Here is a 71686-nt window from a genome sequence, read left to right as displayed (position 1 = left end):
CCTCCGAGTCTGCTCCGAGAATCCCCGATATAAGTTTTTTTATATACTCACCGCTCTGGAACTCCGCCCTCCGAGTCTGCTCCGAGAATCCCCGAGATAAGTTCTTTATATACTCACCGCTCTGGAACTCCGCCCTCCGAGTCTGCTCCGAGAATCCCCGAGATAAGTTTTTTTATATACTCACCGCTCTGGAACTCCGCCCTCCGAGTCTGCTCCGAGAATCCCCGAGATAGGTTTTTTTTATCTTCTCACCGCTCTGGAACTCCGCCCTCCGAGTCTGCTCCGAGAATCCCCGACATAGGTTTTTTTATATACTCACCGCTCTGGAACTCCGCCCTCCGAGTCTGCTCCGAGCATCCCCGAGATAGGTTTTTTTATCTTCTCACCGCTCTGGAACTCCGCCCTCCGAGTCTGCTCCGAGAATCCCCGAGATAAGTTTTTTTATATACTCACCGCTCTGGAACTCCGCCCTCCGAGTCTGCTCCGAGAATCCCCGAGATAGGTTTTTTTATCTTCTCACCGCTCTGGAACTCCGCCCTCCGAGTCTGCTCCGAGAATCCCCGAGATAAGTTTTTTTATATACTCACTGCTCTGGAACTCCGCCCTCCGAGTCTGCTCCGAGAATCCCCGAGATAAGTTTTTTTATATACTCACCGCACTGGAACTCCGCTCTCTGAGTCTGCTCCAAGAATCCCCGAGATAGGTTTTTTTATCTTCTCACCGCTCTGGAACTCCGCCCTCCGAGTCTGCTCCGAGAATCCCCGAGATAGATTTTTTTATATACTCACCGCTCTGGAACTCCGCCCTCCGAGTCTGCTCCGAGAATCCCCGAGATAAGTTTTTTTATATACTTACCGCTCTGGAACTCCGCCCTCCGAGTCTGCTCCGAGAATCCCCGAGATAGATTTTTTTATATACTCACCGCGCTGGAACACAGCCCTCCGAGTCTGCTCCGAGAATCCCCGAGATAAGTTTTTTTATCTTCTCACTGCTCTGGAACTCCGCCCTCCGAGTCTGCTCCGAGAATCCCCGAGATAGATTTTTTTATATACTCACCGCTCTGGAACTCCGCCCTCCGAGTCTGCTCCGAGAATCCCCGAGATAAGTTTTTTTATATACTCACCACTCCAGAACTCCGCCCTCCGAGTCTGCTCCGAGAATCCCCGAGATAGGTTTTTTTATATACTCACCGCTCTGGAACTCCGCCCTCCGAGTCTGCTCCGAGAATCCCCGCGATAGATTTTTTTATATACTCACCGCTCTGGAACTCCGCCCTCCGAGTCTGCTCCGAGAATCCCCGAGATAAGTTTTTTTATATACTCACCGCTCTGGAACTCCGCCCTCCGAGTCTGCTCGGAGAATCCCCGAGATAGGTTTTTTTATCTTCTCATCGCTCTGGAACTCCGCCCTCCGAGTCTGCTCCGAGAATCCCCGAGATAAGTTTTTTTATATACTCACCGCTCTGGAACTCCGCCCTCCGAGTCTGCTCCGAGAATCCCCGAGGTAAGTTTTTTTATATACTCACCGCTCTGGAACTCCGCTCTCCGAGTCTGCTCCGATAATCCCCGAGATAGGTTTTTTTATCTTCTCACCGCTCTGGAACTCCGCCCTCCGAGTCTGCTCCGAGAATCCCCGAGATAGATTTTTTTATATACTCACCGCTCTGGAACTCCGCCCTACGAGTCTGCTCCGAGAATCCCCGAGATAGGTTTTTTTTATCTTCTCTCCGCTCTGGAACTCCGCCCTCCCAGTCTGCTCCGAAAATCCCCGAGATAAGTTTTTTTATATACTCACCGCTCTGGAACTCCACCCTCCGAGTCTGCTCCGAGAATCCCCGAGATAGGTTTTTTGTATACTCACCGCTCTGGAACTCCGCCCTCCGAGTCTGCTCTGAGAATCCCCGAGATACGTTTTTTTATATACTCACCGCTCTGGAACTCCGCCCTCCGAGTCTGCTCCGAGTATCCCCGAGATAAGTTTTTTTATATACTCACCGCTCTGGAACTCCGCCCTCCGAGTCTGCTCCGAGAATCCCCGAGATAGGTTTTTTTATCTTCTCACCGCTCTGGAACTCCGCCCTCCGAGTCTGCTCTGAGAATCCCCGAGATAGGTTTTTTTATCTTCTCACCGCTCTGGAACTCCGCCCTCCGAGTCTGCTCCGAGAATCCCCGAGATAAGTTTTTTTATATACTCACCGCTCTGGAACTCCGCCCTCCGAGTCTGCTCCGAGAATCCCCGAGATAAGTTTTTTTATATACTCACCGCTCTGGAACTCCGCCCTCCGAGTCTGCTCCGAGAATCCCCGAGATAGGTTTTTTTATCTTCTCACCGCTCTGGAACTCCGCCCTCCGAGTCTGCTCCGAGAATCCCCGAGATAGATTTTTTTATATACTCACTGCTCTGGAACTCCGCCCTCCGAGTCTGCTCCGAGAATCCCCGAGATAAGTTTTTTTATATACTCACCGCGCTGGAACTCCGCCCTACGAGTCTGCTCCGAGAATCCCCGAGATAGGTTTTTTTCATCTTCTCACCGCTCTGGAACTCCGCCCTCCGAGTCTGCTCCGAGAATCCCCGAGATAGGTTTTTTTTATCTTCTCTCCGCTCTGGAACTCCGCCCTCCCAGTCTGCTCCGGAAATCCCCGAGATAAGTTTTTTTATATACTCACCGCTCTGGAACTCCACCCTCCGAGTCTGCTCCGAGAATCCCCGAGATAGGTTTTTTTATATACTCACCGCTCTGGAACTCCGCCCTCAGAGTCTGCTCTGAGAATCCCCGAGATAAGTTTTTTTATATACTCACCGCCCTGGAACTCCGCCCTCCGAGTCTGCTCCGAGAATCCCCGAGATAGATTTTTTTATATACTCACCGCTCTGGAACTCCGCCCTACGAGTCTGCTCCGAGAATCCCCGAGATAGGTTTTTTTTATCTTCTCTCCGCTCTGGAACTCCGCCCTCCCAGTCTGCTCCGAAAATCCCCGAGATAAGTTTTTTTATATACTCACCGCTCTGGAACTCCACCCTCCGAGTCTGCTCCGAGAATCCCCGAGATAGGTTTTTTGTATACTCACCGCTCTGGAACTCCGCCCTCCGAGTCTGCTCTGAGAATCCCCGAGATACGTTTTTTTATATACTCACCGCTCTGGAACTCCGCCCTCCGAGTCTGCTCCGAGTATCCCCGAGATAAGTTTTTTTATATACTCACCGCTCTGGAACTCCGCCCTCCGAGTCTGCTCCGAGAATCCCCGAGATAGGTTTTTTTATCTTCTCACCGCTCTGGAACTCCGCCCTCCGAGTCTGCTCTGAGAATCCCCGAGATAGGTTTTTTTATCTTCTCACCGCTCTGGAACTCCGCCCTCCGAGTCTGCTCCGAGAATCCCCGAGATAAGTTTTTTTATATACTCACCGCTCTGGAACTCCGCCCTCCGAGTCTGCTCCGAGAATCCCCGAGATAAGTTTTTTTATATACTCACCGCTCTGGAACTCCGCCCTCCGAGTCTGCTCCGAGAATCCCCGAGATAGGTTTTTTTATCTTCTCACCGCTCTGGAACTCCGCCCTCCGAGTCTGCTCCGAGAATCCCCGAGATAGATTTTTTTATATACTCACTGCTCTGGAACTCCGCCCTCCGAGTCTGCTCCGAGAATCCCCGAGATAAGTTTTTTTATATACTCACCGCGCTGGAACTCCGCCCTACGAGTCTGCTCCGAGAATCCCCGAGATAGGTTTTTTTCATCTTCTCACCGCTCTGGAACTCCGCCCTCCGAGTCTGCTCCGAGAATCCCCGAGATAGGTTTTTTTTATCTTCTCTCCGCTCTGGAACTCCGCCCTCCCAGTCTGCTCCGGAAATCCCCGAGATAAGTTTTTTTATATACTCACCGCTCTGGAACTCCACCCTCCGAGTCTGCTCCGAGAATCCCCGAGATAGGTTTTTTTATATACTCACCGCTCTGGAACTCCGCCCTCAGAGTCTGCTCTGAGAATCCCCGAGATAAGTTTTTTTATATACTCACCGCCCTGGAACTCCGCCCTCCGAGTCTGCTCCGAGAATCCCCGAGATAAGTTTTTTTATATACTCACCGCTCTGGAACTCCGCCCTCCGAGTCTGCTCCGAGAATCCCCGAGATAGGTTTTTTTATCTTCTCACCGCTCTGGAACTCCGCCCTCCGAGTCTGCTCCGAGAATCCCCGAGATAGGTTTTTTTATCTTCTCACCGCTCTGGAACTCCGCCCTCCGAGTCTGCTCCGAGAATCCCCGAGATAAGTTTTTTTATATACTCACCGCTCTGGAACTCCGCTCTCCGAGTCTGCTCCGAGAATCCCCGAGATAGGTTTTTTTATATACTCACCGCTCTGGAACTCCGAACTCCGAGTCTGCTCCGAAAATCCCCGAGATAGGTTTTTTTATATACTCACCGCTCTGGAACTCCGAACTCCGAGTCTGCTCCGAAAATCCCCGAGATAAGTTTTTTTATATACTCACCGCTCTGGAACTCCACCCTCCGAGTCTGCTCCGAGAATCCCCGAGATAGGTTTTTTTATATACTCACCGCTCTGGAACTCCGCCCTCCGAGTCTGCTCCGAGAATCCCCGAGATAGGTTTTTTTATATACTCACCGCTCTGGAACTCCGCCCTCCGAGTCTGCTCCGAGAATCCCCGAGATTGGTTTTTTTATATACTCACCGCTCTGGAACTCCGCCCTCCGATTCTGCTCCGAGAATCCCCGAGATAGATTTTTTTATATACTCACCGCTCTGGAACTCCGCCCTCCGAGTCTGCTCCGAGAATCCCTGAGATAGGTTTTTTTATATACTCACCGCTCTGGACCTTCGCCCTCCGAGTCTGCTCCGAGAATCCCCGAGATAAGTTTTTTTATATACTCACCGCTCTGGAACTCCGCCCTCCGAGTCTGCTCCGAGAATCCCCGAGATAAGTTTTTTTATATACACACCGCTCTGGAACTCCGCCCTCCGAGTCTGCTCTGAGAATCCCCGAGATAGGTTTTTTTATCTTCTCACCACTCCGGAACTCCGCCCTCCGAGTCTGCTCCGCGTATCCCCGAGATAAGCTTTTTTATATACTCACCGCTCTGGAACTCCGCCCTCCGAGTCTGCTCCGAGAATCCCCGAGATAAGTTTTTTTATATACACACCGCTCTGGAACTCCGCCCTCCGAGTCTGCTCTGAGAATCCCCGAGATAGGTTTTTTTATCTTCTCACCACTCCGGAACTCCGCCCTCCGAGTCTGCTCCGCGTATCCCCGAGATAAGCTTTTTTATATACTCACCGCTCTGGAACTCCGCCCTCCGAGTCTGCTCCGAGAATCCCCGAGATAAGTTTTTTTATATACTCACCGCTCTGGAACTCCGCCCTACGAGTCTGCTCCGAGAATCCCCGAGATAGGTTTTTTTTATCTTCTCACCGCTCTGGAACTCCGCCCTCCGAGTCTGCTCCGAGAATCCCCGAGATACGTTTTTTTATATACTCACCGCTCTGGAACTCCGCCCTCCGAGTCTGCTCCGAGTATCCCCGAGATAAGTTTTTTTATATACTCACCGCTCTGGAACTCCGCCCTCCGAGTCTGCTCCGAGAATCCCCGAGATAGGTTTTTTTATCTTCTCACCGCTCTGGAACTCCGCCCTCCGAGTCTGCTCTGAGAATCCCCGAGATAGGTTTTTTTATCTTCTCACCGCTCTGGAACTCCGCCCTCCGAGTCTGCTCCGAGAATCCCCGAGATAAGTTTTTTTATATACTCACCGCTCTGGAACTCCGCCCTCCGAGTCTGCTCCGAGAATCCCCGAGATAAGTTTTTTTATATACTCACCGCTCTGGAACTCCGCCCTCCGAGTCTGCTCCGAGAATCCCCGAGATAGGTTTTTTTATCTTCTCACCGCTCTGGAACTCCGCCCTCCGAGTCTGCTCCGAGAATCCCCGAGATAGATTTTTTTATATACTCACTGCTCTGGAACTCCGCCCTCCTAGTCTGCTCCGAGAATCCCCGAGATAAGTTTTTTTATATACTCACCGCGCTGGAACTCCGCCCTACGAGTCTGCTCCGAGAATCCCCGAGATAGGTTTTTTTCATCTTCTCACCGCTCTGGAACTCCGCCCTCCGAGTCTGCTCCGAGAATCCCCGAGATAGGTTTTTTTTATCTTCTCTCCGCTCTGGAACTCCGCCCTCCCAGTCTGCTCCGAAAATCCCCGAGATAAGTTTTTTTATATACTCACCGCTCTGGAACTCCACCCTCCGAGTCTGCTCCGAGAATCCCCGAGATAGGTTTTTTTATATACTCACCGCTCTGGAACTCCGCCCTCAGAGTCTGCTCTGAGAATCCCCGAGATAAGTTTTTTTATATACTCACCGCCCTGGAACTCCGCCCTCCGAGTCTGCTCCGAGAATCCCCGAGATAAGTTTTTTTTATATACTCACCGCTCTGGAACTCCGCCCTCCGAGTCTGCTCCGAGAATCCCCGAGATAGGTTTTTTTATCTTCTCACCGCTCTGGAACTCCGCCCTCCGAGTCTGCTCCGAGAATCCCCGAGATAGGTTTTTTTATCTTCTCACCGCTCTGGAACTCCGCCCTCCGAGTCTGCTCCGAGAATCCCCGAGATAAGTTTTTTTATATACTCACCGCTCTGGAACTCCGCCCTCCGAGTCTGCTCCGAGAATCCCCGAGATAAGTTTTTTTATATACTCACCGCACTGGAACTCCGCTCTCCGAGTCTTCTCCGAGAATCCCCGAGATAGGTTTTTTTATCTTCTCACCGCTCTGGAACTCCGCCCTCCGAGTCTGCTCCGAGAATCCCCGAGATAGGTTTTTTTATATACTCACCGCTCTGGAACTCCGAACTCCGAGTCTGCTCCGAAAATCCCCGAGATAAGTTTTTTTATATACTCACCGCTCTGGAACTCCACCCTCCGAGTCTGCTCCGAGAATCCCCGAGATAGGTTTTTTTATATACTCACCGCTCTGGAACTCCGCCCTCCGAGTCTGCTCCGAGAATCCCCGAGATAGGTTTTTTTATATACTCACCGCTCTGGAACTCCGCCCTCCGAGTCTGCTCCGAGAATCCCCGAGATTGGTTTTTTTATATACTCACCGCTCTGGAACTCCGCCCTCCGATTCTGCTCCGAGAATCCCCGAGATAGATTTTTTTATATACTCACCGCTCTGGAACTCCGCCCTCCGAGTCTGCTCCGAGAATCCCTGAGATAGGTTTTTTTATATACTCACCGCTCTGGACCTTCGCCCTCCGAGTCTGCTCCGAGAATCCCCGAGATAAGTTTTTTTATATACTCACCGCTCTGGAACTCCGCCCTCCGAGTCTGCTCCGAGAATCCCCGAGATAAGTTTTTTTATATACACACCGCTCTGGAACTCCGCCCTCCGAGTCTGCTCTGAGAATCCCCGAGATAGGTTTTTTTATCTTCTCACCACTCCGGAACTCCGCCCTCCGAGTCTGCTCCGCGTATCCCCGAGATAAGCTTTTTTATATACTCACCGCTCTGGAACTCCGCCCTCCGAGTCTGCTCCGAGAATCCCCGAGATAAGTTTTTTTATATACACACCGCTCTGGAACTCCGCCCTCCGAGTCTGCTCTGAGAATCCCCGAGATAGGTTTTTTTATCTTCTCACCACTCCGGAACTCCGCCCTCCGAGTCTGCTCCGCGTATCCCCGAGATAAGCTTTTTTATATACTCACCGCTCTGGAACTCCGCCCTCCGAGTCTGCTCCGAGAATCCCCGAGATAAGTTTTTTTATATACTCACCGCTCTGAAACTCCGCCCTACGAGTCTGCTCCGAGAATCCCCGAGATAGGTTTTTTTTATCTTCTCACCGCTCTGGAACTCCGCCCTCCGAGTCTGCTCCGAGAATCCCCGAGATAGATTTTTTTATATACTCACCGCTCTGGAACTCCGCCCTCCGAGTCTGCTCCGAAAATCCCCGAGATAAGTTTTTTTATATACTCACCGCTCTGGAACTCCACCCTCCGAGTCTGCTCCGAGAATCCCCGAGATAGGTTTTTTTATATACTCACCGCTCTGGAACTCCGCCCTCCGAGTCTGCTCTGAGAATCCCCGAGATAAGTTTTTTTATATACTCACCGCTGTGGAACTCCGCCCTCCGAGTCTGCTCCGAGAATCCCCGAGATAAGTTTTTTTATATACTCACCGCTCTGGAACTACGCCCTCCGAGTCTGCTCCGAGAATCCCCGAGATAGGTTTTTTTATCTTCTCACCGCTCTGGAACTCCGCCCTCCGAGTCTGCTCCGAGAATCCCCGAGATAGGTTTTTTTATCTTCTCACCGCTCTGGAACTCCGCCCTCCGAGTCTGCTCCGAGAATCCCCGAGATAAGTTTTTTTATATACTCACCGCTCTGGAACTCCGCCCTCCGAGTCTGCTCCGAGAATCCCCGAGATAGGTTTTTTTCATCTTCTCACCACTCTGGAACTCCGCCCTCCGAGTCTGCTCCGAGAATCCCCGAGATAGATTTTTTTATATACTCACCGCTCTGGAACTCCGCCCTCCGAGTCTGCTCCGAAAATCCCCGAGATAAGTTTTTTTATATACTCACCGCTCTGGAACTCCACCCTCCGAGTCTGCTCCGAGAATCCCCGAGATAGGTTTTTTTATATACTCACCGCTCTGGAACTCCGCCCTCCGAGTCTGCTCCGAGAATCCCCGAGATAGGTTTTTTTATATACTCACCGCTCTGGAACTCCGCCCTCCGATTCTGCTCCGAGAATCCCCGAGATAGATTTTTTTATATACTCACCGCTCTGGAACTCCGCCCTCCGAGTCTGCTCCGAGAATCCCCGAGATAGGTTTTTTTATATACTCACCGCTCTGGAACTCCGCCCTCCGAGTCTGCTCCGAGAATGCCCGAGATAGGTTTTTTTATATACTCACCGCTCTGGAACTCCGCCCTCCGAGTCTGCTCATCCCCGAGAAAAGTTTTTTTATCTTCTCACCGCTCTGGAACTCCGCCCTCCGAGTCTGCTCCGAGAATCCCCGGGATAAGTTTTTTAATCGTCTCACCGCTCTGGACCTTCGCCCTCGGAGTCTGCTCCGAGAATCCCCGAGATAAGTTTTTTTATATACTCACCGCTCTGGAACTCCGCCCTCCGAATCTGCTCCGAGAATCCCCGAGATAAGTTTTTTTATATACACACCGCTCTGGAACTCCGCCCTCCGAGTCTGCTCCGAGAATCCCCGAGATAGGTTTTTTTATCTTCTCACCGCTCCGGAACTCCGTTCTCCGAGTCTGCTCCGAGAATCCCCGAGATAAGTTTTTTTATATACTCACCGCTCTGGAACTCCGCCCTCCGAGTCTGCTCCGAGAATACCCGAGATAGGTTTTTTTATCTTCTCACCGCTCTGGAACTCCGCCCTCCGAGTCTGCTCCGAGAATCCCCGAGATAGGTTTTTTTACATACTCACCGCTCTGGAACTCCGCCCTCCGAGTCTGCTCCGAGAATCCCCGAGATAGGTTTTTTAATATACTCACCGCTCTGGACCTTCGCCCTCCGAGTCTGCTCCGAGAATCCCCGAGATAGGTTTTTTTATCTTCTCACCGCTCCGGAACTCCGCCCTCCGAGTCTGCTCCGAGAATCCCCGAGATAAGTTTTTTTATATACTCACCGCTCTGGAACTCCGCCCTCCGAGTCTGCTCCGAGAATCCCCGAGATAAGTTTTTTTATATACTCACCGCTCTGGAACTCCGCCCTCCGAGTCTGCTCCGAGAATCCCCGAGATAGGTTTTTTTATATACTCACCGCACTGGAACTCCGCCCTCCGAGTCTGCTCCGAGAAAACCCGAGATAAGTTTTTTTATATACTCACCGCTCTGGAACTCCGCCCTCCGATTCTGCTCCGAGAATCCCCGAGATAGATTTTTTTATATACTCACCGCTCTGGAACTCCGCCCTCCGAGTCTGCTCCGAGAATCCCCGAGATAGGTTTTTTTATATACTGACCGCTCTGGACCTTCGCCCTCCGAGTCTGCTCATCCCTGAGATAAGTTTTTTTATCTTCTCTCCGCTCTGGAACTCCGCCCTCCGAGTCTGCTCCGAGAATCCCCGAGATAAGTTTTTTTATATACTCACCGCTCTGGACCTTCGCCCTCCGAGTCTGCTCCGAGAATCCCCGAAATAAGTTTTTTTATATTCTCACCGCTCTGGAACTCCGCCCTCCGAGTCTGCTCCGAGAATCCCCGAGATAAGTTTTTTTTATATACTCACCGCTCTGGAGCTCCGCCCTCCGAGTCTGCTCCGAGAATCCCCGAGATAAGTTTTTTTATCTTCTCACCGCTCCGGAACTCCGCCCTCCGAGTCTGCTCCGCGAATTCCCGAGATAAGTTTTTTTATATACTCACCGCTCTGGAACTCCGCCCTACGAGTCTGCTCCGAGAATACCCGAGATAGGTTTTTTTATCTTCTCACCGCTCTGGAACTCCGCCCTCCGAGTCTGCTCCGAGAATCCCCGAGATAAGTTTTTTTATATACTCACCGCTCTGGAACTCCGCCCTCCGAGTCTGCTCCGAGAATCTCCGAGATAGGTTTTTTTATCTTCTCACCGCTCTGGAACTCCGCCCTCCGAGTCTGCTCCGAGAATCCCCGAGATAAGTTTTTTTATATACTCACCGCTCTGGAACTCCGCCCTCCAAGTCTGCTCCGAGAATCCCCGAGATAAGTTTTTTTATATACTCACCGCTCTGGAACTCCGCCCTCCAAGTCTGCTCCGAGAATCCCCGAGATAGGTTTTTTTATATACTCACCGCTCTGGAACTTCGCCCTCCGATTCTGCTCCGAGAATCCCCGAGATAGATTTTTTTATATACTCACCGCTCTGGAACTCCGCCCTCCGAGTCTGCTCCGAGAATCCCCGAGATAGGTTTTTTTATATACTGACCGCTATGGACCTTCGCCCTTCGAGTCTGCTCATCCCTGAGATAAGTTTTTTTATCTTCTCACCGCTCTGGAACTCCGCCCTCCGAGTCTGCTCCGAGAATCCCCGAGATAAGTTTTTTTATATACTCAGGGCTCTGGACCTTCGCCCTCCGAGTCTGCTCCGAGAATCCCCGAGATAAGTTTTTTTATATTCTCACCGCTCTGGAACTCCGCCCTCCGAGTCTGCTCCGAGAATCCCCGAGATAAGTTTTTTTTATATACTCACCGCTCTGGAACTCCGCCCTCCGAGTCTGCTCCGAGAATCCCCGAGATAGGTTTTTTTATCTTCTCACCGCTCCGGAACTCCGCCCTCCGAGTCTGCTCCGCGAATCCCCGAGATAAGTTTTTTTATATACTCACCGCTCTGGAACTCCGCCCTACGAGTCTGCTCCGAGAATCCCCGAGATAGGTTTTTTTATCTTCTCACCGCTCTGGAACTCCGCCCTCCGAGTCTGCTCCGAGAATCCCCGAGATAGGTTTTTTAATATACTCACCGCTCTGGACCTTCGCCCTCCGAGTCAGCTCCGAGAATCCCCGAGATAGGTTTTTTTTATCTTCTCACCGCTCCGGAACTCCGCCCTCCGAGTCTGCTCCGAGAATCCCCGAGATAAGTTTTTTTATATACTCACCGCTCTGGAACTCCGCCCTCCGAGTCTGCTCCGAGAATCCCCGAGATAAGTTTTTTTATATACTCACCGCTCTGGAACTCCGCCCTCCGAGTCTGCTCCGTGAATCCCCGAGATAGGTTTTTTTATATACTCACCGCTCTGGAACTCCGCCCTCCGAGTCTGCTCCGAGAATCCCCGAGATAGGGTTTTCTATATACTCACCGCTCTGGAACTCCGCCCTCCGATTCTGCTCCGAGAATCCCCGAGATAGATTTTTTTATATACTCACCGCTCTGGAACTCCGCCCTCCGAGTCTGCTCCGAGAATCCCCGAGATAGGTTTTTTTATACACTGACCGCTCTGGACCTTCGCCCTCCGAGTCTGCTCATCCCTGAGATAAGTTTTTTTATCTTCTCACCGCTCTGGAACTCCGCCCTCCGAGTCTGCTCCGAGAATCCCCGAGATAAGTTTTTTTATATACTCACCGCTCTGGACCTTCGCCCTCCGAGTCTGCTCCGAGAATCCCCGAAATAAGTTTTTTTATATTCTCACCGCTCTGGAACTCCGCCCTCCGAGTCTGCTCCGAGAATCCCCGAGATAACTTTTTTTTATATACTCACCGCTCTGGAGCTCCGCCCTCCGAGTCTGCTCCGAGAATCCCCGAGATAGGTTTTTTTATCTTCTCACCGCTCTGGAACTCCGCCCTCCGAGTCTGCTCCGAGAATCCCCGAGATAAGTTTTTTTATATACTCACCGCTCTGGAACTCCGCCCTCCGAGTCTGCTCCGAGAATCTCCGAGATAGGTTTTTTTATCTTCTCACCGCTCTGGAACTCCGCCCTCCGAGTCTGCTCCGAGAATCCCCGAGATAAGTTTTTTTAGATACTCACCGCACTGGAACTCCGCCCTCCGAGTCTGCTCCGAGAATCCCCGAGATAAGTTTTTTTATATACTCACCGCTCTGGAACTCCGCCCTCCAAGTCTGCTCCGAGAATCCCCGAGATAGGTTTTTTTATATACTCACCGCTCTGGACCTTCGCCCTCCGAGTCAGCTCCGAGAATCCCCGAGATAGGTTTTTTTTATCTTCTCACCGCTCCGGAACTCCGCCCTCCGAGTCTGCTCCGAGAATCCCCGAGATAAGTTTTTTTATATACTCACCGCTCTGGAACTCCGCCCTCCGAGTCTGCTCCGAGAATCCCCGAGATAAGTTTTTTTATATACTCACCGCTCTGGAACTCCGCCCTCCGAGTCTGCTCCGTGAATCCCCGAGATAGGTTTTTTTATATACTCACCGCTCTGGAACTCCGCCCTCCGAGTCTGCTCCGAGAATCCCCGAGATAGGGTTTTCTATATACTCACCGCTCTGGAACTCCGCCCTCCGATTCTGCTCCGAGAATCCCCGAGATAGATTTTTTTATATACTCACCGCTCTGGAACTCCGCCCTCCGAGTCTGCTCCGAGAATCCCCGAGATAGGTTTTTTTATACACTGACCGCTCTGGACCTTCGCCCTCCGAGTCTGCTCATCCCTGAGATAAGTTTTTTTATCTTCTCACCGCTCTGGAACTCCGCCCTCCGAGTCTGCTCCGAGAATCCCCGAGATAAGTTTTTTTATATACTCACCGCTCTGGACCTTCGCCCTCCGAGTCTGCTCCGAGAATCCCCGAAATAAGTTTTTTTATATTCTCACCGCTCTGGAACTCCGCCCTCCGAGTCTGCTCCGAGAATCCCCGAGATAACTTTTTTTTATATACTCACCGCTCTGGAGCTCCGCCCTCCGAGTCTGCTCCGAGAATCCCCGAGATAGGTTTTTTTATCTTCTCACCGCTCTGGAACTCCGCCCTCCGAGTCTGCTCCGAGAATCCCCGAGATAAGTTTTTTTATATACTCACCGCTCTGGAACTCCGCCCTCCGAGTCTGCTCCGAGAATCTCCGAGATAGGTTTTTTTATCTTCTCACCGCTCTGGAACTCCGCCCTCCGAGTCTGCTCCGAGAATCCCCGAGATAAGTTTTTTTAGATACTCACCGCACTGGAACTCCGCCCTCCGAGTCTGCTCCGAGAATCCCCGAGATAAGTTTTTTTATATACTCACCGCTCTGGAACTCCGCCCTCCAAGTCTGCTCCGAGAATCCCCGAGATAGGTTTTTTTATATACTCACCGCTCTGGAACTCCGCCCTCCGATTCTGCTCCGAGAATCCCCGAGATAGATTTTTTTATATACTCACCGCTCTGGAACTCCGCCCTCCGAGTCTGCTCCGAGAATCCCCGAGATAGGTTTTTTTATATACTGACCGCTCTGGACCTTCGCCCTCCGAGTCTGCTCATCCCTGAGATAAGTTTTTTTATCTTCTCACCGCTCTGGAACTCCGCCCTCCGAGTCTGCTCCGAGAATCCCCGAGATAAGTTTTTTTATATACTCACCGCTCTGGACCTTCGCCCTCCGAGTCTGCTCCGAGAATCCCCGAGATAAGTTTTTTTATATTCTCACCGCTCTGGAACTCCGCCCTCCGAGTCTGCTCCGAGAATCCCCGAGATAAGTTTTTTTATATACTCACCGCTCTGGAACTCCGCCCTCCGAGTCTGCTCCGAGAATCCCCGAGATAGGTTTTTTTATCTTCTCACCGCTCCGGAACTCCGCCCTCCGAGTCTGCTCCTCGAATCCCCGAGATAAGTTTTTTATATACTCACCGCTCTGGAACTCCGCCCTACGAGTCTGCTCCGAGAATCCCCGAGATTGGTTTTTTTATCTTCTCACCACTCTGGAACTCCGCCCTCCGAGTCTGCTCCGAGAATCCCCGAGATAGGTTTTTTTATCTTCTCACAGCTCTGGAACTCCGCCCCCCGAGTCTGCTACGAGAATCCCTGAGATAAGTTTTTTTATATACTCACCGCTCTGGAACTCCGCCCTCCGAGTCTGCTCCGAGAATCCCCGAGATAAGTTTTTTTATATACTCACTGCTCTGGAACTCCGCTCTCCGAGTCTGCTCCGAGAATCCCCGAGATAGGTTTTTTTATCTTCTCACCGCTCTGGAACTCCGCCCTCCGAGTCTGCTCCGAGAATCCCCGAGATAGATTTTTTTATATACTCACCGCTCTGGAACTCCGCCCTCCGAGTCTGCTCCGAGAATCCCCGAGATAAGTTTTTTTATATACTCACCGCTCTGGAACTCCGCCCTACGAGTCTGCTCCGAGAATCCCCGAGATAGGTTTTTTTTATCTTCTCACCGCTCTGGAACTCCGCCCTCCGAGTCTGCTCCGAGAATCCCCGAGATAGATTTTTTTATATACTCACCGCTCTGGAACTCCGCCCTCCGAGACTGCTCCGAAAATCCCCGAGATAAGTTTTTTTATATACTCACCGCTCTGGAACTCCACCCTCCGAGTCTGCTCCGAGAATCCCCGAGATAGGTTTTTTATCTACTCACCGCTCTGGAACTCCGTCCTCCGAGTCTGCTCCGAGAATCCCCGAGATAGATTTTTTTATCTACTCACCGCTCTGGAACTCCGCCCTCCGAGTCTGCTCCGAGAATCCCAGAGATAAGTTTTTTTATATACTCACCGCTCTGGACCTTCGCCCTCCGAGTCTGCTCCGAGAATCTCCGAGATAAGTTTTTTTATATTCTCACCGCTCTGGAACTCCGCCCTCCGAGTCTGCTCCGAGAATCCCCGAGATAAGTTTTTTTATATACTCACCGCTCTGGAACTCCGCCCTCCGAGTCTGCTCCGAAAATCCCCGAGATAGGTTTTTTTATCTTCTCACCGCTCCGGAACTCCGCCCTCCGAGTCTGCTCCGCGAGTCCCCGAGATAAGATTTTTTTATATACTCACCGCTCTGGAACTCCGCCCTACGAGTCTGCTCCGAGAATCCCCGAGATAGGTTTTTTTATCTTCTCACCGCTCTGGAACTCCGCCCTCCGAGTCTGCTCCGAGAATCCCCGAGATAGGTTTTTTTATCTTCTCACCGCTCTGGAACTCCGCCCTCCGAGTCTGCTCCGAGAATCCCCGAGATAAGTTTTTTTATATACTCACCGCTCTGGAACTCCGCCCTCCGAGTCTGCTCCGAGAATCCCCGAGATAGGTTTTTTTATCTTCTCACCGCTCTGGAACTCCGCCCTCCGAGTCTGCTCTGAGAATCCCCGAGATAAGTTTTTTTATATACTCACCGCTCTGGAACTCCGCCCTCCGAATCTGCTCCGAGAATCCCCGAGATAAGTTTTTTTATATACTCACTGCTCTGGAACTCCGCTCTCCGAGTCTGCTCCGAGAATCCCCGAGATAGGTTTTTTTATCTTCTCACCGCTCTGGAACTCCGCCCTCCGAGTCTGCTCCGAGAATCCCCGAGATAGATTTGTTTATATACTCACCGCTCTGGAACTCCGCCCTCCGAGTCTGCTCCGAGAATCCCTGAGATAAGTTTTTTTATATACTCACCGCTCTGGAACTACGCCCTACGAGTCTGCTCCGAGATTCCCCGAGATAGGTTTTTTTTATCTTCTCACCGCTCTGGAACTCCGCCCTCCGAGTCTGCTCCGAGAATCCCGGAGATAGATTTTTTTATATACTCACCGCTCTGGAACTCCGCCCTCCGAGTCTGCTCCGAAAATCCCCGAGATAAGTTTTTTTATATACTCACCGCTCTGGAACTCCGCCCTCCGAGTCTGCTCCGAAAACCCCCGAGATAAGTTTTTTTATATACTCACCGCTCTGGAACTCCACCCTCCGAGTCTATTCCGAGAATCCCCGAGATAGGTTTTTTATCTACTCACCGCTCTGGAACTCCGTCCTCCGAGTCTGCTCCGAGAATCCCCGAGATAGATTTTTTTATATACTCAACGCTCTGGAACTCCGCCCTCCGAGTCTGCTCCGAGAATCCACGAGATAAGTTTTTTTATATACTCACCGCTCTGGAACTCCGCCCTCCGAATCTGCTCCGAGAATCCCCGAGATAAGATTTTTTATATACTCACCGCTCTGGAACTCCGCCCTCCGAGTCTGCTCCGAGAATCCCCGAGATAGGTTTTTTTATCTTCTCACCGCTCTGGAACTCCGCCCTCCGAGTCTGCTCCGAGAATCCCCGAGATATATTTTTTTATATACTCACCGCTCTGGAACTCCGCCCTCCGAGTCTGCTCCGAGAATCCCCGAGATAAGTTTTTTTATATACTCACCGCTCTGGAACTCCGCCCTACGAGTCTACTCCGAGAATCCCCGAGATAGTTTTTTTTTATCTTCTCACCGCTCTGGAACTCCGCCCTCCGAGTCTGCTCCGAGAATCCCCGAGATAGATTTTTTTATATACTCACCGCTCTGGAACTCCGCCCTCCGAGTCTGCTCCGAAAATCCCCGAGATAAGTTTTTTTATATACTCACCGCTCTGGAACTCCACCCTCCGAGTCTGCTCCGAGAATCCCCGAGATAGGTTTTTTTATCTACTCACCGCTCTGGAACTCCGTCCTCCGAGTCTGCTCCGAGAATCCCCGAGATAGATTTTTTTATCTACTCACCGCTCAGGAACTCCGCCCTCCGAGTCTGCTCCGAGAATCCCCGAGATAAGTTTTTTTATATACTCACCGCTCTGGACCTTCGCCCTCCGAGTCTGCTCCGAGAATCCCCGAGATAAGTTTTTTTATATTCTCACCGCTCTGGAACTCCGCCCTCCGAGTCTGCTCCGAGAATCCCCGAGATAAGTTTTTTTATATACTCACCGCTCTGGAACTCCGCCCTCCGAGTCTGCTCCGAGAATCCCCGAGATAGGTTTTTTTATCTTCTCACCGCTCCGGAACTCCGCCCTCCGAGTCTGCTCCGCGAATCCCCGAGATAAGTTTTTTTATATACTCACCGCTCTGGAACTCCGCCCTACGAGTCTGCTCCGAGAATCCCCGAGATAGGTTTTTTTATCTTCTCACCGCTCTGGAACTCCGCCCTCCGAGTCTGCTCCGAGAATCCCCGAGATAGGTTTTTTTATCTTCTCACCGCTCTGGAACTCCGCCCTCCGAGTCTGCTCCGAGAATCCCCGAGATAAGTTTTTTTATATCCTCACCGCTCTGGAACTCCGCCCTCCGAGTCTGCTCCGAGAATCCCCGAGATAGGTTTTTTTATCTTCTCACCGCTCTGGAACTCCGCCCTCCGAGTCTGCTCTGAGAATCCCCGAGATAAGTTTTTTTATATACTCACCGCTCTGGAACTCCGCCCTCCGAGTCTGCTCCGAGAATCCCCGAGATAAGTTTTTTTATATACTCACTGCTCTGGAACTCCGCTCTCCGAGTCTGCTCCGAGAATCCCCGAGATAGGTTTTTTTATCTTCTCACCGCTCTGGAACTCCGCCCTCCGAGTCTGCTCCGAGAATCCCCGAGATAGATTTTTTTATATACTCACCGCTCTGGAACTCCGCCCTCCGAGTCTGCTCCGAGAATCCCCGAGATAAGTTTTTTTATATACTCACCGCTCTGGAACTCCGCCCTACGAGTCTGCTCCGAGAATCCCCGAGATAGGTTTTTTTTATCTTCTCACCGCTCTGGAACTCCGCCCTCCGAGTCTGCTCCGAGAATCCCCGAGATAGATTTTTTTATATACTCACCGCTCTGGAACTCCGCCCTCCGAGTCTGCTCCGAAAATCCCCGAGATAAGTTTTTTTATATACTCACCGCTCTGGAACTCCGCCCTCCGAGTCTGCTCCGAAAATCCCCGAGATAAGTTTTTTTATATACTCACCGCTCTGGAACTCCACCCTCCGAGTCTGCTCCGAGAATCCCCGAGATAGGTTTTTTATATACTCACCGCTCTGGAACTCCGTCCTCCAAGTCTGCTCCGAGAAGCCCCGAGATAGATTTTTTTATATACTCAACGCTCTGGAACTCCGCCCTCCGAGTCTGCTCCGAGAATCCACGAGATAAGTTTTTTTATATACTCACCGCTCTGGAACTCCGCCCTCCGAATCTGCTCCGAGAATCCCCGAGATAAGATTTTTTATATACTCACCGCTCTGGAACTCCGCCCTCCGAGTCTGCTCCGAGAATCCCCGAGATAGGTTTTTTTATCTTCTCACCGCTCTGGAAATCCGCCCTCCGAGTCTGCTCCGAGAATCCCCGAGATAAGTTTTTTTATCTACTCACCGCTCTAGAACTCCGCCCTCCGAGTCTGCTCCGAGAATCCCCGAGATAGGTTTTTTTATCTTCTCACCGCTCTGGAACTCCGCCCTCCGAGACTGCTCCGAGAATCCCCGAGATAAGTTTTTTTATCTTCTCACCGCTCTGGAACTCCACTCTCCGAGTCTGCTCCGCGAATCCCCGAGATAAGTTTTTTTATATGCTCACCACTCTGGAACTCCGTCCTCCGAGTCTGCTCCGAGAATCCCCGAGATAGGTTTATTTATATACTCACCGCTCTGGAACTCCGCCCTCCGAGTCTGCTCCGAGAATCCCCGAGATAGATTTTTTTATATACTCACCGCTCTGGAACTCCGCCCTCCGAGTCTGCTCCGAGAATCCCCGAGATAGGTTTTTTTATATACTCACCGCTCTGGAACTCCGCCCTCCGAGTCTGCTCCGAGAATCCCCGAGATAGGTTTTTTTATATACTCACCGCTCTGGAACTCCGCCCTCCGAGTCTGCTCCGAGAATCCCCGAGATAGGTTTTTTTATATACTCACCACTCTGGAACTCCGCCCTCCGAGTCTGCTCCGAGAATCCCCGAGATAGGTTTTTTTATATACTCACCGCTCTGGAACTCCGCCCTCCGAGTCTGCTCCGAGAATCCCCGAGATAGGTTTTTTTATCTTCTCACCGCTCTGGAACTCCGCCCTCCGAGTCTGCTCCGAGAATCCCCGAGATAAGTTTTTTTATGTACTCACCGCTCTAGAACTCCGCCCTCCGAGTCTGCTCCGAGAATCCCCGAGATAGGTTTTTTTATCTTCTCACCGCTCTGGAACTCCGCCCTCCGAGACTGCTCCGAGAATCCCCGAGATAAGTTTTTTTATATACTCACCGCTCTGGAACTCCACCCTCCGAGTCTGCTCCGCGAATCCCCGAGATAAGTTTTTTTATATACTCACCGCTCTGGAACTCCGCCCTCCGACTCTGCTCCGAGAATCCCCGAGATAGGTTTTTTTATATACTCACCGCTCTGGAACTCCGCCCTCCGAGTCTGTCCGAGAATCCCCGAGATAGATTTTTTTATATACTCACCGCTCTGGAACTCCGCCCTCCGAGTCTGCTCCGAGAATCCCCGAGATAGGTTTTTTTATATACTCACCGCTCTGGAACTCCGCCCTCCGAGTCTGCTCCGAGAATCCCCGAGATAGGTTTTTTTATATACTCACCGCTCTGGAACTCCGCCCTCCGAGTCTGCTCCGAGAATCCCCGAGATAGGTTTTTTTATATACTCACCGCTCTGGAACTCCGACCTCCGAGTCTGCTCCGAGAATCCCCGAGATAGGTTTTTTTATATACTCACCGCTCTGGAACTCCGCCCTCCGAGTCTGCTCCGAGAATCCCCGAGATAGGTTTTTTTATATACTCACCGCTCTGGAACTCCGCCCTCCGATTCTGCACCGAGAATCCCCGGGATAGATTTTTTTATATACTCACCGCTCTGGAACTCCGCCCTCCGAGTCTGCTCCGAGAATCCCCGAGATAGGTTTTTTTATATACTCACCGCTCTGGAACTCCGCCCTCCGAGTCTGCTCCGAGAATCCCCGAGATAGGTTTTTTTATATACTCACCGCTCTGGAACTCCGCCCTCCGAGTCTGCTCATCCCCGAGATAAGTTTTTTTATATACTCACCGCTCTGGAACTCCGCCCTCCGAGTCTGCTCCGAGAATCCCCGAGATAGGTTTTTTTATCTTCTCACCGCTCCGGAACTCCGCCCTCCGAGTCTGCTCCGAGAATCCCCGAGATAGGTTTTTTTATATACTCACCGCTCTGGAACACCGCCCTCCGAGTCTGCTCCGAGAATCCCCGAGATAGGTTTTTTTATATACTCACCGCTCTGGAACTCCGCCCTCCGAGTCTGCTCCGAGAATCCCCGAGATAGGTTTTTTTATCTTCTCACCGCTCTGGAACTCCGCCCTCCGAGTCTGCTCCGAGAATCCCCGAGATAAGTTTTTTTATGTACTCACCGCTCTAGAACTCCGCCCTCCGAGTCTGCTCCGAGAATCCCCGAGATAGGTTTTTTTATCTTCTCACCGCTCTGGAACTCCGCCCTCCGAGACTGCTCCGAGAATCCCCGAGATAAGTTTTTTTATATACTCACCGCTCTGGAACTCCACCCTCCGAGTCTGCTCCGCGAATCCCCGAGATAAGTTTTTTTATATACTCACCGCTCTGGAACTCCGCCCTCCGAGTCTGCTCCGAGAATCCCCGAGATAGGTTTTTTTATATACTCACCGCTCTGGAACTCCGCCCTCCGAGTCTGCTCCGAGAATCCCCGAGATAGATTTTTTTATATACTCACCGCTCTGGAACTCCGCCCTCCGAGTCTGCTCCGAGAATCCCCGAGATAGGTTTTTTTATATACTCACCGCTCTGGAACTCCGCCCTCCGAGTCTGCTCCGAGAATCCCCGAGATAGGTTTTTTTATATACTCACCGCTCTGGAACTCCGCCCTCCGAGTCTGCTCCGAGAATCCCCGAGATAGGTTTTTTTATATACTCACCGCTCTGGAACTCCGCCCTCCGAGTCTGCTCCGAGAATCCCCGAGATAGGTTTTTTTATATACTCACCGCTCTGGAACTCCGCCCTCCGAGTCTGCTCCGAGAATCCCCGAGATAGGTTTTTTTATATACTCACCGCTCTGGAACTCCGCCCTCCGATTCTGCACCGAGAATCCCCGGGATAGATTTTTTTATATACTCACCGCTCTGGAACTCCGCCCTCCGAGTCTGCTCCGAGAATCCCCGAGATAGGTTTTTTTATATACTCACCGCTCTGGAACTCCGCCCTCCGAGTCTGCTCCGAGAATCCCCGAGATAGGTTTTTTTATATACTCACCGCTCTGGAACTCCGCCCTCCGAGTCTGCTCATCCCCGAGATAAGTTTTTTTATATACTCACCGCTCTGGAACTCCGCCCTCCGAGTCTGCTCCGAGAATCCCCGAGATAGGTTTTTTTATCTTCTCACCGCTCCGGAACTCCGCCCTCCGAGTCTGCTCCGCGAATCCCCGAGATAAGCTTTTTTATATCTCACCGCTCTGGAACTCCGCCCTCCGAGTCTGCTCCGAGAATCCCCGAGATAAGTTTTTTTATATACTCACCGTTCTGGAACTCCGCCCTCCGAGTCTGCTCCGAGAATCCCCGAGATAGGTTTTTTTATCTTCTCACCGCTCTGGAACTCCGCCCTCCGAGTCTGCTCCGAGAATCCCCTAGATAGGTTTTTTTATATACTCACCGCTCTGGAACTCCGCCCTCCGAGTCTGCTCCGAGAATCCCCGAGATAGGTTTTTTTATATACTCACCGCTCTGGACCTTCGTCCTCCGAGTCTGCTCCGAGAATCCCCGAGATAGGTTTTTTTATCTTCTCGCCCTCCGGAACTCCGCCCTCCGAGTCTGCTCCGAGAATCCCCGAGATAAGTTTTTTTATATACTCACCGCTCTGGAACTCCGCCCTCCGGCTCTGCTCCGAGAATCCCCGAGATAAGTTTTTTTATATACTCACTGCTCTGGAACTCCGCCCTCCGAGTCTGCTCCGAGAATCCCCGAGATAAGTTTTTTTATATACTCACCGCTCTGGAACTCCGCCCTCCGAGTCTGCTCCGAGAATCCCCGAGATAAGTTTTTTTATCTTCTCACCGGTCTGGAACTCCGCCCTCCGAGTCTGCTCCGAGAATCCCCGAGATAGGTTTTTTTATCTTCTCACCGCTCTGGAACTCCGCCCTCCGAGTCTGCTCCGAGAATCCCCGAGATAGGTTTTTTTATATACTCACCGCTCTGGAACTCCGCCCTCCGAGTCTGCTCCGAGAATCCCCGAGATAGGTTTTTTTATATACTCACCGCTCTGGACCTTCGCCCTCCGAGTCTGCTCCGAGAATCCCCGAGATAGGTTTTTGTATATACTCACCGCTCTGGAACTCCGCCCTCCGAGTCTGCTCCGAGAATCCCCGAGATAGTTTTTTTGATATACTCACCGCTCTGGAACTCCGCCCTCCGATTCTGCTCCGAGAATCCCCGAGATAGATTTTTTTATATACTCACCGCTCTGGAACTCCGCCCTCCGAGTCTGCTCCGAGAATCCCCGAGATAGGTTTTTTTATATACTCACCGCTCTGGACCTTCGGCCTCCGAGTCTGCTCATCCCCGAGATAAGTTTTTTTATCTTCTCACCGCTCTGGAACACCGCCCTCCGAGTCTGCTCCGAGAATCCCCGAGATAGGTTTTTTTATATACTCACCGCTCTGGAACTCCGCCCTCCGAGTCTGCTCCGAGAATCCCCGAGATAGGTTTTTTTATATGCTCACCGCTCTGGAACTCCGCCCTCCGAGTCTGCTCCGAGAATCCCCGAGATAGGTTTTTTTATATACTCACCGCTCTGGAACTCCGCCCTCCGAGTCTGCTCCGAGAATCCCCGAGATAGGTTTTTTTATATACTCACCGCTCTGGAACTCCGCCCTCCGAGTCTGCTCCGAGAATCCCCGAGATAGGTTTTTTTATATACTCACCGCTCTGGAACTCCGCCCTCCGATTCTGCTCCGAGAATCCCCGGGATAGATTTTTTTATATACTCACCGCTCTGGAACTCCGCCCTCCGAGTCTGCTCCGAGAAACCCCGAGATAGGTTTTTTTATATACTCACCGCTCTGGAACTCCGCCCTCCGAGTCTGCTCCGAGAATCCCCGAGATAGGTTTTTTTATATACTCACCACTCTGGAACTCCGCCCTCCGAGTCTGCTCATCCCCGAGATAAGTTTTTTTATCTTCTCACCGCTCTGGAACTCCGCCCTCAGAGTCTGCTCCGAGAATCCCCGAGATAAGTTTTTTTATCTTCTCACCACTCTGGACCTTCGCCCTCCGAGTCTGCTCCGAGAATCCCCGAGATAAGTTTTTTTATATGCTCACCGCTCTGGAACTCCGCCCTCCGAGTCTGCTCCGAGAATCCCCGAGATAAGTTTTTTTATATACTCACCGCTCTGGAACTCCGCCCTCCGAGTCTGCTCCGAGAATCCCCGAGATAGGTTTTTTTATCTTCTCACCGCTCCGGAACTCCGCCCTCCGAGTCTGCTCCGCGAATCCCCGAGATAAGCTTTTTTATATACTCACCGCTCTGGAACTCCGCCCTCCGAGTCTGCTCCGAGAATCCCCGAGATAAGTTTTTTATATACTCACCGCTCTGGAACTCCGCCCTCCGAGTCTGCTCCGAGAATCCCCCAGATAGGTTTTTTTATCTTCTCACCGCTCTGGAACTCCGCCCTCCGAGTCTGCTCCGAGAATCCCCGAGATAGGATTTTTAAATATACTCACTGCTTTGGAACTCCGCCCTCCGAGTCTGCTCCGAGAATCCCCGAGATAGGTTTTTTTATATACTCACCGCTCTGGACCTTCGCCCTCCGAGTCTGCTCCGAGAATCCCCGAGATAGGTTTTTTTATCTTCTCACCGCTCCGGAACTCCGCCCTCCGAGTCTGCTCCGCGAATCCCCGAGATAAGTTTTTTTATATACTCACCGCTCTGGAACTCCGCCCTCCGAGTCTGCTCCGAGAATCCCCGAGATAAGTTTTTTTATATACTCACCGCTCTGGAACTCCGCCCTCCGAGTCTGCTCCGAGAATCCCCGAGATAAGTTTTTTTATATACTCACCGCTCTGGAACTCCGCCCTCCGAGTCTGCTCCGAGAATCCCCGAGATAGGTTTTTTTATATTCTCACCGCTCTGGACCTTCGCCCTCCGAGTCTGCTCCGAGAATCCCCGAGATAGGTTTTTTTATCTTCTCACCGCTCCGGAACTCCGCCCTCCGAGTCTGCTCCGAGAATCCCCGAGATAAGTTTTTTTATATACTCACCGCTCTGGAACTCCGCCCTCCGAGTCTGCTCCGAGAATCCCCGAGATAAGTTTTTTTATATACTCACCGCTCTGGAACTCCGCCCTCCGAGTCTGCTCCGAGAATCCCCGAGATAGGTTTTTTTATATTCTCACCGCTCTGGAACTCCGCCCTCCGAGTCTGCTCCGAGAATCCCCGAGATAGGTTTTTTTATATACTCACCGCACTGGAACTCCGCCCTCCGAGTCTGCTCATCCCCGAGATAAGTTTTTTTATATACTCACCGCTCTGGAACTCCGCCCTCCGAGTCTGCTCCGAGAATCCCCGAGATAGGTTTTTTTATCTTCTCACCGCTCCGGAACTCCGCCCTCCGAGTCTGCTCCGAGAATCCCCGAGATAGGTTTTTTTATATACTCACCGCTCTGGAACTCCGCCCTCCGAGTCTGCTCCGAGAGTCCCCGAGATAGGTTTTTTTATATACTCACCGCTCTGGAACTCCGCCCTCCGATTCTGCTCCGAGAATCCCCGGGATAGATTTTTTTATATACTCACCGCTCTGGAACTCCGCCCTCCGAGTCTGCTCCGAGAAACCCCGAGATAGGTTTTTTTATATACTCACCGCTCTGGAACTCCGCCCTCCGAGTCTGCTCCGAGAATCCCCGAGATAGGTTTTTTTATATACTCACCACTCTGGAACTCCGCCCTCCGAGTCTGCTCATCCCCGAGATAAGTTTTTTTATCTTCTCACCGCTCTGGAACTCCGCCCTCAGAGTCTGCTCCGAGAATCCCCGAGATAAGTTTTTTTATCTTCTCACCACTCTGGACCTTCGCCCTCCGAGTCTGCTCCGAGAATCCCCGAGATAAGTTTTTTTATATGCTCACCGCTCTGGAACTCCGCCCTCCGAGTCTGCTCCGAGAATCCCCGAGATAAGTTTTTTTATATACTCACCGCTCTGGAACTCCGCCCTCCGAGTCTGCTCCGAGAATCCCCGAGATAGGTTTTTTTATCTTCTCACCGCTCCGGAACTCCGCCCTCCGAGTCTGCTCCGCGAATCCCCGAGATAAGCTTTTTTATATACTCACCGCTCTGGAACTCCGCCCTCCGAGTCTGCTCCGAGAATCCCCGAGATAAGTTTTTTATATACTCACCGCTCTGGAACTCCGCCCTCCGAGTCTGCTCCGAGAATCCCCCAGATAGGTTTTTTTATCTTCTCACCGCTCTGGAACTCCGCCCTCCGAGTCTGCTCCGAGAATCCCCGAGATAGGATTTTTAAATATACTCACTGCTTTGGAACTCCGCCCTCCGAGTCTGCTCCGAGAATCCCCGAGATAGGTTTTTTTATATACTCACCGCTCTGGACCTTCGCCCTCCGAGTCTGCTCCGAGAATCCCCGAGATAGGTTTTTTTATCTTCTCACCGCTCCGGAACTCCGCCCTCCGAGTCTGCTCCGCGAATCCCCGAGATAAGTTTTTTTATATACTCACCGCTCTGGAACTCCGCCCTCCGAGTCTGCTCCGAGAATCCCCGAGATAAGTTTTTTTATATACTCACCGCTCTGGAACTCCGCCCTCCGAGTCTGCTCCGAGAATCCCCGAGATAAGTTTTTTTATATACTCACCGCTCTGGACCTTCGCCCTCCGAGTCTGCTCCGAGAATCCCCGAGATAGGTTTTTTTATCTTCTCACCGCTCCGGAACTCCGCCCTCCGAGTCTGCTCCGAGAATCCCCGAGATAAGTTTTTTTATATACTCACCGCTCTGGAACTCCGCCCTCCGAGTCTGCTCCGAGAATCCCCGAGATAAGTTTTTTTATATACTCACCGCTCTGGAACTCCGCCCTCCGAGTCTGCTCCGAGAATCCCCGAGATAGGTTTTTTTATATTCTCACCGCTCTGGAACTCCGCCCTCCGAGTCTGCTCCGAGAATCCCCGAGATAGGTTTTTTTATATACTCACCGCTCTGGAACTCCGCCCTCCGAGTCTGCTCATCCCCGAGATAAGTTTTTTTATATACTCACCGCTCTGGAACTCCGCCCTCCGAGTCTGCTCCGAGAATCCCCGAGATAGGTTTTTTTATCTTCTCACCGCTCCGGAACTCCGCCCTCCGAGTCTGCTCCGCGAATCCCCGAGATAAGCTTTTTTATATCCTCACCGCTCTGGAACTCCGCCCTCCGAGTCTGCTCCGAGAATCCCCGAGATAAGTTTTTTTATATACTCACCGTTCTGGAACTCCGCCCTCCGAGTCTGCTCCGAGAATCCCCGAGATAGGTTTTTTTTATCTTCTCACCGCTCTGGAACTCCGCCCTCCGAGTCTGCTCCGAGAATCCCCGAGATAGGTTTTTTTATATACTCACCGCTCTGGAACTCCGCCCTCCGAGTCTGCTCCGAGAATCCCCGAGATAGGTTTTTTTATATACTCACCGCTCTGGACCTTCGTCCTCCGAGTCTGCTCCGAGAATCCCCGAGATAGGTTTTTTTATCTTCTCGCCGCTCCGGAACTCCGCCCTCCGAGTCTGCTCCGAGAATCCCCGAGATAAGTTTTTTTATATACTCACCGCTCTGGAACTCCGCCCTCCGGCTCTGCTCCGAGAATCCCCGAGATAAGTTTTTTTATATACTCACTGCTCTGGAACTCCGCCCTCCGAGTCTGCTCCGAGAATCCCCGAGATAAGTTTTTTTATATACTCACCGCTCTGGAACTCCGCCCTCCGAGTCTGCTCCGAGAATCCCCGAGATAAGTTTTTTTATCTTCTCACCGCTCTGGAACTCCGCCCTCCGAGTCTGCTCCGAGAATCCCCGAGATAGGTTTTTTTATATACTCACCGCTCTGGAACTCCGCCCTCCGAGTCTGCTCCGAGAATCCCCGAGATAGGTTTTTTTATATACTCACCGCTCTGGACCTTCGCCCTCCGAGTCTGCTCCGAGAATCCCCGTGATAGGTTTTTTTATCTTCTCACCGCTCCGGAACTCCGCCCTCCGAGTCTGCTCCGAGAATCCCCGAGATAAGTTTTTTTATATACTCACCGCTCTGGAACTCCGCCCTCCGAGTCTGCTCCGAGAATCCCCGAGATAGGTTTTTTTATATACTCACCGCTCTGGAACTCCGCCCTCCGAGTCTGCTATGAGAATCCCCGAGATAGGTTTTTGTATATACTCACCGCTCTGGAACTCCGCCCTCCGAGTCTGCTCCGAGAATCCCCGAGATAGTTTTTTTGATATACTCACCGCTCTGGAACTCCGCCCTCCGATTCTGCTCCGAGAATCCCCGAGATAGATTTTTTTATATACTCACCGCTCTGGAACTCCGCCCTCCGAGTCTGCTCCGAGAATCCCCGAGATAGGTTTTATTATATACTCACCGCTCTGGACCTTCGGCCTCCGAGTCTGCTCATCCCCGAGATAAGTTTTTTTATCTTCTCACCGCTCTGGAACACCGCCCTCCGAGTCTGCTCCTAGAATCCCCGAGATAGGTTTTTTTATATACTCACCGCTCTGGAACTCCGCCCTCCGAGTCTGCTCCGAGAATCCCCGAGATAGGTTTTTTTATATGCTCACCGTCTGGAACTCCGCCCTCCGAGTCTGCTCCGAGAATCCCCGAGATAGGTTTTTTTATATACTCACCGCTCTGGAACTCCGCCCTCCGAGTCTGCTCCGAGAATCCCCGAGATAGGTTTTTTTATATACTCACCGCTCTGGAACTCCGCCCTCCGAGTCTGCTCCGAGAATCCCCGAGATAGGTTTTTTTATATACTCACCGCTCTGGAACTCCGCCCTCCGATTCTGCTCCGAGAATCCCCGGGATAGATTTTTTTATATACTCACCGCTCTGGAACTCCGCCCTCCGAGTCTGCTCCGAGAAACCCCGAGATAGGTTTTTTTATATACTCACCGCTCTGGAACTCCGCCCTCCGAGTCTGCTCCGAGAATCCCCGAGATAGGTTTTTTTATATACTCACCACTCTGGAACTCCGCCCTCCGAGTCTGCTCATCCCCGAGATAAGTTTTTTTATCTTCTCACCGCTCTGGAACTCCGCCCTCAGAGTCTGCTCCGAGAATCCCCGAGATAAGTTTTTTTATATGCTCACCGCTCTGGAACTCCGCCCTCCGAGTCTGCTCCGAGAATCCCCGAGATAAGTTTTTTTATATACTCACCGCTCTGGAACTCCGCCCTCCGAGTCTGCTCCGAGAATCCCCGAGATAGGTTTTTTTATCTTCTCACCGCTCCGGAACTCCGCCCTCCGAGTCTGCTCCGCGAATCCCCGAGATAAGCTTTTTTATATACTCACCGCTCTGGAACTCCGCCCTCCGAGTCTGCTCCGAGAATCCCCGAGATAAGTCTTTTATATACTCACCGCTCTGGAACTCCGCCCTCCGAGTCTGCTCCGAGAATCCCCGAGATAGGTTTTTTTTATCTTCTCACCGCTCTGGAACTCCGCACTCCGAGTCTGCTCCGAGAATCCCCGAGATAGGTTTTTTTATATACTCACTGCTTTGGAACTCCGCCCTCCGAGTCTGCTCCGAGAATCCCCGAGATAGGTTTTTTTATATACTCACCGCTCTGGACCTTCGCCCTCCGAGTCTGCTCCGAGAATCCCCGAGATAGGTTTTTTTATCTTCTCACCGCTCCGGAACTCCGCCCTCCGAGTCTGCTCCGCGAATCCCCGAGATAAGTTTTTTTATATACTCACCGCTCTGGAACTCCGCCCTCCGAGTCTGCTCCGAGAATCCCCGAGATAAGTTTTTTTATATAGTCACCGCTCTGGAACTCCGCCCTCCGAGTCTGCTCCGAGAATCCCCGAGATAAGTTTTTTTATATACTCACCGCTCTGGAACTCCGCCCTCCGAGTCTGCTCCGAGAATCCCCGAGATAAGTTTTTTTATATACTCACCGCTCTGGAACTCCGCCCCTCCGAGTCTGCTCCGAGAATCCCCGAGATAGGTTTTTTTATATACTCACCGCTCTGGAACTCCACCCTCCGAGTCTGCTCCGAGAATCCCCGAGATAGTTTTTTTTATATACTCACCGCTCTGGAACTCCGCCCTCCGATTCTGCTCCGAGAATCCCCGAGATAGATTTTTTTATATACTCACCGCTCTGGAACTCCGCCCTCCGAGTCTGCTCCGAGAATCCCCGAGATAGGTTTTTTTATATACTCACCGCTCTGGACCTTCGCCCTCCGAGTCTGCTCATCCCCGAGATAAGTTTTTTTATCTTCTCACCGCTCTGGAACTCCGCCCTCCGAGTCTGCTCCGAGAATCCCCGAGATAAGTTTTTTTATATACTCACCGCTCTGGACCTTCGCCCTCCGAGTCTGCTCCGAGAACCCCCGAGATAAGTTTTTTTATATTCTCACCGCTCTGGAACTCCGCCCTCCGAGTCTGCTCCGAGAATCCCCGAGATAAGTTTTTTTATATGCTCACCGCTCTGGAACTCCGCCCTCCGAGTCTGCTCCGAGAATCCCCGAGATAGGTTTTTTTATATACTCACCGCTCTGGACCTTCGCCCTCCGAGTCTGCTCATCCCCGAGATAAGTTTTTTTATCTTCTCACCGCTCTGGAACTCCGCCCTCCGAGTCTGCTCCGAGAATCCCCGAGATAGGTTTTTTTATATACTCACCGCTCTGGAACTCCGCCCTCCGAGTCTGCTCCGTGAATCCCCGAGATAGGTTTTTTTATATACTCACCGCTCTGGAACTCCGCCCTCCGAGTCTGCTCCGAGAATCCCCGAGATAGGTTTTTTTATATACTCACCGCTCTGGAACTCCGCCCTCCGAGTCTGCTCCGAGAATCCCCGAGATAGGTTTTTTTATATACTCACCGCTCTGGAACTCCGCCCTCCGAGTCTGCTCCGAGAATCCCCGAGATAGGTTTTTTTATATACTCACCGCTCTGGAACTCCGCCCTCCGATTCTGCTCCGAGAATCCCCGGGATAGATTTTTTTATATACTCACCGCTCTGGAACTCCGCCCTCCGAGTCTGCTCCGAGAATCCCCGAGATAGGTTTTTTTATATACTCACCGCTCTGGACCTTCGCCCTCCGAGTCTGCTCCGAGAATCCCCGAGATAAGTTTTTTTATATACTCACCGCTCTGGAACTCCGCCCTCCGAGTCTGCTCCGAGAATCCCCGAGATAAGTTTTTTTATATACTCACCGCTCTGGAACTCCGCCCTCCGAGTCTGCTCCGAGTATCCCCGAGATAGGTTTTTTTATATACTCACCGCTCTGGAACTCCGCCCTCCGAGTCTGCTCCGAGAATCCCCGAGATAGGTTTTTTTATATACTCACCGCTCTGGAACTCCGCCCTCCGAGTCTGCTCCGAGAATCCCCGAGATAGGTTTTTTTATATACTCACCACTCTGGAACTCCGCCCTCCGAGTCTGCTCATCCCCGAGATAAGTTTTTTTATCTTCTCACCGCTCTGGAACTCCGCCCTCAGAGTCTGCTCCGAGAATCCCCGAGATAAGTTTTTTTATCTTCTCACCACTCTGGACCTTCGCCCTCCGAGTCTGCTCCGAGAATCCCCGAGATAAGTTTTTTTATATGCTCACCGCTCTGGAACTCCGCCCTCCGAGTCTGCTCCGAGAATCCCCGAGATAAGTTTTTTTATATACTCACCGCTCTGGAACTCCGCCCTCCGAGTCTGCTCCGAGAATCCCCGAGATAGGTTTTTTTTATCTTCTCACCGCTCCGGAACTCCGCCCTCCGAGTCTGCTCCGCGAATCCCCGAGATAAGCTTTTTTATATACTCACCGCTCTGGAACTCCGCCCTCCGAGTCTGCTCCGAGAATCCCCGAGATAAGTTTTTTATATACTCACCGCTCTGGAACTCCGCCCTCCGAGTCTGCTCCGAGAATCCCCGAGATAGGTTTTTTTATCTTCTCACCGCTCTGGAACTCCGCCCTCCGAGTCTGCTCCGAGAATCCCCGAGATAGGTTTTTTTATATACTCACTGCTTTGGAACTCCGCCCTCCGAGTCTGCTCCGAGAATCCCCGAGATAGGTTTTTTTATATACTCACCGCTCTGGACCTTCGCCCTCCGAGTCTGCTCCGAGAATCCCCGAGATAGGTTTTTTTATCTTCTCACCGCCCGGAACTCCGCCCTCCGAGTCTGCTCCGCGAATCCCCGAGATAAGTTTTTTTATATACTCACCGCTCTGGAACTCCGCCCTCCGAGTCTGCTCCGAGAATCCCCGAGATAAGTTTTTTTATATACTCACCGCTCTGGAACTCCGCCCTCCGAGTCTGCTCCGAGAATCCCCGAGATAAGTTTTTTTATATACTCACCGCTCTGGAACTCCGCCCTCCGAGTCTGCTCCGAGAATCCCCGAGATAAGTTTTTTTATCTTCTCACCGCTCTGGAACTCTGCCCTCCGAGTCTGCTCCGAGAATCCCCGAGATAGGTTTTTTTATCTTCTCACCGCTCGGGAACTCCGCCCTCCGAGTCTGCTCCGAGAATCCCCGAGATAGGTTTTTTTATATACTCACCGCTCTGGAAGTCCGCCCTCCGAGTCTGCTCCGAGAATCCCCGAGATAGGTTTTTTTATATACTCACCGCTCTGGACCTTCGCCCTCCGAGTCTGCTCCGAGAATCCCCGAGATAGGTTTTTTTATCTTCTCACCGCTCCGGAACTCCGCCCTCCGAGTCTGCTCCGAGAATCCCCGAGATAAGTTTTTTTATATACTCACCGCTCTGGAACTCCGCCCTCCGAGTCTGCTCCGAGAATCCCCGAGATAAGTTTTTTTATATACTCACCGCTCTGGAACTCCGCCCTCCGAGTCTGCTCCGAGAATCCCCGAGATAGGTTTTTTTATATACTCACCGCTCTGGAACTCCACCCTCCGAGTCTGCTCCGAGAATCCCCGAGATAGTTTTTTTTATATACTCACCGCTCTGGAACTCCGCCCTCCGATTCTGCTCCGAGAATCCCCGAGATAGATTTTTTTATATACTCACCGCTCTGGAACTCCGCCCTCCGAGTCTGCTCCGAGAATCCCCGAGATAGGTTTTTTTATATACTCACCGCTCTGGACCTTCGCCCTCCGAGTCTGCTCATCCCCGAGATAAGTTTTTTTATCTTCTCACCGCTCTGGAACTCCGCCCTCCGAGTCTGCTCCGAGAATCCCCGAGATAGGTTTTTTTATATACTCACCGCTCTGGAACTCCGCCCTCCGAGTCTGCACCGAGAATCCCCGAGATAGGTTTTTTTATATACTCACCGCTCTGGAACTCCGCCCTCCGAGTCTGCTCCGAGAATCCCCGAGATAGGTTTTTTTATATACTCACCGCTCTGGAACTCCGCCCTCCGAGTCTGCTCCGAGAATCCCCGAGATAGGTTTTTTTATATACTCACCGCTCTGGAACTCCGCCCTCCGAGTCTGCTCCGAGAATCCCCGAGATAGGTTTTTTTATATTCTCACCGCTCTGGAACTCCGCCCTCCGATTCTGCTCCGAGAATCCCCGGGATAGATTTTTTTATATACTCACCGCTCTGGAACTCCGCCCTCCGAGTCTGCTCCGAGAATCCCCGAGATAGGTTTTTTTATATACTCACCGCTCTGGACCTTCGCCCTCCGAGTCTGCTCCGAGAATCCCCGAGATAAGTTTTTTTATATACTCACCGCTCTGGAACTCCGCCCTCCGAGTCTGCTCCGAGAATCCCCGAGATAAGTTTTTTTATATACTCACCGCTCTGGAACTCCGCCCTCCGAGTCTGCTCCGAGTATCCCCGAGATAGGTTTTTTTATATACTCACCGCTCTGGAACTCCGCCCTCCGAGTCTGCTCCGAGAATCCCCGAGATAGTTTTTTTTATATACTCACCGCTCTGGAACTCCGCCCTCCGATTCTGCTCCGAGAATCCCCGAGATAGATTTTTTTATATACTCACCGCTCTGGAACTCCGCCCTCCGAGTCTGCTCCGAGAATCCCCGAGATAGGTTTTTTTATATACTCACCGCTCTGGACCTTCGCCCTCCGAGTCTGCTCATCCCCGAGATAAGTTTTTTTATCTTCTCACCGCTCTGGAACTCCGCCCTCCGAGTCTGCTCCGAGAATCACCGAGATAAGTTTTTTTATATACTCACCGCTCTGGACCTTCGCCCTCCGAGTCTGCTCCGAGAACCCCCGAGATAAGTTTTTTTATATTCTCACCGCTCTGGAACTCCGCCCTCCGAGTCTGCTCCGAGAATCCCCGAGATAAGTTTTTTTATATGCTCACCGCTCTGGAACTCCGCCCATCCGAGTCTGCTCCGAGAATCCCCGAGATAGGTTTTTTTATATACTCACCACTCTGGACCTTCGCCCTCCGAGTCTGCTCATCCCCGAGATAAGTTTTTTTATCTTCTCACCGCTCTGGAACTCCGCCCTCCGAGTCTGCTCCGAGAATCCCCGAGATAGGTTTTTTTATATACTCACCGCTCTGGAACTCCGCCCTCCGAGTCTGCTCCGAGAATCCCCGAGATAGGTTTTTTTATATACTCACCGCTCTGGAACTCCGCCCTCCGAGTCTGCTCCGAGAATCCCCGAGATAGGTTTTTTTATATACTCACCGCTCTGGAACTCCGCCCTCCGAGTCTGCTCCGAGAAACCCCGAGATAGGTTTTTTTATATACTCACCGCTCTGGAACTCCGCCCTCCGAGTCTGCTCCGAGAATCCCCGAGATAGGTTTTTTTATATACTCACCGCTCTGGAACTCCGCCCTCCGATTCTGCTCCGAGAATCCCCGGGATAGATTTTTTTATATACTCACCGCTCTGGAACTCCGCCCTCCGAGTCTGCTCCGAGAATCCCCGAGATAGGTTTTTTTATATACTCACCGCTCTGGAACTGCGCCCTCCGAGTCTGCTCCGAGAATCCCCGAGATATGTTTTTTTATATACTCACCGCTCTGGAACTCCGCCCTCCGAGTCTGCTCATCCCCGAGATAAGTTTTTTTATCTTCTCACCGCTCTGGAACTCTGCCCTCCGAGTCTGCTCCGAGAATCCCCGAGATAAGCTTTTTTATATACTCACCGCTCTGGAACTCCGCCCTCCGAGTCTGCACCGAGAATCCCCGAGATAAGATTTTTTATATACTCACCGCTCTGGAACTCCGCCCACCGAGTCTGCTCCGAGAATCCCCGAGATAGGTTTTTTTATCTTCTCACCGCTCTGGAACTCCGCCCTCCGAGTCTGCTCCGAGAATCCCCGAGATAGGTTTTTTAACATACTCACCGCTCTGGACCTTCGCCCTCCGAGTCTGCTCCGAGAATCCCCGAGATAGGTTTTTTTATCTTCTCACCGCTCCGGAACTCCGCCCTCCGAGTCTGCTCCGAGAATCCCCGAGATAAGTTTTTTTATATACTCACCGCTCTGGAACTCCGCCCTCCGAGTCTGCTCCGAGAATCCCCGAGATAATTTTTTTATATTCTCAGCGCTCTGGAACTCCGCCCTCCGAGTCTGCTCCGAGAATCCCCGAGATAAGTTTTTTTATATACTCACCGCTCTGGAACTCCGCCCTCCGAGTCTGCTCCGAGAATCCCCGAGATAGGTTTTTTTATCTTCTCACCGCTCCGGAACTCCGCCCTCCGAGTCTGCTCCGAGAATCCCCGAGATAAGTATTTTTATATACTCACCGCTCTGGAACTCCGCCCTCCGAGTCTGCTCCGAGAATCCCCGAGATAAGTTTTTTTATATACTCACCGCTCTGGAACTCCGCACTCCGAGTCTGCTCCGAGAATCCCCGAGATAGGTTTTTTTATATACTCACCGCTCTGGAACTCCGCCCTCCGAGTCTGCTCCGAGAATCCCCGAGATAGGTTTTTTTATATACTCACCGCTCTGGAACTCCGCCCTCCGATTCTGCTCCGAGAGTCCCCGAGATAGATTTTTTTATATACTCACCGCTCTGGAACTCCGCCCTCCGAGTCTGCTCCGAGAATCCCCGAGATAGGTTTTTTTATATACTCACCGCTCTGGACCTTCGCCCTCCGAGTCTGCTCATCACCGAGATAAGTTTTTTTATCTTCTCACCGCTCTGGAACTCCGCCCTCCGAGTCTGCTCCGAGAATCCCCGAGATAAGTTTTTTTATATACTCACCGCTCTGGACCTTCGCCCTCCGAGTCTGCTCCGAGAACCCCCGAGATAAGTTTTTTTATATTCTCACCGCTCTGGAACTCCGCCCTCCGAGTCTGCTCCGAGAATCCCCGAGATAATTTTTTTATATTCTCAGCGCTCTGGAACTCCGCCCTCCGAGTCTGCTCCGAGAATCCCCGAGATAAGTTTTTTTATATACTCACCGCTCTGGAACTCCGCCCTCCGAGTCTGCTCCGAGAATCCCCGAGATAAGTTTTTTTATCTTCTCACCGCTCTGGAACTCCGCCCTCCGAGTCTGCTCCGAGAATCCCCGAGATAGGTTTTTTTATATGCTCACCGCTCTGGAACTCCGCCCTCCGAGTCTGCTCCGAGAATCCCCGAGATAGGTTTTTTATATACTCACCGCTCTGGAACTCGCCCTCCGAGTCTGCTCCGAGAATACCCGAGATAGGTTTTTTTATATACTCACCGCTCTGGACCTTCGCCCTCCGAGTCTGCTCCGAGAATCCCCGAGATAGGTTTTTTTATCTTCTCACCGCTCCGGAACTCCGCCCTCCGAGTCTGCTCCGAGAATCCCCGAGATAAGTTTTTTTATATACTCACCGCTCTGGAACTCCGCCCTCCGAGTCTGCTCCGAGAATCCCCGAGATAAGTTTCTTTATATACTCACCGCTCTGGAACTCCGCACTCCGAGTCTGCTCCGAGAATCCCCGAGATAGGTTTTTTTATATACTCACCGCTCTGGAACTCCGCCCTCCGAGTCTGCTCCGAGAATCCCCGAGATAGGTTTTTTTATATACTCACCGCTATGGAACTCCGCCCTCCGATTCTGCTCCGAGAGTCCCCGAGATAGATTTTTTTATATACTCACCGCCCTGGAACTCCGCCCTCCGAGTCTGCTCCGAGAATCCCCGAGATAGGTTTTTTTATATACTCACCGCTCTGGACCTTCGCCCTCCGAGTCTGCTCATCACCGAGATAAGTTTTTTTATCTTCTCACCGCTCTGGAACTCCGCCCTCCGAGTCTGCTCCGAGAATCCCCGAGATAAGTTTTTTTATATACTCACCGCTCTGGACCTTCGCCCTCCGAGTCTGCTCCGAGAACCCCCGAGATAAGTTTTTTTATATTCTCACCGCTCTGGAACTCCGCCCTCCGAGTCTGCTCCGAGAATCCCCGAGATAAGTTTTTTTATATACTCACCGCTCTGGAACTCCGCCCTCCGAGTCTGCTCCGAGAATCCCCGAGATAGGTTTTTTTATCTTCTCACCGCTCCGGAACTCCGCCCCCCGAGTCTGCTCCGCGAATCCCCGAGATAAGTTTTTTTATATACTCACCGCTCTGGAACTCCGCCCTCCGAGTCTGCTCCGAGAATCCCCGAGATAAGTTTCTTTATATACTCACCGCTCTGGAACTCCGCACTCCGAGTCTGCTCCGAGAATCCCCGAGATAGGTTTTTTTATATACTCACCGCTCTGGAACTCCGCCCTCCGAGTCTGCTCCGAGAATCCCCGAGATAGGTTTTTTTATATACTCACCGCTCTGGAACTCCGCCCTCCGATTCTGCTCCGAGAGTCCCCGAGATAGATTTTTTTATATACTCACCGCTCTGGAACTCCGCCCTCCGAGTCTGCTCCGAGAATCCCCGAGATAGGTTTTTTTATATACTCACCGCTCTGGACCTTCGCCCTCCGAGTCTGCTCATCACCGAGATAAGTTTTTTTATCTTCTCACCGCTCTGGAACTCCGCCCTCCGAGTCTGCTCCGAGAATCCCCTTGATAAGTTTTTTTATATACTCACCGCTCTGGACCTTCGCCCTCCGAGTCTGCTCCGAGAACCCCCGAGATAAGTTTTTTTATATTCTCACCGCTCTGGAACTCCGCCCTCCGAGTCTGCTCCGAGAATCCCCGAGATAAGTTTTTTTATATACTCACCGCTCTGGAACTCCGCCCTCCGAGTCTGCTCCGAGAATCCCCGAGATAGGTTTTTTTATCTTCTCACCGCTCCGGAACTCCGCCCTCCGAGTCTGCTCCGCGAATCCCCGAGATAAGTTTTTTTATATACTCACCGCTCTGGAACTCCGCCCTCCGAGTCTGCTCCGAGAATCCCCGAGATAGGTTTTTTATATACTCACCGCTCTGGAACTCCGCCCTCCGAGTCTGCTCCGAGAATCCCCGAGATAGGTTTTTTAATATACTCACCGCTCTGGAACACCGCCCTCCGAGGCTGCTCCGAGAATCCCCGAGATAGGTCTTTTTATATACTCTCCGCTCTGGACCTTCGCCCTTCGGGTCTGCTCCGAGAATCCCCGAGATAGGTTTTTTTATCTTCTCACCGCTCCGGAACTCCGCCCTCTTAGTCTGCTGCGAGAATCCCCGAGATAAGTTATTTTATATACTCACCGCTCTGGAACTCCGCCCTCCGAGTCTGCTCCGAGAATCCCCGAGATAAGTTTTTTTATATACTCACCGCTCTGGAACTCCGCCCTCCGAGTCTGCTCCGAGAATCCCCGAGATAGGTTTTTTAATATACTCACCGCTCTGGAACACCGCCCTCCGAGGCTGCTTCGAGAATCCCGAGGTAGGTTTTTTTATATACTCTCCGCTCTGGACCTTCGCCCTTCGGGTCTGCTCCGAGAATCCCCGAGATAGGTTTTTTTATCTTCTCACCGCTCCGGAACTCCGCCCTCTTAGTCTGCTGCGAGAATCCCCGAGATAAGTTATTTTATATACTCACCGCACTGGAGCTCCGCCCTCCGAGTCTGCTCCGAGAATCCCCGAGATAAGTTTTTTTATATACTCACCGCTCTGGAACTCCGCCCACCGAGTCTGCTCCGAGAATCCACGAGATAAGTTTTTTTATATACTCACCGCTCTGGAACTCCGCCCTCAGAGTCTGCTCCGAGAATCCCCGAGATAAGTTTTTTTATCTTCTCACCGCTCTGGAACCCGCCCTCCGAGTCTGCTCATCCCCGAGATAAGTTATTTTATCTTCTCACCGCTCTGGAACCCCGCCCTCCGAGTCTGCTCCGAGAATCCCCGAGATAGGTTTTTTTATCTTCTCACCGCACTGGACCTTCGCCCTCCGAGTCTGCTCCGAGAATCCCCGAGATAAGTTTCTTTATATACTCACCGCTCTGGAACTCCGCACTCCGAGTCTGCTCCGAGAATCCCCGAGATAGGTTTTTTTATATACTCACCGCTCTGGAACTCCGCCCTCCGAGTCTGCTCCGAGAATCCCCGAGATAGGTTTTTTTATATACTCACCGCTCTGGAACTCCGCCCTCCGATTCTGCTCCGAGAGTCCCCGAGATAGATTTTTTTATATACTCACCGCTCTGGAACTCCGCCCTCCGAGTCTGCTCCGAGAATCCCCGAGATAGGTTTTTTTATATACTCACCGCTCTGGACCTTCGCCCTCCGAGTCTGCTCATCACCGAGATAAGTTTTTTTATCTTCTCACCGCTCTGGAACTCCGCACTCCGAGTCTGCTCCGAGAATCCCCGAGATAAGTTTTTTTATATACTCACCGCTCTGGACCTTCGCCCTCCGAGTCTGCTCCGAGAACCCCCGAGATAAGTTTTTTTATATTCTCACCGCTCTGGAACTCCGCCCTCCGAGTCTGCTCCGAGAATCCCCGAGATAAGTTTTTTTATATACTCACCGCTCTGGAACTCCGCCCTCCGAGTCTGCTCCGAGAATCCCCGAGATAGGTTTTTTTATCTTCTCACCGCTCCGGAACTCCGCCCTCCGAGTCTGCTCCGCGAATCCCCGAGATAAGTTTTTTTATATACTCACCGCTCTGGAACTCCGCCCTCCGAGTCTGCTCCGAGAATCCCCGAGATAAGTTTCTTTATATACTCACCGCTCTGGAACTCCGCACTCCGAGTCTGCTCCGAGAATCCCCGAGATAGGTTTTTTTATATACTCACCGCTCTGGAACTCCGCCCTCCGAGTCTGCTCCGAGAATCCCCGAGATAGGTTTTTTTATATACTCACCGCTCTGGAACTCCGCCCTCCGATTCTGCTCCGAGAGTCCCCGAGATAGATTTTTTTATATACTCACCGCTCTGGAACTCCGCCCTCCGAGTCTGCTCCGAGAATCCCCGAGATAGGTTTTTTTATATACTCACCGCTCTGGACCTTCGCCCTCCGAGTCTGCTCATCACCGAGATAAGTTTTTTTATCTTCTCACCGCTCTGGAACTCCGCCCTCCGAGTCTGCTCCGAGAATCCCCGAGATAAGTTTTTTTATATACTCACCGCTCTGGACCTTCGCCCTCCGAGTCTGCTCCGAGAACCCCCGAGATAAGTTTTTTTATATTCTCACCGCTCTGGAACTCCGCCCTCCGAGTCTGCTCCGAGAATCCCCGAGATAAGTTTTTTTATATACTCACCGCTCTGGAACTCCGCCCTCCGAGTCTGCTCCGAGAATCCCCGAGATAGGTTTTTTTATCTTCTCACCGCTCCGGAACTCCGCCCTCCGAGTCTGCTCCGCGAATCCCCGAGATAAGTTTTTTTATATACTCACCGCTCTGGAACTCCGCCCTCCGAGTCTGCTCCGAGAATCCCCGAGATAGGTTTTTTATATACTCACCGCTCTGGAACTCCGCCCTCCGAGTCTGCTCCGAGAATCCCCGAGATAGGTTTTTTAATATACTCACCGCTCTGGAACAACGCCCTCCGAGGCTGCTCCGAGAATCCCCGAGATAGGTTTTTTTATATACTCTCCGCTCTGGACCTTCGCCCTTCGGGTCTGCTCCGAGAATCCCCGAGATAGGTTTTTTTATCTTCTCACCGCTCCGGAACTCCGCCCTCTTAGTCTGCTGCGAGAATCCCCGAGATAAGTTATTTTATATACTCACCGCTCTGGAACTCCGCCCTCCGAGTCTGCTCCGAGAATCCCCGAGATAAGTTTTTTTATATACTCACCGCTCTGGAACTCCGCCCTCCGAGTCTGCTCCGAGAATCCCCGAGATAGGTTTTTTAATATACTCACCGCTCTGGAACACCGCCCTCCGAGGCTGCTCCGAGAATCCCCGAGATAGGTTTTTTTATATACTCTCCGCTCTGGACCTTCGCCCTTCGGGTCTGCTCCGAGAATCCCCGAGATAGGTTTTTTTATCTTCTCACCGCTCCGGAACTCCGCCCTCTTAGTCTGCTGCGAGAATCCCCGAGATAAGTTATTTTATATACTCACCGCTCTGGAACTCCGCCCTCCGAGTCTGCTCCGAGAATCCCCGAGATAAGTTTTTTTATATACTCACCGCTCTGGAACTCCGCCCACCGAGTCTGCTCCGAGAATCCCCGAGATAAGTTTTTTTATATACTCACCGCTCTGGAACTCCGCCCTCAGAGTCTGCTCCGAGAATCCCCGAGATAAGTTTTTTTATCTTCTCACCGCTCTGGAACCCGCCCTCCGAGTCTGCTCATCCCCGAGATAAGTTATTTTATCTTCTCACCGCTCTGGAACTCCGCCCTCCGAGTCTGCTCCGAGAATCCCCGAGATAGGTTTTTTTATCTTCTCACCGCACTGGACCTTCGCCCTCCGAGTCTGCTCCGAGAATCCCCGAGATAAGTTTCTTTATATACTCACCGCTCTGGAACTCCGCACTCCGAGTCTGCTCCGAGAATCCCCGAGATAGGTTTTTTTATATACTCACCGCTCTGGAACTCCGCCCTCCGAGTCTGCTCCGAGAATCCCCGAGATAAGTTTTTTTATATACTCACCGCTCTGGAACTCCGCCCTCCGAGTCTGCTCCGAGAATCCCCGAGATAGGTTTTTTTATCTTCTCACCGCTCCGGAACTCCGCCCTCCGAGTCTGCTCCGCGAATCCCCGAGATAAGTTTTTTTATATACTCACCGCTCTGGAACTCCGCCCTCCGAGTCTGCTCCGAGAATCCCCGAGATAGGTTTTTTATATACTCACCGCTCTGGAACTCCGCCCTCCGAGTCTGCTCCGAGAATCCCCGAGATAGGTTTTTTAATATACTCACCGCTCTGGAACAACGCCCTCCGAGGCTGCTCCGAGAATCCCCGAGATAGGTTTTTTTATATACTCTCCGCTCTGGACCTTCGCCCTTCGGGTCTGCTCCGAGAATCCCCGAGATAGGTTTTTTTATCTTCTCACCGCTCCGGAACTCCGCCCTCTTAGTCTGCTGCGAGAATCCCCGAGATAAGTTATTTTATATACTCACCGCTCTGGAACTCCGCCCTCCGAGTCTGCTCCGAGAATCCCCGAGATAAGTTTTTTTATATACTCACCGCTCTGGAACTCCGCCCTCCGAGTCTGCTCCGAGAATCCCCGAGATAGGTTTTTTAATATACTCACCGCTCTGGAACACCGCCCTCCGAGGCTGCTCCGAGAATCCCCGAGATAGGTTTTTTTATATACTCTCCGCTCTGGACCTTCGCCCTTCGGGTCTGCTCCGAGAATCCCCGAGATAGGTTTTTTTATCTTCTCACCGCTCCGGAACTCCGCCCTCTTAGTCTGCTGCGAGAATCCCCGAGATAAGTTATTTTATATACTCACCGCTCTGGAACTCCGCCCTCCGAGTCTGCTCCGAGAATCCCCGAGATAAGTTTTTTTATATACTCACCGCTCTGGAACTCCGCCCACCGAGTCTGCTCCGAGAATCCCCGAGATAAGTTTTTTTATATACTCACCGCTCTGGAACTCCGCCCTCAGAGTCTGCTCCGAGAATCCCCGAGATAAGTTTTTTTATCTTCTCACCGCTCTGGAACCCGCCCTCCGAGTCTGCTCATCCCCGAGATAAGTTATTTTATCTTCTCACCGCTCTGGAACTCCGCCCTCCGAGTCTGCTCCGAGAATCCCCGAGATAGGTTTTTTTATCTTCTCACCGCACTGGGCCTTCGCCCTCCGAGTCTGCTCCGAGAATCCCCGAGATAAGTTTCTTTATATACTCACCGCTCTGGAACTCCGCACTCCGAGTCTGCTCCGAGAATCCCCGAGATAGGTTTTTTTATATACTCACCGCTCTGGAACTCCGCCCTCCGAGTCTGCTCCGAGAATCCCCGAGATAGGTTTTTTTATATACTCACCGCTCTGGAACTCCGCCCTCCGATTCTGCTCCGAGAGTCCCCGAGATAGATTTTTTTATATACTCACCGCTCTGGACCTTCGCCCTCCGAGTCTGCTCATCACCGAGATAAGTTTTTTTATCTTCTCACCGCTCTGGAACTCCGCCCTCCGAGTCTGCTCCGAGAATCCCCGAGATAAGTTTTTTTATATACTCACCGCTCTGGACCTTCGCCCTCCGAGTCTGCTCCGAGAACCCCCGAGATAAGTTTTTTTATATTCTCACCGCTCTGGAACTCCGCCCTCCGAGTCTGCTCCGAGAATCCCCGAGATAAGTTTTTTTATATACTCACCGCTCTGGAACTCCGCCCTCCGAGTCTGCTCCGAGAATCCCCGAGATAGGTTTTTTTATCTTCTCACCGCTCCGGAACTCCGCCCTCCGAGTCTGCTCCGCGAATCCCCGAGATAAGTTTTTTTATATACTCACCGCTCTGGAACTCCGCCCTCCGAGTCTGCTCCGAGAATCCCCGAGATAAGTTTCTTTATATACTCACCGCTCTGGAACTCCGCCCTCCGAGTCTGCTCCGAGAATCCCCGAGATAGGTTTTTTTATATACTCACCGCTCTGGAACTCCGCCCTCCGATTCTGCTCCGAGAGTCCCCGAGATAGATTTTTTTATATACTCACCGCTCTGGAACTCCGCCCTCCGAGTCTGCTCCGAGAATCCCCGAGATAGGTTTTTTTATATACTCACCGCTCTGGACCTTCGCCCTCCGAGTCTGCTCATCACCGAGATAAGTTTTTTTATCTTCTCACCGCTCTGTAACTCCGCCCTCCGAGTCTGCTCCGAGAATTCCCGAGATAAGTTTTTTTATATACTCACCGCTCTGGACCTTCGCCCTCCGAGTCTGCTCCGAGAACCCCCGAGATAAGTTTTTTTATATTCTCACCGCTCTGGAACTCCGCCCTCCGAGTCTGCTCCGAGAATCCCCGAGATAAGTTTTTTTATATACTCACCGCTCTGGAACTCCGCCCTCCGAGTCTGCTCCGAGAATCCCCGAGATAGGTTTTTTTATCTTCTCACCGCTCCGGAACTCCGCCCTCCGAGTCTGCTCCGCGAATCCCCGAGATAAGTTTTTTTATATACTCACCGCTCTGGAACTCCGCCCTCCGAGTCTGCTCCGAGAATCCCCGAGATAGGTTTTTTATATACTCACCGCTCTGGAACTCCGCCCTCCGAGTCTGCTCCGAGAATCCCCGAGATAGGTTTTTTAATATACTCACCGCTCTGGAACACCGCCCTCCGAGGCTGCTCCGAGAATCCCCGAGATAGGTTTTTTTATATACTCTCCGCTCTGGACCTTCGCCCTTCGGGTCTGCTCCGAGAATCCCCGAGATAGGTTTTTTTATCTTCTCACCGCTCCGGAACTCCGCCCTCTTAGTCTGCTGCGAGAATCCCCGAGATAAGTTATTTTATATACTCACCGCTCTGGAACTCCGCCCTCCGAGTCTGCTCCGAGAATCCCCGAGATAAGTTTTTTTATATACTCACCGCTCTGGAACTCCACCCACCGAGTCTGCTCCGAGAATCCCCGAGATAAGTTTTTTTATATACTCACCGCTCTGGAACTCCGCCCTCAGAGTCTGCTCCGAGAATCCCCGAGATAAGTTTTTTTATCTTCTCACCGCTCTGGAACCCGCCCTCCGAGTCTGCTCATCCCCGAGATAAGTTATTTTATCTTCTCACCGCTCTGGAACTCCGCCCTCCGAGTCTGCTCCGAGAATCCCCGAGATAGGTTTTTTTATCTTCTCACCGCACTGGACCTTCGCCCTCCGAGTCTGCTCCGAGAATCCCCGAGATAAGTTTTTTTATATACTCACCGCTCTGGAACTCCACCCTCCGAGTCTGCTCCGAGAATCCCCGAGATAAGTTTTTTTATATACTCACCGCTCTGGAACTCCGCCCTCCGAGTCTGCTCCGAGAAACCCGAGATAGGTTTTTTATCTTCTCACCGCTCCGGAACTCCGCCCTCCGAGTCTGCTCCGCGAATCCCCGAGATAAGCTTTTTTATATACTCACCGCTCTGGAACTCCGCCCTCCGAGTCTGCTCCGAGAATCCCCGAGATAAGTTTTTTTATATACTCACCGCTCTGGAACTCCGCCCTCCGAGTCTGCTCCGAGAATCCCCGAGATAGGTTTTCTTATCTTCTCACCGCTCTGGAACTCCGCCCTCCGAGTCTGCTCCGAGAATCCCCGGGATAGGTTTTTTTATATACTCACCGCTCTGGAACTCCGCCCTCCGAGTCTGCTCCGAGAATCCCCGAGATAGGTTTTTTTATATACTCACCGCTCTGGACCTTCGCCCTCCGAGTCTGCTCCGAGAATCCCTGAGATAGGTTTTTTTATCTTCTCACCGCTCTGGAACTCCGCCCTCCGAGTCTGCTCCGAGAATCCCCGAGATAAGTTTTTTTATAAACTCACCGCTCTGGAACTCCGCCCTCCGAGTCTGCTCCGAGAATCCCCGAGATAAGTTTTTTTATATACTCACCGCTCTGGAACTCCGCCCTCCGAGTCTGCACCGAGAATCCCCGAGATAAGTTTTTTTATATACTCACAGCTCTGGAACTCCGCCCTCCGAGTCTGCTCCGAGAATCCCCGAGATAAGTTTTTTTATCTTCTCACCGCTCTGGAACTCCGCCCTCCGAGTCTGCTCCGAGAATCCCCGAGATAGGTTTTTTTATCTTCTCACCGCTCTGGAACTCCGCCCTCCGAGTCTGCTCCGAGAATCCCCGAGATAGGTTTTTTTATCTTCTCACCGCTCCGGAACTCCGCCCTCCGAGTCTGCTCCGAGAATCCCCGAGATAGGTTTTTTTATATACTCACCGTTCTGGAACTCCGCCCTCCGAGTCTGCTCCGAGAATCCCCGAGATAGGTTTTTTTATATACTCACCGCTCTGGAACTCCGCCCTCCGAGTCTGCTCCGAGAATCCCCGAGATAAGTTTTTATATATACTCACCGCTCTGGAACTCCGCCCTCCGAGTCTGCTCCGAGAATCCCCGAGATAAGTTTTTTTATATACTCACCGCTCTGGAACTCCGCCCACCGAGTCTGCTCCGAGAATACCCGAGATAAGTTTTTTTATATACTCACCGATCTGGAACTCCGCCCTCAGAGTCTGCTCCGAGAATCCCCGAGATAAGTTTTTTTATCTTCCCACCGCTCTGGAACCCGCCCTCCGAGTCTGCTCATCCCCGAGATAAGTTTTTTTATCTTCTCACCGCTCTGGAACTCCGCCCTCCGAGTCTGCTCCGAGAATCCCCGAGATAAGTTTTTTTATCTTCTCACCGCTCTGGACCTTCGCCCTCCGAGTCTGCTCCGAGAATCCCCGAGATAAGTTTTTTTATATACTCACCGCTCTGGAACTCCGCCCTCCGAGTCTGCTCCGAGAATCCCCGAGATATGTTTTTTTATATACTCACCGCTCTGGAACTCCGCCCTCCGAGTCTGCTCCGAGAAACCCGAGATAGGTTTTTTTATCTTCTCACCGCTCCGGAACTCCGCCCTCCGAGTCTGCTCCGCGAATCCCCGAGATAAGTTTTTTTATATACTCACCGCGCTGGAGCTCCGCCCTCCGAGTCTGCTCCGAGAATCCCCGAGATAAGCTTTTTTATATACACACCGCTCTGGAACTCCGCCCTCTGAGTCTGCTCCGAGAATCCCCGAGATAAGTTTTTTTATCTTCTCACCGCTCTGGAACTCCGCCCTCCGAGTCTGCTCCGAGAATCCCCGAGATAGGTTTTTTTATCTTCTCACCGCTCTGGAACTCCGCCCTCCGAGTCTGCTCCGAGAATCCCCGAGATAGGTTTTTTTATATACTCACCGCTCTGGAACTCCGCCCTCCGAGTCTGCTCCGAGAATCCCCGAGATAGGTTTTTTTATATACTCACCGCTCTGGACCTTCGCCCTCCGAGTCTGCTCCGAGAATCCCCGAGATAGGTTTTTTTATCTTCTCACCGCTCCGGAACTCCGCCCTCCGAGTCTGCTCCGAGAATCCCCGAGATAAGTTTTTTTATATACTCACCGCTCTGGAACTCCGCCCTCCGAGTCTGCTCCGAGAATCCCCGAGATAAGTTTTTTTATGTACTCACCGCTCTGGAACTACGCCCTCCGAGTCTGCTCCGAGAATCCCCGAGATAGGTTTTTTTATAAACTCACCGCTCTGGAACTCCGCCCGCCGATTGTGCTCCGAGAATCTCCGAGATAGATTTTTTTATATACTCACCGCTCTGGAACTCCGCCCTCCGATTCTGCTCCGAGAGTCCCCGAGATAGGTTTTTTTATATACTCACCGCTCTGGAACTCCGCCCTCCGAGTCTGCTCCGAGAATCCCCGAGATAGGTTTTGTTATGTACTCACCGCTCTGGAACTCCGCCCTCCGAGTCTGCTCATCCCCGAGATAAGTTTTTTTATCTTCTCACCGCTCTGGAACTCCGCCCTCCGAGTCTGCTCCGAGAATCCCCGAGATAAGTTTTTTTATCTTCTCACCGCTCTGGACCTTCGCCCTCCGAGTCTGCTCCGAGAATCCCCGAGATATGTTTTTTTATATACTCACCGCTCTGGAACTCCGCCCTCCGAGTCTGCTCCGAGAATCCCCGAGATAAGTTTTTTTATATACACACCGCTCTGGAACTCCGCCTTCCGAGTCTGCTCCGAGAATCCCCGAGATAGGTTTTATTATCTTCTCACCGCTCCGGAACTCCGCCCTCTGAGTCTGCTCCGCGAATCCCCGAGATAAGCTTTTTTATATACTCACCGCTCTGGAACTCCGCCCTCCAAGTCTGCTCCGAGAATCCCCGAGATAGGTTTTTTTATCTTCTCACCGCTCTGGAACTCCACCCTCCGAGTCTGCTCCGAGAATCCCCGAGATAGGTTTTTTTATATACTCACCGCTCTGGAACTCCGCCCTCCGAGTCTGCTCCGAGAATCCCCGAGATAGGTTTTTTTATATACTCACCGCTCTGGACCTTCGCCCTCCGAGTCTGCTCCGAGAATCCCCGAGATATGTTTTTTATCTTCTCACCGCTCTGGAACTCCGCCCTCCGAGTCTGCTCCGAGAATCCCCGAGATAAGTTTTTTTATATACTCACCGCTCTGGAACTCCGCCCTCCGAGTCTGCTCCGAGAATCCCCGAGATAAGTTTTTTAATATACTCACCGCTCTGGAACTCCGCCCTCCGAGTCTGCTCCGAGAATCCCCGAGATAAGTTTTTTTATATACTCACCGCTCTGGAACTCCGCCCTCCGAGTCTGCTCCGAGAATCCCTGAGATAAGTTTTTTTATCTTCTCACCGCTCTGGAACTCCGCCCTCTGAGTCTGCTCCGAGAATCCCCGAGATAGGTTTTTTTATCTTCTCACCGCACTGGAACTCCGCCCTCCGAGTCTGCTCCGAGAATCCCTGAGATAGGTTTTTTTATATACTCACCGCTCTGGAACTCCGCCCTCCGAGTCTGCTCCGAGAATCCCCGAGATAGGTTTTTTTATATACTCACCGCTCTGGACCTTCGCCCTCCGAGTCTGCTCCGAGAATCCCCGAGATAGGTTTTTTTATCTTCTCACCGCTCCGGAACTCCGCCCTCCGAGTCTGCTCCGAGAATCCCCGAGATAAGTTTTTTTATATACTCACCGCTCTGGAACTCCGCCCTCCGAGTCTGCTCCGAGAATCCCCGAGATAAGTTTTTTTATATACTCACCGCTCTGGAACTCCGCCCTCCGAGTCTGCTCCGAGAATCCCCGAGATAGGTTTTTTTTATATACTCACCGCTCTGGAACTCCGCCCTCCGAGTCTGCTCCGAGAATCCCCGAGATAGGTTTTTTTATATACTCACCGCTCTGGAACTCCGCCCTCCGATTCTGCTCCGAGAATCCCCGAGATAGATTTTTTTATATACTCACCGCTCTGGAACTCCGCCCTCCGAGTCTGCTCCGAGAATCCCCGAGATAGGTTTTTTAATATACTGACCGCTCTGGACCTTCGCCCTCCGAGTCTGCTCATCCCTGAGATAAGTTTTTTTATCTTCTCACCGCTCTGGAACTCCGCCCTCCGAGTCTGCTCCGAGAATCCCCGAGATAAGTTTTTTTATATTCTCACCGCTCTGGAACTCCGCCCTCCGAGTCTGCTCCGAGAATCCCCGAGATAGGTTTTTTTATATACTCACCGCTCTGGAACTCCGCCCTCCGAGTCTGCTCCGAGAATCCCCGAGATAGGTTTTTTTATCTTCTCACCGCTCCGGAACTCCGCCCTCCGAGTCTGCTCCGCGAATCCCCGAGATAAGTTTTTTTATATACTCACCGCTCTGGAACTCCGCCCTACGAGTCTGCTCCGAGAATCCCCGAGATAGGTTTTTTTATCTTCTCACCGCTCTGGAACTCCGCCCTCCGAGACTGCTCCGAGAATCCCCGAGATAGGTTTTTTTATCTTCTCACTGCTCTGGAACTCCGCCCTCCGAGTCTGCTCCGAGAATCCCCGAGATAAGTTTTTTTATATACTCACCGCTCTGGAACTCCGCCCTCCGAGTCTGCTCCGAGAATCGCCGACATAGGTTTTTTTATCTTCTCACCGCTCTGGAACTCCGCCCTCCGAGTCTGCTCCGAGAATCCCCGAGATAAGTTTTTTTATATACTCACCGCTCTGGAACTCCGCCCTCCGAGTCTGCTCCGAGAATCCCCGAGAAAAGTTTTTTTATATACTCACTGCTCTGGAACTCCTCTCTCCGAGTCTGCTCCGAGAATCCCCGAGATAGGTTTTTTTATCTTCTCACCGCTCAGGAACTCCGCCCTCCGAGCCTGCTCCGAGAATCCCCGAGATAGGTTTTTTTATATACTCACCGTTCTGGAACTCCGCCCTCCGAGTCTGCTCCGAGAATCCCCGAGATAGGTTTTTTTATATACTCACCGCTCTGGAACTCCGCCCTCCGAGTCTGCTCCGAGAATCCCCGAGATAAGTTTTTATATATACTCACCGCTCTGGAACTCCGCCCTCCGAGTCTGCTCCGAGAATCCCCGAGATAAGTTTTTTTATATACTCACCGCTCTGGAACTCCGCCCACCGAGTCTGCTCCGAGAATCCCCGAGATAAGTTTTTTTATATACTCACCGATCTGGAACTCCGCCCTCAGAGTCTGCTCCGAGAATCCCCGAGATAAGATTTTTTTATCTTCCCACCGCTCTGGAACTCCGCCCTCCGAGTCTGCTCCGAGAAACCCGAGATAGGTTTTTTTATCTTCTCACCGCTCCGGAACTCCGCCCTCCGAGTCTGCTCCGCGAATCCCCGAGATAAGTTTTTTTATATACTCACGGCGCTGGAGCTCCGCCCTCCGAGTCTGCTCCGAGAATCCCCGAGATAAGCTTTTTTATATACTCATCGCTCTGGAACTCCGCCCTCTGAGTCTGCTCCGAGAATCCCCGAGATAAGTTTTTTTATCTTCTCACCGCTCTGGAACTCCGCCCTCCGAGTCTGCTCCGAGAATCCCCGAGATAGGTTTTTTTATCTTCTCACCGCTCTGGAACTCCGCCCTCCGAGTCTGCTCCGAGAATCCCCGAGATAGGTTTTTTTATATACTCACCGCTCTGGAACTCCGCCCTCCGAGTCTGCTCCGAGAATCCCCGAGATAAGTTTTTTTATGTACTCACCGCTCTGGAACTACGCCCTCCGAGTCTGCTCCGAGAATCCCCGAGATAGGTTTTTTTATAAACTCACCGCTCTGGAACTCCGCCCTCCGATTCTGCTCCGAGAATCCCCGAGATAGATTTTTTTATATACTCACCGCTCTGGAACTCCGCCCTCCGATTCTGCTCCGAGAGTCCCCGAGATAGGTTTTTTTATATACTCACCGCTCTGGAACTCCACCCTCCGAGTCTGCTCCGAGAATCCCCGAGATAGGTTTTGTTATGTACTCACCGCTCTGGAACTCTGCCCTCCGAGTCTGCTCATCCCCGAGATAAGTTTTTTTATCTTCTCACCGCTCTGGAACTCCGCCCTCCGAGTCTGCTCCGAGAATCCCCGAGATAGGTTTTTTTATATACTCACCGCTCTGGAACTCCGCCCTCCGAGTCTGCTCCGAGAATCCCCGAGATAAGTTTTTATATATACTCACCGCTCTGGAACTCCGCCCTCCGAGTCTGCTCCGAGAATCCCCGAGATAAGTTTTTTTATATACTCACCGCTCTGGAACTCCGCCCACCGAGTCTGCTCCGAGAATACCCGAGATAAGTTTTTTTATATACTCACCGCTCTGGAACTCCGCCCACCGAGTCTGCTCCGAGAATACCCGAGATAAGTTTTTTTATATACTCACCGATCTGGAACTCCGCCCTCAGAGTCTGCTCCGAGAATCCCCGAGATAAGTTTTTTTATCTTCCCACCGCTCTGGAACCCGCCCTCCGAGTCTGCTCATCCCCGAGATAAGTTTTTTTATCTTCTCACCGCTCTGGAACTCCGCCCTCCGAGTCTGCTCCGAGAATCCCCGAGATAAGTTTTTTTATCTTCTCACCGCTCTGGACCTTCGCCCTCCGAGTCTGCTCCGAGAATCCCCGAGATAAGTTTTTTTATATACTCACCGCTCTGGAACTCCGCCCTCCGAGTCTGCTCCGAGAATCCCCGAGATATGTTTTTTTATATACTCACCGCTCTGGAACTCCGCCCTCCGAGTCTGCTCCGAGAAACCCGAGATAGGTTTTTTTATCTTCTCACCGCTCCGGAACTCCGCCCTCCGAGTCTGCTCCGCGAATCCCCGAGATAAGTTTTTTTATATACTCACCGCGCTGGAGCTCCGCCCTCCGAGTCTGCTCCGAGAATCCCCGAGATAAGCTTTTTTATATACACACCGCTCTGGAACTCCGCCCTCTGAGTCTGCTCCGAGAATCCCCGAGATAAGTTTTTTTATCTTCTCACCGCTCTGGAACTCCGCCCTCCGAGTCTGCTCCGAGAATCCCCGAGATAGGTTTTTTTATCTTCTCACCGCTCTGGAACTCCGCCCTCCGAGTCTGCTCCGAGAATCCCCGAGATAGGTTTTTTTATATACTCACCGCTCTGGAACTCCGCCCTCCGAGTCTGCTCCGAGAATCCCCGAGATAGGTTTTTTTATATACTCACCGCTCTGGACCTTCGCCCTCCGAGTCTGCTCCGAGAATCCCCGAGATAGGTTTTTTTATCTTCTCACCGCTCCGGAACTCCGCCCTCCGAGTCTGCTCCGAGAATCCCCGAGATAAGTTTTTTTATATACTCACCGCTCTGGAACTCCGCCCTCCGAGTCTGCTCCGAGAATCCCCGAGATAAGTTTTTTTATGTACTCACCGCTCTGGAACTACGCCCTCCGAGTCTGCTCCGAGAATCCCCGAGATAGGTTTTTTTATAAACTCACCGCTCTGGAACTCCGCCCGCCGATTGTGCTCCGAGAATCTCCGAGATAGATTTTTTTATATACTCACCGCTCTGGAACTCCGCCCTCCGATTCTGCTCCGAGAGTCCCCGAGATAGGTTTTTTTATATACTCACCGCTCTGGAACTCCGCCCTCCGAGTCTGCTCCGAGAATCCCCGAGATAGGTTTTGTTATGTACTCACCGCTCTGGAACTCCGCCCTCCGAGTCTGCTCATCCCCGAGATAAGTTTTTTTATCTTCTCACCGCTCTGGAACTCCGCCCTCCGAGTCTGCTCCGAGAATCCCCGAGATAAGTTTTTTTATCTTCTCACCGCTCTGGACCTTCGCCCTCCGAGTCTGCTCCGAGAATCCCCGAGATATGTTTTTTTATATACTCACCGCTCTGGAACTCCGCCCTCCGAGTCTGCTCCGAGAATCCCCGAGATAAGTTTTTTTATATACACACCGCTCTGGAACTCCGCCTTCCGAGTCTGCTCCGAGAATCCCCGAGATAGGTTTTATTATCTTCTCACCGCTCCGGAACTCCGCCCTCTGAGTCTGCTCCGCGAATCCCCGAGATAAGCTTTTTTATATACTCACCGCTCTGGAACTCCGCCCTCCAAGTCTGCTCCGAGAATCCCCGAGATAGGTTTTTTTATCTTCTCACCGCTCTGGAACTCCACCCTCCGAGTCTGCTCCGAGAATCCCCGAGATAGGTTTTTTTATATACTCACCGCTCTGGAACTCCGCCCTCCGAGTCTGCTCCGAGAATCCCCGAGATAGGTTTTTTTATATACTCACCGCTCTGGACCTTCGCCCTCCGAGTCTGCTCCGAGAATCCCCGAGATATGTTTTTTATCTTCTCACCGCTCTGGAACTCCGCCCTCCGAGTCTGCTCCGAGAATCCCCGAGATAAGTTTTTTTATATACTCACCGCTCTGGAACTCCGCCCTCCGAGTCTGCTCCGAGAATCCCCGAGATAAGTTTTTTAATATACTCACCGCTCTGGAACTCCGCCCTCCGAGTCTGCTCCGAGAATCCCCGAGATAAGTTTTTTTATATACTCACCGCTCTGGAACTCCGCCCTCCGAGTCTGCTCCGAGAATCCCTGAGATAAGTTTTTTTATCTTCTCACCGCTCTGGAACTCCGCCCTCTGAGTCTGCTCCGAGAATCCCCGAGATAGGTTTTTTTATCTTCTCACCGCACTGGAACTCCGCCCTCCGAGTCTGCTCCGAGAATCCCTGAGATAGGTTTTTTTATATACTCACCGCTCTGGAACTCCGCCCTCCGAGTCTGCTCCGAGAATCCCCGAGATAGGTTTTTTTATATACTCACCGCTCTGGACCTTCGCCCTCCGAGTCTGCTCCGAGAATCCCCGAGATAGGTTTTTTTATCTTCTCACCGCTCCGGAACTCCGCCCTCCGAGTCTGCTCCGAGAATCCCCGAGATAAGTTTTTTTATATACTCACCGCTCTGGAACTCCGCCCTCCGAGTCTGCTCCGAGAATCCCCGAGATAAGTTTTTTTATATACTCACCGCTCTGGAACTCCGCCCTCCGAGTCTGCTCCGAGAATCCCCGAGATAGGTTTTTTTTATATACTCACCGCTCTGGAACTCCGCCCTCCGAGTCTGCTCCGAGAATCCCCGAGATAGGTTTTTTTATATACTCACCGCTCTGGAACTCCGCCCTCCGATTCTGCTCCGAGAATCCCCGAGATAGATTTTTTTATATACTCACCGCTCTGGAACTCCGCCCTCCGAGTCTGCTCCGAGAATCCCCGAGATAGGTTTTTTAATATACTGACCGCTCTGGACCTTCGCCCTCCGAGTCTGCTCATCCCTGAGATAAGTTTTTTTATCTTCTCACCGCTCTGGAACTCCGCCCTCCGAGTCTGCTCCGAGAATCCCCGAGATAAGTTTTTTTATATTCTCACCGCTCTGGAACTCCGCCCTCCGAGTCTGCTCCGAGAATCCCCGAGATAGGTTTTTTTATATACTCACCGCTCTGGAACTCCGCCCTCCGAGTCTGCTCCGAGAATCCCCGAGATAGGTTTTTTTATCTTCTCACCGCTCCGGAACTCCGCCCTCCGAGTCTGCTCCGCGAATCCCCGAGATAAGTTTTTTTATATACTCACCGCTCTGGAACTCCGCCCTACGAGTCTGCTCCGAGAATCCCCGAGATAGGTTTTTTTATCTTCTCACCGCTCTGGAACTCCGCCCTCCGAGACTGCTCCGAGAATCCCCGAGATAGGTTTTTTTATCTTCTCACTGCTCTGGAACTCCGCCCTCCGAGTCTGCTCCGAGAATCCCCGAGATAAGTTTTTTTATATACTCACCGCTCTGGAACTCCGCCCTCCGAGTCTGCTCCGAGAATCGCCGACATAGGTTTTTTTATCTTCTCACCGCTCTGGAACTCCGCCCTCCGAGTCTGCTCCGAGAATCCCCGAGATAAGTTTTTTTATATACTCACCGCTCTGGAACTCCGCCCTCCGAGTCTGCTCCGAGAATCCCCGAGAAAAGTTTTTTTATATACTCACTGCTCTGGAACTCCTCTCTCCGAGTCTGCTCCGAGAATCCCCGAGATAGGTTTTTTTATCTTCTCACCGCTCAGGAACTCCGCCCTCCGAGCCTGCTCCGAGAATCCCCGAGATAGGTTTTTTTATATACTCACCGTTCTGGAACTCCGCCCTCCGAGTCTGCTCCGAGAATCCCCGAGATAGGTTTTTTTATATACTCACCGCTCTGGAACTCCGCCCTCCGAGTCTGCTCCGAGAATCCCCGAGATAAGTTTTTATATATACTCACCGCTCTGGAACTCCGCCCTCCGAGTCTGCTCCGAGAATCCCCGAGATAAGTTTTTTTATATACTCACCGCTCTGGAACTCCGCCCACCGAGTCTGCTCCGAGAATCCCCGAGATAAGTTTTTTTATATACTCACCGATCTGGAACTCCGCCCTCAGAGTCTGCTCCGAGAATCCCCGAGATAAGATTTTTTTATCTTCCCACCGCTCTGGAACTCCGCCCTCCGAGTCTGCTCCGAGAAACCCGAGATAGGTTTTTTTATCTTCTCACCGCTCCGGAACTCCGCCCTCCGAGTCTGCTCCGCGAATCCCCGAGATAAGTTTTTTTATATACTCACGGCGCTGGAGCTCCGCCCTCCGAGTCTGCTCCGAGAATCCCCGAGATAAGCTTTTTTATATACTCATCGCTCTGGAACTCCGCCCTCTGAGTCTGCTCCGAGAATCCCCGAGATAAGTTTTTTTATCTTCTCACCGCTCTGGAACTCCGCCCTCCGAGTCTGCTCCGAGAATCCCCGAGATAGGTTTTTTTATCTTCTCACCGCTCTGGAACTCCGCCCTCCGAGTCTGCTCCGAGAATCCCCGAGATAGGTTTTTTTATATACTCACCGCTCTGGAACTCCGCCCTCCGAGTCTGCTCCGAGAATCCCCGAGATAAGTTTTTTTATGTACTCACCGCTCTGGAACTACGCCCTCCGAGTCTGCTCCGAGAATCCCCGAGATAGGTTTTTTTATAAACTCACCGCTCTGGAACTCCGCCCTCCGATTCTGCTCCGAGAATCCCCGAGATAGATTTTTTTATATACTCACCGCTCTGGAACTCCGCCCTCCGATTCTGCTCCGAGAGTCCCCGAGATAGGTTTTTTTATATACTCACCGCTCTGGAACTCCACCCTCCGAGTCTGCTCCGAGAATCCCCGAGATAGGTTTTGTTATGTACTCACCGCTCTGGAACTCTGCCCTCCGAGTCTGCTCATCCCCGAGATAAGTTTTTTTATCTTCTCACCGCTCTGGAACTCCGCCCTCCGAGTCTGCTCCGAGAATCCCCGAGATAAGTTTTTTTATCTTCTCACCGCTCTGGACCTTCGCCCTCCGAGTCTGCTCCGAGAATCCCCGAGATATGTTTTTTTATATACTCACCGCTCTGGAACTCCGCCCTCCGAGTCTGCTCCGAGAATCCCCGAGATAAGTTTTTTTATATACACACCGCTCTGGAACTCCGCCTTCCGATTCTGCTCCGAGAATCCCCGAGATAGGTTTTATTATCTTCTCACCGCTCCGGAACTCCGCCCTCCGAGTCTGCTCCGCGAATCCCCGAGATAAGCTTTTTTATATACTCACCGCTCTGGAACTCCGCCCTCCGAGTCTGCTCCGAGAATCCCCGAGATAAGTTTTTTTATCTTCTCACCGCTCTGGACCTTCGCCCTCCGAGTCTGCTCCGAGAATCCCCGAGATATGTTTTTTTATATACTCACCGCTCTGGAACTCCGCCCTCCGAGTCTGCTCCGAGAATCCCCGAGATAAGTTTTTTTATATACACACCGCTCTGGAACTCCGCCTTCCGATTCTGCTCCGAGAATCCCCGAGATAGGTTTTATTATCTTCTCACCGCTCCGGAACTCCGCCCTCCGAGTCTGCTCCGCGAATCCCCGAGATAAGCTTTTTTATATACTCACCGCTCTGGAACTCCGCCCTCCGAGTCTGCTCCGAGAATCCCCGAGATAAGTTTTTTTATCTTCTCACCGCTCTGGAACTCCGCCCTCCAAGTGTGCTCCGAGAATCCCCGAGATAGGTTTTTTTATCTTCTCACCGCTCTGGAACTCCACCCTCCGAGTCTGCTCCGAGAATCCCCGAGATAGGTTTTTTTATATACTCACCGCTCTGGAACTCCGCCCTCCGAGTCTGCTCCGAGAATCCCCGAGATAGGTTTTTTTATATACTCACCGCTCTGGACCTTCGCCCTCCGAGTCTGCTCCGAGAATCTCCGAGATATGTTTTTTTATCTTCTCACCGCTCTGGAACTCCGCCCTCCGAGTCTGCTCCGAGAATCCCCGAGATAAGTTTTTTTATATACTCACCGCTCTGGAACTCCGCCCTCCGAGTCTGCTCCGAGAATCCCCGAGATAAGTTTTTTAATATACTCACCGCTCTGGAACTCCGCCCTCCGAGTCTGCTCCGAGAATCCCCGAGATAAGTTTTTTTATATACTCACCGCTCTGGAACTCCGCCCTCCGAGTCTGCTCCGAGAATCCCCGAGATAAGTTTTTTTATCTTCTCACCGCTCTGGAACTCCGCCCTCTGAGTCTGCTCCGAGAATCCCCGAGATAGGTTTTTTTATCTTCTCACCGCACTGGAACTCCGCCCTCCGAGTCTGCTCCGAGAATCCCTGAGATAGGTTTTTTTATATACTCACCGCTCTGGAACTCCGCCCTCCGAGTCTGCTCCGAGAATCCCCGAGATAGGTTTTTTTATATACTCACCGCTCTGGACCTTCGCCCTCCGAGTCTGCTCCGAGAATCCCCGAGATAGGTTTTTTTATATACTCACCGCTCTGGAACTCCGCCCTCCGATTCTGCTCCGAGAATCCCCGAGATAGATTTTTTTATATACTCACCGCTCTGGAACTCCGCCCTCCGAGTCTGCTCCGAGAATCCCCGAGATAGGTTTTTTAATATACTGACCGCTCTGGACCTTCGCCCTCCGAGTCTGCTCATCCCTGAGATAAGTTTTTTTATCTTCTCACCGCTCTGGAACTCCGCCCTCCGAGTCTGCTCCGAGAATCCCCGAGATAAGTTTTTTTATATTCTCACCGCTCTGGAACTCCGCCCTCCGAGTCTGCTCCGAGAATCCCCGAGATAGGTTTTTTTATATACTCACCGCTCTGGAACTCCGCCCTCCGAGTCTGCTCCGAGAATCCCCGAGATAGGTTTTTTTATCTTCTCACCGCTCCGGAACTCCGCCCTCCGAGTCTGCTCCGCGAATCCCCGAGATAAGTTTTTTTATATACTCACCGCTCTGGAACTCCGCCCTACGAGTCTGCTCCGAGAATCCCCGAGATAGGTTTTTTTATCTTCTCACCGCTCTGGAACTCCGCCCTCCGAGACTGCTCCGAGAATCCCCGAGATAGGTTTTTTTATCTTCTCACTGCTCTGGAACTCCGCCCTCCGAGTCTGCTCCGAGAATCCCCGAGATAAGTTTTTTTATATACTCACCGCTCTGGAACTCCGCCCTCCGAGTCTGCTCCGAGAATCGCCGACATAGGTTTTTTTATCTTCTCACCGCTCTGGAACTCCGCCCTCCGAGTCTGCTCCGAGAATCCCCGAGATAAGTTTTTTTATATACTCACCGCTCTGGAACTCCGCCCTCCGAGTCTGCTCCGAGAATCCCCGAGAAAAGTTTTTTTATATACTCACTGCTCTGGAACTCCTCTCTCCGAGTCTGCTCCGAGAATCCCCGAGATAGGTTTTTTTATCTTCTCACCGCTCAGGAACTCCGCCCTCCGAGCCTGCTCCGAGAATCCCCGAGATAGGTTTTTTTATATACTCACCGTTCTGGAACTCCGCCCTCCGAGTCTGCTCCGAGAATCCCCGAGATAGGTTTTTTTATATACTCACCGCTCTGGAACTCCGCCCTCCGAGTCTGCTCCGAGAATCCCCGAGATAAGTTTTTATATATACTCACCGCTCTGGAACTCCGCCCTCCGAGTCTGCTCCGAGAATCCCCGAGATAAGTTTTTTTATATACTCACCGCTCTGGAACTCCGCCCACCGAGTCTGCTCCGAGAATCCCCGAGATAAGTTTTTTTATATACTCACCGATCTGGAACTCCGCCCTCAGAGTCTGCTCCGAGAATCCCCGAGATAAGATTTTTTTATCTTCCCACCGCTCTGGAACTCCGCCCTCCGAGTCTGCTCCGAGAAACCCGAGATAGGTTTTTTTATCTTCTCACCGCTCCGGAACTCCGCCCTCCGAGTCTGCTCCGCGAATCCCCGAGATAAGTTTTTTTATATACTCACGGCGCTGGAGCTCCGCCTTCCGAGTCTGCTCCGAGAATCCCCGAGATAAGCTTTTTTATATACTCATCGCTCTGGAACTCCGCCCTCTGAGTCTGCTCCGAGAATCCCCGAGATAAGTTTTTTTATCTTCTCACCGCTCTGGAACTCCGCCCTCCGAGTCTGCTCCGAGAATCCCCGAGATAGGTTTTTTTATCTTCTCACCGCTCTGGAACTCCGCCCTCCGAGTCTGCTCCGAGAATCCCCGAGATAGGTTTTTTTATATACTCACCGCTCTGGAACTCCGCCCTCCGAGTCTGCTCCGAGAATCCCCGAGATAAGTTTTTTTATGTACTCACCGCTCTGGAACTACGCCCTCCGAGTCTGCTCCGAGAATCCCCGAGATAGGTTTTTTTATAAACTCACCGCTCTGGAACTCCGCCCTCCGATTCTGCTCCGAGAATCCCCGAGATAGATTTTTTTATATACTCACCGCTCTGGAACTCCGCCCTCCGATTCTGCTCCGAGAGTCCCCGAGATAGGTTTTTTTATATACTCACCGCTCTGGAACTCCACCCTCCGAGTCTGCTCCGAGAATCCCCGAGATAGGTTTTGTTATGTACTCACCGCTCTGGAACTCTGCCCTCCGAGTCTGCTCATCCCCGAGATAAGTTTTTTTATCTTCTCACCGCTCTGGAACTCCGCCCTCCGAGTCTGCTCCGAGAATCCCCGAGATAAGTTTTTTTATCTTCTCACCGCTCTGGACCTTCGCCCTCCGAGTCTGCTCCGAGAATCCCCGAGATATGTTTTTTTATATACTCACCGCTCTGGAACTCCGCCCTCCGAGTCTGCTCCGAGAATCCCCGAGATAAGTTTTTTTATATACACACCGCTCTGGAACTCCGCCTTCCGATTCTGCTCCGAGAATCCCCGAGATAGGTTTTATTATCTTCTCACCGCTCCGGAACTCCGCCCTCCGAGTCTGCTCCGCGAATCCCCGAGATAAGCTTTTTTATATACTCACCGCTCTGGAACTCCGCCCTCCGAGTCTGCTCCGAGAATCCCCGAGATAAGTTTTTTTATGTACTCACCGCTCTGGAACTACGCCCTCCGAGTCTGCTCCGAGAATCCCCGAGATAGGTTTTTTTATAAACTCACCGCTCTGGAACTCCGCCCTCCGATTCTGCTCCGAGAATCCCCGAGATAGATTTTTTTATATACTCACCGCTCTGGAACTCCGCCCTCCGATTCTGCTCCGAGAGTCCCCGAGATAGGTTTTTTTATATACTCACCGCTCTGGAACTCCGCCCTCCGAGTCTGCTCCGAGAATCCCCGAGATAGGTTTTGTTATGTACTCACCGCTCTGGAACTCCGCCCTCCGAGTCTGCTCATCCCCGAGATAAGTTTTTTTATCTTCTCACCGCTCTGGAACTCCGCCCTCCGAGTCTGCTCCGAGAATCCCCGAGATAAGTTTTTTTATCTTCTCACCGCTCTGGACCTTCGCCCTCCGAGTCTGCTCCGAGAATCCCCGAGATATGTTTTTTTATATACTCACCGCTCTGGAACTCCGCCCTCCGAGTCTGCTCCGAGAATCCCCGAGATAAGTTTTTTTATATACACACCGCTCTGGAACTCCGCCTTCCGATTCTGCTCCGAGAATCCCCGAGATAGGTTTTATTATCTTCTCACCGCTCCGGAACTCCGCCCTCCGAGTCTGCTCCGCGAATCCCCGAGATAAGCTTTTTTATATACTCACCGCTCTGGAACTCCGCCCTCCGAGTCTGCTCCGAGAATCCCCGAGATAAGTTTTTTTATCTTCTCACCGCTCTGGAACTCCGCCCTCCAAGTGTGCTCCGAGAATCCCCGAGATAGGTTTTTTTATCTTCTCACCGCTCTGGAACTCCACCCTCCGAGTCTGCTCCGAGAATCCCCGAGATAGGTTTTTTTATATACTCACCGCTCTGGAACTCCGCCCTCCGAGTCTGCTCCGAGAATCCCCGAGATAGGTTTTTTTATATACTCACCGCTCTGGACCTTCGCCCTCCGAGTCTGCTCCGAGAATCTCCGAGATATGTTTTTTTATCTTCTCACCGCTCTGGAACTCCGCCCTCCGAGTCTGCTCCGAGAATCCCCGAGATAAGTTTTTTTATATACTCACCGCTCTGGAACTCCGCCCTCCGAGTCTGCTCCGAGAATCCCCGAGATAAGTTTTTTAATATACTCACCGCTCTGGAACTCCGCCCTCCGAGTCTGCTCCGAGAATCCCCGAGATAAGTTTTTTTATATACTCACCGCTCTGGAACTCCGCCCTCCGAGTCTGCTCCGAGAATCCCCGAGATAAGTTTTTTTATCTTCTCACCGCTCTGGAACTCCGCCCTCTGAGTCTGCTCCGAGAATCCCCGAGATAGGTTTTTTTATCTTCTCACCGCACTGGAACTCCGCCCTCCGAGTCTGCTCCGAGAATCCCTGAGATAGGTTTTTTTATATACTCACCGCTCTGGAACTCCGCCCTCCGAGTCTGCTCCGAGAATCCCCGAGATAGGTTTTTTTATATACTCACCGCTCTGGACCTTCGCCCTCCGAGTCTGCTCCGAGAATCCCCGAGATAGGTTTTTTTATCTTCTCACCGCTCCGGAACTCCGCCCTCCGAGTCTGCTCCGAGAATCCCCGAGATAAGTTTTTTTATATACTCACCGCTCTGGAACTCCGCCCTCCGAGTCTGCTCCGAGAATCCCCGAGATAAGTTTTTTTATATACTCACCGCTCTGGAACTCCGCCCTCCGAGTCTGCTCCGAGAATCCCCGAGATAGGTTTTTTTTATATACTCACCGCTCTGGAACTCCGCCCTCCGAGTCTGCTCCGAGAATCCCCGAGATAGGTTTTTTTATATACTCACCGCTCTGGAACTCCGCCCTCCGATTCTGCTCCGAGAATCCCCGAGATAGATTTTTTTATATACTCACCGCTCTGGAACTCCGCCCTCCGAGTCTGCTCCGAGAATCCCCGAGATAGGTTTTTTAATATACTGACCGCTCTGGACCTTCGCCCTCCGAGTCTGCTCATCCCTGAGATAAGTTTTTTTATCTTCTCACCGCTCTGGAACTCCGCCCTCCGAGTCTGCTCCGAGAATCCCCGAGATAAGTTTTTTTATATTCTCACCGCTCTGGAACTCCGCCCTCCGAGTCTGCTCCGAGAATCCCCGAGATAGGTTTTTTTATATACTCACCGCTCTGGAACTCCGCCCTAAGAGTCTGCTCCGAGAATCCCCGAGATAGGTTTTTTTATCTTCTCACCGCTCCGGAACTCCGCCCTCCGAGTCTGCTCCGCGAATCCCCGAGATAAGTTTTTTTATATACTCACCGCTCTGGAACTCCGCCCTACGAGTCTGCTCCGAGAATCCCCGAGATAGGTTTTTTTATCTTCTCACCGCTCTGGAACTCCGCCCTAAGAGTCTGCTCCGAGAATCCCCGAGATAGGTTTTTTTATCTTCTCACCGCTCCGGAACTCCGCCCTCCGAGTCTGCTCCGAGAATCCCCGAGATAAGTTTTTTTATATACTCACCGCTCTGGAACTCCGCCCTCCGAGTCTGCTCCGAGAATCCCCGAGAAAAGTTTTTTTATATACTCACTGCTCTGGAACTCCGCGCTCCGAGTCTGCTCCGAGAATCCCTGAGATAGGTTTTTTTATCTTCTCACCGCTCAGGAACTCCGCCCTCCGAGCCTGCTCCGAGAATCCCCGAGATAGATTTTTTTATATACTCACCGCTCTGGAACTCCGCCCTCCGAGTCTGCTCCGAGAATCCCCGAGATAAGTTTTTTTATATACTCACCGCTCTGGAACTCCGCCCTCCGAGTCTGCTCCGAGAATCCCCGAGATAGGTTTTTTTTATCTTCTCACCGCTCTGGAACTCCGCTCTCCGAGTCTGCTCCGAGAATCCCCGAGATAGATTTCTTATATACTCACCGCTCTGGAACTCCGCCCTCCGAGTCTGCTCCGAAAATCCCCGATATAAGTTTTTTTATATACTCACCGCTCTGGAACTCCACCCTCCGAGTCTGCTCCGAGAATCCCCGAGATAGGTTTTTTATCTACTCACCGCTCTGGAACTCCGTCCTCCGAGTCTGCTCCGAGAATCCCCGAGATAGATTTTTTTATATACTCAACGCTCTGGAACTCCTCCCTCCGAGTCTGCTCCGAGAATCCACGAGATAAGTTTTTTTATATACTCACCGCTCTGGAACTCCGCCCTCCGAATCTGCTCCGAGAATCCCCGAGATATGATTTTTTATATACTCACCGCTCTGGAAGTCCGCCCTCCGAGTCTGCTCCGCGAATCCCCGAGATAAGTTTTTTTATATACTCACCGCTCTGGAACTCCACCATCCGAATCTGCTCCGAGAATCCCCGAGATAAGATTTTTTATATACTCACCGCTCTGGAAGTCCGCCCTCCGAGTCTGCTCCGAGAATCCCCGAGATAGGTTTTTTTATCTTCTCACCGCTCTGGAACTCCGCCCTCCGAGTCTGCTCCGAGAATCCCCGAGATAAGTTTTTTTATGTACTCACCGCTCTAGAACTCCGCCCTCCGAGTCTGCTCCGAGACTCCCCGAGATGGGTTTTTTTATCTTCTCACCGCTCTGGAACTCCGCCCTCCGAGACTGCTCCGAGAATCCCCGAGATAAGTTTTTTTATATACTCACCGCTCTGGAACTCCACCCTCCGAGTCTGCTCCGCGAATCGCCGAGATAAGTTTTTTTATATACTCACCGCTCTGGAACTCCGCCCTCCGAGTCTGCTCCGAGAATCCCCGAGATAGGTTTTTTTATATACTCACCGTTCTGGAACTCCGCCCTCCGAGTCTGCTCCGAGAATCCCCGAGATAGGTTTTTTTATATACTCACCGCTCTGGAACTCCGCACTCCGAGTCTGCTCCGAGAATCCCCGAGATAGGTTTTTTTATATACTCACCGCTCTGGAACTCCGCCCTCCGAGTCTGCTCCGAGAATCCCCGAGATAGGTTTTTTTATATACTCACCGCTCTGGAACTCCACCCTCCGAGTCTGCTCCGAGAATCCCCGAGATAGGTTTTTTTATATACTCACCGCTCTGGAACTCCGCCCTCCGAGTCTGCTCCGAGAATCCCCGAGATAGGTTTTTTTACATACTCACCGCTCTGGAACTCCGCCCTCCGAGTCTGCTCCGAGAATCCCCGAGATAGGTTTTTTTATATACTCACCGCTCTGGAACTCCGCCCTCCGAGTCTGCTCCGAGAATCCCCGAGATAGGTTTTTTTATATACTCACCGCTCTGGAACTCCGCCCTCCGATTCTGCTCCGAGAATCCCCGGGATAGATTTTTTTATATACTCACCGCTCTGGAACCCCGCCCTCCGAGTCTGCTCCGAGAATCCCCGAGATAGGTTTTTTTATATACTCACCGCTCTGGAACTCCGCCCTCCGAGTCTGCTCATCCCCGAGATAAGTTTTTTTATCTTCTCACCGCTCTGGAAGTCCGCCCTCCGAGTCTGCTCCGAGAATCCCCGAGATAAGTTTTTTTATCTTCTCACCGCTCTGGACCTTCGCCCTCCGAGTCTGCTCCGAGAATCCCCGAGATAAGTTTTTTTATATACTCACCGCTCTGGAACTCCGCCCTCCGAGTCTGCTCCGAGAATCCTCGAGATAAGTTTTTTTATATACTCACCGCTCTGGAACTCCGCCCTCCGAGTCTGCTCCGAGAATCCCCGAGATAGGTTTTTTTATCTTCTCACCGCTCCGGAACTCCGCCCTCCGAGTCTGCTCCGCGAATCCCCGAGATAAGCTTTTTTATATACTGACCGCTCTGGAACTCCGCCCTCCGAGTCTGCTCCGAGAATCCCCGAGATAAGTTTTTTTATATACTCACCGCTCTGGAACTTCGCCCTCCGAGTCTGCTCCGAGAATCCCCGAGATAGGTTTTTTTATCTTCTCACCGCTCTGGAACTCCGCCCTCCGAGTCTGCTCCGAGAATCCCCGAGATAGGTTTTTTTTATATACTCACCGCTCTGGAACTCCGCCCTCCGAGTCTGCTCCGAGAATCCCCGAGATAAGTTTTTTTATCTTCTCACCGCTCTGGAACTCCGCCCTCCTAGTCTGCTCCGAGAATCCCCGAGATAGGTTTTTTTATCTTCTCACCGCTCTGGAACTCCGCCCTCCGAGTCTGCTCCGAGAATCCCCGAGATAGGTTTTTTTATATGCTCACCGCTCTGGAACTCCGCCCTCCGAGTCTGCTCCGAGAATCCCCGAGATAGGTTTTTTTATATACTCACCGCTCTGGACCTTCGCCCTCCGAGTCTGCTCCGAGAATCCCCGAGATAGGTTTTTTTATCTTCTCACCGCTCCGGAACTCCGCCCTCCGAGTCTGCTCCGAGAATCCCCGAGATAGGTTTTTTTATATACTCACCGCTCTGGGCCTTCGCCCTCCGAGTCTGCTCATCCCCGAGATAAGTTTTTTTTATCTTCTCACCGCTCTGGAACTCCGCCCTCCGAGTCTGCTCCGAGAATCCCCGAGATAGGTTTTTTTATATACTCACCGCTGTGGAACTCCGCCCTCCGAGTCTGCTCCGAGAATCCCCGAGATAGGTTTTTTTATATACTCACCGCTCTGGAACTCCGCCCTCCGAGTCTGCTCCGAGAATCCCCGAGATAGGTTTTTTTATATACTCACCGCTCTGGAACTCCGCCCTCCGAGTCTGCTCCGAGAATCCCCGAGATAGGTTTTTTTATATACTCACCGCTCTGGAACTCCGCCCTCCGAGTCTGCTCCGAGAATCCCCGAGATAGGTTTTTTTATATACTCACCGCTCTGGAACTCCGCCCTCCGAGTCTGCTCCGAGAATCCCCGAGATAAGTTTTTTTATCTTCTCACCGCTCTGGACCTTCGCCCTCCGAGTCTGCTCCGAGAATCCCCGAGATAAGTTTTTTTATATACTCACCGCTCTGGAACTCCGCCCTCCGAGTCTGCTCCGAGAATCCTCGAGATAAGTTTTTTTATATACTCACCGCTCTGGAACTCCGCCCTCCGAGTCTGCTCCGAGAATCCCCGAGATAGGTTTTTTTATCTTCTCACCGCTCCGGAACTCCCGCCCTCCGAGTCTGCTCCGCGAATCCCCGAGATAAGCTTTTTTATATACTGACCGCTCTGGAACTCCGCCCTCCGAGTCTGCTCCGAGAATCCCCGAGATAAGTTTTTTTATATACTCACCGCTCTGGAACTTCGCCCTCCGAGTCTGCTCCGAGAATCCCCGAGATAGGTTTTTTTATCTTCTCACCGCTCTGGAACTCCGCCCTCCGAGTCTGCTCCGAGAATCCCCGAGATAGGTTTTTTTTATATACTCACCGCTCTGGAACTCCGCCCTCCGAGTCTGCTCCGAGAATCCCCGAGATAAGTTTTTTTATCTTCTCACCGCTCTGGAACTCCGCCCTCCTAGTCTGCTCCGAGAATCCCCGAGATAGGTTTTTTTATCTTCTCACCGCTCTGGAACTCCGCCCTCCGAGTCTGCTCCGAGAATCCCCGAGATAGGTTTTTTTATATGCTCACCGCTCTGGAACTCCGCCCTCCGAGTCTGCTCCGAGAATCCCCGAGATAGGTTTTTTTATATACTCACCGCTCTGGACCTTCGCCCTCCGAGTCTGCTCCGAGAATCCCCGAGATAGGTTTTTTTATCTTCTCACCGCTCGGGAACTCCGCCCTCCGAGTCTGCTCCGAGAATCCCCGAGATAGGTTTTTTTATATACTCACCGCTCTGGGCCTTCGCCCTCCGAGTCTGCTCATCCCCGAGATAAGTTTTTTTATCTTCTCACCGCTCTGGAACTCCGCCCTCCGAGTCTGCTCCGAGAATCCCCGAGATAGGTTTTTTTATATACTCACCGCTGTGGAACTCCGCCCTCCGAGTCTGCTCCGAGAATCCCCGAGATAGGTTTTTTTATATACTCACCGCTCTGGAACTCCGCCCTCCGAGTCTGCTCCGAGAATCCCCGAGATAGGTTTTTTTATATACTCACCGCTCTGGAACTCCGCCCTCCGAGTCTGCTCCGAGAATCCCCGAGATAGGTTTTTTTATATACTCACCGCTCCGGAACTCCGCCCTCCGAGTCTGCTCCGAGAATCCCCGAGATAGGTTTTTTTATATACTCACCGCTCTGGAACTCCGCCCTCCGATTCTGCTCCGAGAATCCCCGGGATAGATTTTTTTATATACTCACCGCTCTGGAACTCCGCCCTCCGAGTCTGCTCCGAGAATCCCCGAGATAGGTTTTTTTATATACTCACCGCTCTGGAACTCCGCCCTCCGAGTCTGCTCCGAGAATCCCCGAGATAGGTTTTTTTATATACTCACCGCTCTGGAACTCCGCCCTCCGAGTCTGCTCATCCCCGAGATAAGTTTTTTTATCTTCTCACCGCTCTGGAACTCCGCCCTCCGAGTCTGCTGAGAGAATCCCCGAGATAAGTTTTTTTATCTTCTCACCGCTCTGGACCTTCGCCCTCCGAGTCTGCTCCGAGAATCCCCGAGATAGGTTTTTTTATCTTCTCACCGCTCTGGAACTCCGCCCTCCGAGTCTGCTCCGAGAATCCCCGAGATAGGTTTTTTTATATGCTCACCGCTCTGGAACTCCGCCCTCCGAGTCTGCTCCGAGAATCCCCGAGATAGGTTTTTTTATATACTCACCGCTATGGACCTTCGCCCTCCGAGTCTGCTCCGAGAATCCCCGAGATAGGTTTTTTTATCTTCTCACCGCTCCGGAACTCCGCCCTCCGAGTCTGCTCCGAGAATCCCGAGACAGGTTTTTTTAGATACTCACCGCTCTGGACCTTCGCCCTCCGAGTCTGCTCATCCCCGAGATAAGTTTTTTTATCTTCTCACCGCTCTGGAACTCCGCCCTCCGAGTCTGCTCCGAGAATCCCCGAGATAGGTTTTTTTATATACTCACCGCTGTGGAACTCCGCCCTCCGAGTCTGCTCCGAGAATCCCCGAGATAGGTTTTTTTATATACTCACCGCTCTGGAACTCCGCCCTCCGAGTCTGCTCCGAGAATCCCCGAGATAGGTTTTTTTATATACTCACCGCTCTGGAACTTCGCCCTCCGAGTCTGCTCCGAGAATCCCCGAGATAGGTTTTTTTATCTTCTCACCGCTCTGGAACTCCGCCCTCCGAGTCTGCTCCGAGAATCCCCGAGATAGGTTTTTTTTATATACTCACCGCTCTGCAACTCCGCCCTCCGAGTCTGCTCCGAGAATCCCCGAGATAAGTTTTTTTATCTTCTCACCGCTCTGGAACTCCGCCCTCCTAGTCTGCTCCGAGAATCCCCGAGATAGGTTTTTTTATCTTCTCACCGCTCTGGAACTCCGCCCTCCGAGTCTGCTCCGAGAATCCCCGAGATAGGTTTTTTTATATGCTCACCGCTCTGGAACTCCGCCCTCCGAGTCTGCTCCGAGAATCCCCGAGATAGGTTTTTTTATATACTCACCGCTCTGGACCTTCGCCCTCCGAGTCTGCTCCGAGAATCCCCGAGATAGGTTTTTTTATCTTCTCACCGCTCCGGAACTCCGCCCTCCGAGTCTGCTCCGAGAATCCCCGAGATAGGTTTTTTTATATACTCACCGCTCTGGACCTTCGCCCTCCGAGTCTGCACATCCCCGAGATAAGTTTTTTTATCTTCTCACCGCTCTGGAACTCCGCCCTCCGAGTCTGCTCCGAGAATCCCCGAGATAGGTTTTTTTATATACTCACCGCTGTGGAACTCCGCCCTCCGAGTCTGCTCCGAGAATCCCCGAGATAGGTTTTTTTATATACTCACCGCTCTGGAACTCCGCCCTCCGAGTCTGCTCCGAGAATCCCCGAGATAGGTTTTTTTATATACTCACCGCTCTGGAACTCCGCCCTCCGAGTCTGCTCCGAGAATCCCCGAGATAGGTTTTTTTATATACTCACCGCTCTGGAACTCCGCCCTCCGAGTCTGCTCCGAGAATCCCCGAGATAGGTTTTTTTATATACTCACCGCTCTGGAACTCCGCCCTCCGATTCTGCTCCGAGAATCCCCGGGATAGATTTTTTTATATACTCACCGCTCTGGAACTCCGCCCTCCGAGTCTGCTCCGAGAATCCCCGAGATAGGTTTTTTTATATACTCACCGCTCTGGAACTCCGCCCTCCGAGTCTGCTCCGAGAATCCCCGAGATAGGTTTTTTTATATACTCACCGCTCTGGAACTCCGCCCTCCGAGTCTGCTCATCCCCGAGATAAGTTTTTTTATCTTCTCACCGCTCTGGAACTCCGCCCTCCGAGTCTGCTGAGAGAATCCCCGAGATAAGTTTTTTTATCTTCTCACCGCTCTGGACCTTCGCCCTCCGAGTCTGCTCCGAGAATCCCCGAGATAGGTTTTTTTATCTTCTCACCGCTCTGGAACTCCGCCCTCCGAGTCTGCTCCGAGAATCCCCGAGATAGGTTTTTTTATATGCTCACCGCTCTGGAACTCCGCCCTCCGAGTCTGCTCCGAGAATCCCCGAGATAGGTTTTTTTATATACTCACCGCTCTGGACCTTCGCCCTCCGAGTCTGCTCCGAGAATCCCCGAGATAGGTTTTTTTATCTTCTCACCGCTCCGGAACTCCGCCCTCCGAGTCTGCTCCGAGAATCCCCGAGATAGGTTTTTTTATATACTCACCGCTCTGGACCTTCGCCCTCCGAGTCTGCTCATCCCCGAGATAAGTTTTTTTATCTTCTCACCGCTCTGGAACTCCGCCCTCCGAGTCTGCTCCGAGAATCCCCGAGATAGGTTTTTTTATATACTCACCGCTGTGGAACTCCGCCCTCCGAGTCTGCTCCGAGAATCCCCGAGATAGGTTTTTTTATATACTTACCGCTCTGGAACTCCGCCCTCCGAGTCTGCTCCGAGAATCCCCGAGATAGGCTTTTTTATATACTCACCGCTCTGGAACTCCGCCCTCCGAGTCTGCTCCGAGAATACCCGGGATAGATTTTTTTATATACTCACCGCTCTGGAACTCCGCCCTCCGAGTCTGCTCCGAGAATCCCCGAGATAGGTTTTTTTATATACTCACCGCTCTGGAACTCCGCCCTCCGAGTCTGCTCCGAGAATCCCCGAGATAGGTTTTTTTATATACTCACCGCTCTGGAACTCCGCCCTCCGAGTCTGCTCATCCCCGAGATAAGTTTTTTTATCTTCTCACCGCTCTGGAACTCCGCCCTCCGAGTCTGCTGAGAGAATCCCCGAGATAAGTTTTTTTATCTTCTCACCGCTCTGGACCTTCGCCCTCCGAGTCTGCTCCGAGAATCCCCGAGATAAGTTTTTTTATATACTCACCGCTCTGGAACTCCGCCCTCCGAGTCTGCTCCGAGAATCCCCGAGATAAGTTTTTTTATATACTCACCGCTCTGGAACTCCGCCCTCCGAGTCTGCTCCGAGAATCCCCGAGATAGGTTTTTTTATCTTCTCACCGCTCCGGAACTCCGCCCTCCGAGTCTGCTCCGCGAATCCCCGAGATAAGCTTTTTCATATACTCACCGCTCTGGAACTCCGTCCTCCGAGTCTGCTCCGAGAATCCCCAAGATAAGTTTTTTTATATACTCACCGCTCTGGAACTCCGCCCTCCGAGTCTGCTCCGAGAATTCCCGAGATAGGTTTTTTTATCTTCTCACCGCTCTGGAACTCCGCCCTCCGAGTCTGCTCCGAGAATCCCCGAGATAGGTTTTTTTATATACTCACCGCTCTGGAACTCCGCCCTCCGAGTCTGCTCCGAGAATCCCCGAGATAGGTTTTTTTATATACTCACCGCTCTGGACCTTCGCCCTCCGAGTCTGCTCCGAGAATCCCCGAGATAGGTTTTTTTATCTTCTCACCGCTCCGGAACTCCGCAATCCGAGTCTGCTCCGTGAATCCCCGAGATAAGTTTTTTTATATACTCACCGCTCTGGAACTCCGCCCTCCGAGTCTGCTCCGAGAATCCCCGAGATAGGTTTTTTTATATACTCACCGCTCTGGAACTCCGCCCTCCGAGTCTGCTCCGAGAATCCCCGAGATAGTTTTTTTTATATACTCAACGCTCTGGAACTCCGCCCTCCGATTCTGCTCCGAGAATCCCCGAGATAGATTTTTTTATATACTCACCGCTCTGGAACTCCGCCCTCCGAGTCTGCTCCGAGAATCCCCGAGATAGGTTTTTTTATCTACTCACCGCTCTGGACCTTCGCCCTCCGAGTCTGCTCATCCCCGAGATAAGTTTTTTTATCTTCTCACCGCTCTGGAACTCCGCCCTCCGAGTCTGCTCCGAGAATCCCCGAGATAAGTTTTTTTATATACTCACCGCTCTGGACCTTCGCCCTCCGAGTCTGCTCCGAGAATCCCCGAGATAAGTTTTTTTATATTCTCACCGCTCTGGAACTCCGCCCTCCGAGTCTGCTCCGAGAATCCCCGAGATAAGTTTTTTGATATACTCACCGCTCTGGAAATCCGCCCTCCGTGTCTGCTCCGAGAATCCCCGAGATAGGTTTTTTTATCTTCTCACCGCTCCGGAACTCCGCCCTCCGAGTCTGCTCCGAGAATCCCCGAGATAGGTTTTTTATATACTCACCGCTCTGGAACTCCGCCCTCCGAGTCTGCTCCGTGAATCCCCGAGATAGGTTTTTTTATATACTCACCGCTCTGGAACACCGCCCTCTGAGGCTGCTCCGAGAATCCCCGAGATAGGTTTTTTTATATACTCTCCGCTCTGGACCTTCGCCCTTCGAGTCTGCTCCGAGAATCCCCGAGATAGTTTTTTTTATCTTCTCACCGCTCCGGAACTCCGCCCTC

The sequence above is a fragment of the Heterodontus francisci genome, chromosome 28 (assembly GCF_036365525.1).
Source record: "Heterodontus francisci isolate sHetFra1 chromosome 28, sHetFra1.hap1, whole genome shotgun sequence".
Classification (NCBI taxonomy): domain Eukaryota; kingdom Metazoa; phylum Chordata; class Chondrichthyes; order Heterodontiformes; family Heterodontidae; genus Heterodontus; species Heterodontus francisci.
Note: the sequence above shows the minus strand (reverse complement) of the source record.